The 63,432-nt window shown below is 48.3% G+C and overlaps 1 protein-coding gene across 1 annotated transcript; it reads left to right on the forward strand.

Moving 5' to 3' along the window:
* The first annotated feature begins 26,071 nt into the window (after nt 1-26,071).
* Nucleotides 26,072-50,472, forward strand: ALOX5AP (arachidonate 5-lipoxygenase-activating protein). The gene is made up of 5 exons (XM_012642130.1): nt 26,072-26,242; nt 33,802-33,901; nt 40,712-40,782; nt 44,031-44,112; nt 49,990-50,472. Exons 1-5 carry the CDS (start codon nt 26,173-26,175, stop codon nt 50,150-50,152), a joined length of 486 nt encoding a protein of 161 aa, XP_012497584.1. The 5' UTR covers nt 26,072-26,172; the 3' UTR covers nt 50,153-50,472.
* The last annotated feature ends 12,960 nt before the right edge of the window (nt 50,473-63,432 follow it).

Raw genomic sequence — 63,432 nt, forward strand, 5'->3', positions numbered from 1 at the left:
TCACCAAGGTGAACATGGAAGTCCTCCTGTTCTTGTGTCTTGGTAAACGAAAGCAAGGAGTGTGGCTGGCCAAGGGAAGACGGGCGTGCAGCACTGGGGAGACCGATGGATGAGGCGGCGAAAAGCTGGTGGGATAACTTTGGCAGGCCTTTCGAACTGCGGAACCTCGAGCTTACCTGTTTATAAGAGATGGGACATGGTCACTGAACAACTGCCCCAGGTTTTAGGTAAGTCCAGGATGAGGTGGCAATGGAACAACCACAAGAGGGGAGGAAGAATGTGTCACTGCCGTGGCCGCACTTCTCCAAATCTGTCGCCTCTGCTGGCTGCAGACAGAGCCAGAAATGAACGTTTCCCCAGGGCAGCGTCCTCAGCCCTCCCTCTGCCCCTCACTCCGTCCTCTCCACACCTCTCTCCGGTTCTGCTTGTGAAGTCCTCCTGCATGGAGCAGTAGGAGTCCCGGAGAAATTGTATTCGAACTACCAAATTTCATTGTGTGGCCAATTTGTCCCAAGGTCTGTGCAATGAAGGGCCTCGCACTCGTTGTGGAGGGTGTAGTGATCATGTTGCGGGCTCCAGAGCCGGTTGTCTAGGTCTCCGCCCAGCTCAACTGTTCACTGTCTGTGTGTCCTAGAGCAAGCGCCTAAATCAACTGAGCCTTCTCTGTTGGTAAAGTGACGATGATAACACCCAACCCATATGGCTGTGGTGAAGATCAATCAGATAATATGGGGGTGCTTACGACAGTGCCTGGCACATAAAAAGTGCTCAAGAATACTGAGTGTTATTATTAATAATAAAGTGGCATGTATCTTTTGAGCGGGTAGTGGGTACATGGGTATTCCTTTTATTAAGCTTTAAACTGTGCATAGATCTTATAAATCCCTTTTATGTGCATGATATATTTCACACGCATGAAAATACATGCATTAAAAATAAATGAGCATTTATGAGTTTGTTTCAGCAGTCATATGTCCCAGGGTTATAAGACAACAATTGAAGGAAAATGTTCTATCCCATTATTGGACGCATGTACCAAACAATGGGACTACCCGCAGGTTCTGACTCTTGGTTCAAAAAAAGAATAGTTACTGTGGGAATAGCACTGATTCCCTGGGAATTAATATCTGAGCATGTTTTCATTTTCCCCCTTCTTAGAAGATCAGCAGGTTCTAGATTCAACAGAGTCACTAGGATCGAGCCACCAGTACACCTGTCCTTTCCAGGATGGGCACCAGTCCAGACTGGGGAAGGACAGCCCCGGGGCAGTGTCAGAGGAGGACTGATTCACTTTTGAGGTGACCTATCCAGCTGAGGCTCCTCACCTAGCACACTTTAAAGCACCGCTGTTTTTTTTTTTTATGTCAGCATATTATGGGGGTACAGATGTTTAGGTTATGTATGTTGCCCTTGTCCCCGCTCCCCTCCTATGTCCAAGTTTCAAATATGTCCATTCTTCGGGTAGCACCGCTGTTTTTATTTTCTTTCTCCACTCTCAATTTCCTGCCTAGAAAGAGGAAGATGTTGGCAAGGATGATTGTTTACTTTGGAGCATCAGGGGATGGTGCCAGCTCTTGCTGGCCAAAAAAGACACGGCTCTTTTTCTCCGATGTAGTTTGCAGTGTTCGCTCTTGCTCTCGGCCGCTTCCACGGCGGAAGGAAGGGCCCCGCTGCTCACCCTGCCAGACTGAAAGGAGTGCGTCCTCCAAAGTCCTGTCGGAATCTGTTAGTGTCACACGAGTCCCCTTCCTTGTGCCAGCTGTGGCACTGCAGTCATTTGTGTACCTGTTTATCAACTCCACTAGGCTGCAAATATCTTAAAGGAAGAAACGTCATCTTGTTTATCTTTGAATCCCCACAGTGACTAGCTCAGTCAGTGTTTGTTGAGTGTGTGAATGAATGAATCAATGGGAACCATCACAAAAAAGCTAAAATGAAAATGGAAAGATCAGATCATAAAATCTTCCAGGTAAAATATTTTTTTTCCATCCTACGTCTCATTTCAAACTGGGTAAAATATTTTAGAAAATACTATCAAGATATTCTAATGCACTGAGTTGCAGAATAGAGATTTTTAAATGTGGTGTCATTTGGCCAACCATTTGTGAGAATTTATAAATGCTTCAGGAGGTTGAAAACTCCATAAAGGCAAGGACTACATTCATACCCAACAGCCGGCGCATAGTATGCGTGCTAAATGAGCCACTCTCTTCTCTTTCAAGGGTTAGTCCAGCCAGTGGCCTTGATGGAAAGGAAGGCACATTTAATTCAATTTAAGGAACTTTTATAGAGCATCTTCTTCTCCAAGTGCTTTGCCAAGGATTGGGTGAAAACAGGAAGAAGCCTTGGGTTCTGTCCTTGAGTTTTCCATCTTTGGAGGCAGGTACACCTGCGCCAACCACAGTACAAGGCAGTGTGGTGAGTATGGTAATAGCAGTAGAAGTGCCAAGAGAGCCAGGAGAGGAGGAACTCATTAAAGCTTATAGGGGCTGGGAGGGCCCAGCAGGGTGAGCCCCGGCAGGACAGGTGGGCTTTTGGTGGCTAGAATTGGGAGGAGGACCGCTTCGAGTTACTGCAATGTGGGGCACACAGGACAGGAGGGTAAAAACCAAGGTGGAAAACTGTGGCAGCCAGCCTCCAAGCTGGCATTCGCTGGCCCTTGCCTCCTGGTATTCATGCTCTCGACAATGTCCCTCAACATTGTATCAGGGCTGATCTGTGTGACCAGTTGAATATGGTGGAAGTCACGGTGTGTGACTTCTGAGACTAGGTCATAGCAGTTGTGGCCACTTCTCTTACTGTCTTTTGGGTCACCTGCTCTGGAGGAGGCCAGCGCCTCGCCCTGGGGACACACAAGCAGCTCAGGGAGAGAGCCACACCGGGGAGGAACTCAGGTCTCCTGCCACCAGCCAGCACCAGCTTGTTGTCCAAGTGAGTGAGCCGTCTTGGAAGCGGATCTTCCAGCACTAGGTCAGCCTTCAGATGACCACAGCCCCAGCTGACATCTTGACTGGGGCCTATGAGAGGCCCCGAGTGGAAAAAGCCCAGCTAAGATCTTCCTGAATTTCTTTCTTTTTTTTTTTTTTTTTTTTTGAGACAGGGTCTCACTGTGTTGCCTGGGCTAGAGTGCCGTGGCGTCATCCTAGCTCACAGCAACCTCAAACTCCTGGGCTCAAGCGATCCTCCTGCCTCAGCCTCCTGAGTAGCTGGGACTACAGGCATGCACCACCATGCCTGGCTAATTTTTTCTATATATATATTTTTAGTTGTCCGATTAATTTCTTTCTATTTTTAGTAGAGACGGGGTCTCACTCTTGCTCAGGCTGGTTTCGAACTCCTGAGCTCAAACAATCCGCCCGCCTCAGCCTCCCAGAGAGCTAGGATTACAGGCGTGAGCCACCGCGCCTGGCCTCTGAATTTCTGACCCACAGAATAAATAAGATAATAAATGTTGTTGCTTTAAGCCACTAACTTTTGGGGTAACTTATGCAGCAATAGATGCCCATTAAAGAAGGAAGGCTGGAGGGACAGTTTGGGAAAGGCCTTGATTTTCAAAGAGTTGCACTTTGTTTCGTGTGCAGTGGGGACAATGTTTTTTAGAAGACACAAAGTTAAGGATGCTAGTACCGATGATGTGCATAATAGGGGTTGTCAAGAAGACTGGAGGCAGGGGGGAGTTTAAGAGGCCACTGCAACACTGTGTAGGCAAGAGGTGCCGGGAGAGTGAACTTAGTGGGAATGGAGGCGGTACCACAGGGCGAGACCTACGAGACCGCCAACGTGGGCAGTGAGTGCAAAGGAGCCGCAAAGGATGACGCCTCGGTTTTGAGTCTAGGATCATGGGAGAGCCAAGATCTCATTTATCAAAAGAGAACACATGGAAGGGAGCACCTGTCTGGGAATAAGTGGAGACGTCTCTCTCCCCACGGAGAGAGCCCCCTGTGTCCAGAGCCCGGTGGAGGGAGGGGCGCCAGGCGCACGCGCAGCCTGGGCTGGTTGAGAAATCTCTCCCTGAAGGATAAGGGCTGCTCTGTTTCACAGCACATCTTCCTCGCTGCCAAGCGTTCCTCGAGTGACAGTCTCTGCCATCAATATTTTTAGCATGTGGCCTTTCGGAGCCTAAAGAGCAGCATCCGTCTCCTGAAACTTGTTCTCCAGCTGACAGCTGGTGATCCTCGAAGCAGGGAGCGCTAGCTGGGGCTGGCAGGTGAGTCTTTTGCAGGGCCAGCCCATTGGAGGAAATGAAGTCAGACTCCGAGTTTTAGGGAAAGCCTCTGTCTCGCTCGTATTCAGCCTTCTGACGGCTGAGGTCTTCTGACTTTGGTGCAAATCAGAAGCTAACAAAAACCCGGTTTGTATATCACGAGTGGAAGGAAGTATCTCATGTAATTGCCTTACATGATGGTAACGTAAAGCCTGAAAGTAATACCCGGCCAGGTAATGTTAGGCAAGCACCAGGATGTAAACATGGCTTTTATAGATCCTAGAATAGGTCTAAGCAAAAAGTCTTTGGGATTCGTAACAAGCTTTGTTGCACCAAATGGAGTCTAGTTTGGGGCAAAGCAAGGAAGCATGGAGGGGAACTTGAGAAAGGAGGAGCAGCTTCTCAGGTGGGGTCTGCAGTCCCTGGCCAAGGCTGGGGCTGGGAAAATAGCCACGACTGCAGTTGCAGAGTGGTGAAGAGTTGGCCGCAAGAGTTTTTAAATGGTGTGTTTTCATTTTTATGATAATGTAAACAGATTCAGATAAGTATATTCTCTGCCATCCAGCCGACCCCCTCATATAGGAGGACCATCTTGCGACCTCAGGACCCATATGCATAAATGTGTTTATAATCATTTTGATGCCGGGTGGTATTTTTTGCAAGTGGTTGTGGGCGCATGAAAAAAGCCGAGAGATGGATTTAGTACGTAACAAAGCATTTTGTGACAAGCGAAGACCAAATGGCATCTCAGTGACCTGTACGAATAAAGGTGTCGCAGCAGTTCAAAACAAGAATGCCAATGCCGCGACCCCGGTACCGTGAGGACCCCCTTGGTGGTTTGAGAATTATGGTACAGCAGAACAACATTATCTGCCACTCTGAGCTAATGTGGTTCCCTGGAATTTCTGGGTTTTGAAGGTTTGCATTTAATTTGCAGCCTGTGACCTGTTAGAAAAGGCAGGTGAAACGTACACCCTGGAACAAGTCAGTTTGAGGAGAGCACTGAGGGAGACTGAGCTGCACCTATCAGTTCTTCTCCCAGGCTTGCCACCTGGCTGAGCCAAGTCTTCCTCCAAAGGGTCGAGTGTGAGAGAGAGCAGGGAACGGGAAGCCAGCACCTCCGTTGGGACATTTCTGTTGGGAAATGGAAGTTTCTTCCTTCTAGGAAATCATGGGAACGATCCCTGAGCCAGCGCCAGTCACTTCCCTTCCAGAGACAGCATGGCTACCGCTGCTTCTGAGCTGAAGGATGATGGGCACAATTTCTAAAGCAAAGCTTCAAAAAAAAGGAGGAAAAGGAGGGAAAGAAAAAGAAGCTCCATTTCTCCATTTTGGGGGATATAATCTACACCATCACCACCACCACCAGCATCGTCATCAAAAGCATTTATCTGGTGGCTGCCCTCTGAGCTGCAGGAGGCATTAGTACTAGAAATGTCTGTGGGTTTTTCCCCCTTGGGAACTTCACGGAAGCTGGAGAATGTCTCGGGATCAGCACACGAGGTTGCATTGCCAATGAAGTGACAGCCCCATGTAAGTCTCCGCTGCATGGTGGGGCTCAGATGGACCACGGCAGGATTTTGTTGCTGGAGCCTCAACTGGGGCTGGGCTGGGGGTGTAGAAGCTTTGGGAGACTCTATATAAAGCCGTTTAAAAAATTCGTGTACAAGTCTTTCATTTCATATATTTCCATTTTTCTGGAGTAAATAACCAGAAATAGAATTATTGGATAATAAATAGGTGTATCTTTAATATTATAAGAAAGTGCACAACAGTTTTTCAAAGTGGTTGTTCTATTGTATTCCCCTACGGCAGAGCGTGAAAGTTCCAGTTGCTCCACGCCCTCACCAGCACACAGTGTTGCCAGTTGAAAAGTTGCAGCCATTCCAGCGGATGTGAAATCTCACTGTGGTTGTGATCATTACGTTTCTCTGATGACTAATGACATTGAGCATCTGTTTATGTGCTTATCGGCCATTTCTAGAGCTTCCTTTGTGACACGTCCAGTAGTCTTTTGTTCATTCCTTAAAAACATTGGGTTATTTGTCTTTTTCTTTGTTTGTCTTTTACTTTTCAATTACAAGAGGGTATATTCTCTGGATCTAAGCCCTCTGTCAGATAAATGGACTGTGAATATTTTTCTCCCAGCTTGTGGTTCACCTTTTCATGTTCTTAATGTCTTTTGATGAGTGGAACTTTAAATTTTGATGAAGTTCAGTAGATCAAATTTTAATTTTATGGCCAGTACAGATCTATTTCTAGGCTCTCTATTTGTTCTATTGATCTTTTTGGTTACCTGTATGTCAATTTTCTCCTTCCTGATTCAGATAGGGTTATAACTATTATTATTTTCCAGAGATAGATGGGCCAGGGCTGGGCAAGCTGTTCAGAGCAGTCATCAAGACCCAGGCTCCTTCCAGCTTTCTGTTGTGGCCAACACCTTTGGCAGGTGGTAGCAACATGGCTGCTTCACCTTGGGCATCTCATTTTAGCTCCTGGTAGGAAGAAGGGAACAGGCTAATGGCCCTGCTAAGTCTGCCCCCTTTTTCAGAAAAAAATTTAATAAACAAAAGCAAAACAAAATCAAACACTGAAACCCTTTCCCAGAAGCCCCAACCAGAATTCCGTTTACATTGCATTGACCAGAATCTGTCACTTGGTCACCCCCAGGTGGCAATGGAAACTGGGGAGAAGAATATTCTGCAGGTGGCACATTGTAGAGGAATGCTATGCACTGATTGTGGTAAAGAACCTCACTGTGACAAGGGGATGGATTTACCTATTAGCTTGCAGCAGGCAGGAGCTGCAGGCGGAACAGCAGGCAGGGCAATCGTGTCCGAACAGTGTGGCAGCTACAAAATGGGACAGAGGAGACTGGCTCTGTACCCCGCCCCAACTTTCCCCCCACCCCAGATTATTCTTAAAATAGAAGTGAAGAGAGAGACAGAGAGAGTCATCCAGAATGTATTTTTTATTGTCTCTTACTTCTCCAACTAATTCCAGATCGGTGCTTCCCAGCCTGGCAAGGGTCACTTTCATGAGGGAAAGTACACAACCCCCCATCCACGACGCAGCCCCCACCCCTGTGGGCCTTCTTTCAAAGCCAGACTTGCTGTTGCAAAGGAAGCAACAAAAACAGAAAAAAAGTCAAAACAAAGCAAAGAAGCCAAAAAATAACTGGAATCCGGCCTCAAGAAAAAACTGGGAACTCCGGGGGGTGGCCCAACGCCAAAAAAAAAAAAAAAAGGAACGAAGGGGCAAACGTTCCAAAAATTGGGGGGGGGGGAAGCCGGGGAACAAGGCCCCCCCCGCCCCAACCCTTGGCAACCAATAACAAAACAAAAACCCCAACCCCTTCCGGGAATAAGGGAAAGGGTGCCAAGCAACCCTTCCCTGGCCAACCGAAAAGCAAACCTTCCTTCAAAAGGGGCCGGAAAGCCCCCCGGAAAACCCCGAACCAGCCGCCGCAGGGCCCAAGGGCAACCCCGCAAGGCCGGGCAACCGGGCCAAGGAAAAAAAAACCAAACCGGAATTGGGAAAAAACTAAAATAAAAAAAGAATCAATTTTTTTTGTCTGAAATTAAAATTTAATTGGGTGCCCTGTATTTTACTGGTCAGTACTATTTGCAACATAAGCAGCACTCTCTCGTTCAGACCACTGATTACATTTGCAAATTTTGAATCTCTGAACAGTACCGATCTCCTTGATACCTTAAATTAATCAACGTTTTAGAAACTCAAAGCCAGAGAAAACATTGTGGCAGATGTTTGGGTCCCAGAGATCTCCCTGAGCACAGTGTAGAGTTCAGAGCCTGCTCTTGTCATTTGTTTAATGACAGAGTAAAGGACTCTAGCAGGCTGACTAGTGTAAAAGTCTTACCACGTCTCAGAGCAGGCGTTTGCTCATCTCCAGTGTGGCCATTGTATCATTTCTTGCCTGCAGTCCTTGTGAATCCATCTACACTGCCTGCTGCTGAGCCATTTGTTTCGTCTTGAGTAGTCTCTCATCCTTGTTCCTAGAAGATACGGAGTTGAGTGACAGTAACCAGCGACGGACACAGCAGGCCTCCACCAAAACAGTTTTGCATTTTGGCGTGATGAAGTGAAACACCAGCATCTTCCATTAGAGGGAGTTTTGAGGACCATGAAGAATCAATCTGAGCTGGTACCACCTGTACTAGCTGCCAGCAATCCTTGGCGTTCCTGGGCTTGCAGACATACTCCTCCCAGCTCTGTCCCCGTCATCCCGTGGCACTTCCCCAGTGTGCCTCCGTGTTTCTTCTCAAAAGAACAACAGTCATGCTGGATGAAGGGCCCATCCTACTCCAGCATGAGCCCACCTTGACGACCCTGCTTGCAAATAAGGTCACATTCTGAGGTTCTAGGAGTTAGAATGTGAATATATCTTTTGGGGACACAATTCAACCAATAATTGCTAAGACAGACAGATGTGTCCTGGAGTTTGTAAGGCGAGCCAGGCCCAAGGTGCCAGGATATCACTTTGTAAGGTCCAGGAACAAGGCTGTGTCAACAGAAGGAATATGTTTTCTTCATGTCCCACTAGACTAGGCTGCTTCTGCGGGTGACAGTGGAGATGTCCGTTGCAGCTCTCACTGCTGGAGAGTCTGCACTGGGATGAAACAGCCACTACCTCCATCAGCTTGCACAAGAGCCCAGCTCCAGCTGCAGAGAAAGAAGCAGACCCACTCAGAGAGGGCACAGGCAGAGAGCATACTGCGGGCAGTTGGTCCTGGTTCTGGATGTGCCTAAGGCCAACTTCCCTCCAGCCACGCTTGGGTACAGAGCTCACACATCTGCCTGTATTCTTTTTATTTTCTCCAATCCTGAGTTGGCAAAGGCTGAGCCGAGAAGAGGCTCTGTGTGCATTTGAGCGGAATCTACGATGCTGGATTTTCCAAGATGCAAGAAGGGACATTTGCTGGGGCTGGGCACCGGGAGTGCTGGTGGTGGAGGAGGGGGAGGATTAATTTCCTAAAGAGGGGAAGGGGCTGGGACGCCAGGCCGCAGGGACTTGGAGAAGAGGGTCATGGTAGAAGACAGATCAAGTGGGTGACGCAGAGGTCAGGAAAGGAGAAGTGTCCACACAGGACATGTCCTTCCACAGACCTGACTCTACAGGCTTCCTCCCTGCATAGTACAAGGAAATGAGCAAGTGACAGAATGTTGCAACTGCTGGGCCCCCGCACCTTGCACTGCCCCGACCCCGCAGTTAGAAACCGTGCCTGCCCCCTTCTTGTCCAGGTGTGTTTGGTCTGGGGAAGGCTGGTGAGGCAAGAGGTTCTAAGAAAAGGAGCAGAAACTGCTTTCTATCATCGGAGCATGTGGGGCGAAGGTGTCACAACTCGGGCAGGGATGGGCTGAAGGGGCCCCAGCGTGGGGTGGCTCTGCACTTCCTCATTCCTTCCCCCCACCTCTACGCTCTCCCAGCCTGCGCTCTGGGCAAAGGAGGAGCCTGGCGTGTCCTCACGGTCCTGCAAGAGCTACGCGGAGCTGGCTTCGTTGTGAACCGGAGCGTTGTCCAACCCCAGGGAGTTAACAGAGAAAAAAATGCTCACGTTTAACCACAACTCTCCTTGGCATACACAGGAGACTTGGAAAACTTCTGAATCTGGGAAATCTTTAGGCACCTTGGGGAGACTTGGGAACATATAAGCCATTGTTGGTGTGTGTGTGTATGTGTGTGTGTGCACGCGTGCACGTGGCTTCTACCACGCCTTCTACAAATCCGATCTGGGCCCCAGGGCCTCATACAGTGGCTTTAATAGCAGAAGCTCCCAAAAGCAGTGCTGGGAAGCTGGAGTGGTCCCAGGATCTACTTCCAACTCCACTTAGTTTTGGACCAAATTTCTTCTAAAGCTTTGTTCCATAAATCTGAATTATGGGGTCAGACTCCTAGCAAACCGCTAAGGGATTCTTCCCTGCATTGCATTAAATAACTGTGATCTCCCTGAAAGATATCCGCTGGAGGGAACGCCCAGGCCCCGCTCTTTAGAGAACAGATGCTGAATAAGCATTAGGAGAAGTAATGGATGGACTCAAGTCTTCAAAGAAAAGGCCCGAGCCGAGTATTCGGAGATTCATAAAAACCTTAGAACATCTCTGTTCCTTTGGAGGAAGCCAGGCAATCCTTTCTACTCCCTGGGAGAAAGGCACTTGGGCAGGGAAGAGCTGTATCTCCCCGCTCATAGAGAAGCTTTTCCAGGCCCAAAGGTGAACAGAGTGGGGGCCAGGAGGGGGAGACTTAAGGAGTAAGTGTGGGGTGTTATCCACTCGTGTTGGAACCGGGGGATGAGAGAGCCAGTTGTTGTCCAGAGCAAAGGCTCTGTTTCCGGGGTCACCGTGCGTTCTTTCTCGTTTTCCCTGCCTTCCCCTGGCACCTGCTCAGGAGAGGCAGCCAGCTGGCAAGAAAGCTTGCTGGGGGTTCCCACCAGGCTGCCAGCTGTCCTCAAGCCCAAGGAGCACTCCCAGGACCCAGTGCATGGCTTCCAGCCTATGGATGGCGCTTACAGATGCTTCAGAGAGGAGAAGACCCTAGACTAGAGAAGCATTGGTAGGGGGTTCTGTAGGGCCCTTTGTGGCCTTTGAGAAGACGGCTGTCCCCCTCAAGTTAGTTATTGCACCCTGGGTACTTGGGGAATGTCCCCACTTAGCTCACAGCCTCTGGTTCCTGTTAGGAAACTCAGGGCTTGCCAAAGTGTTCGTTTTCCTTTTCGGGGGACTCTGTTCCTGGCACCTGCCTTACCACTCACTGAAGTGGCACCGTCCTCCCCTTTGAGCTTGTGTCAAGCTTCTGAGGGACCTTGGCCGGGGAGGGGCACCTCTGCGGTTGGATGGTTTCTCGACTGGTCTTGACGCACCACACATGTAGGAGGCCTGTCCTCTTCCATGGATTTGCCACCTGGCTCCTTCTGATACGTGGCCTTGGACCGGTTGCCTAAGTCCCCTGGGCATTCATAGAACAGCCGGATTTCACTGGCTTTGGAGTCTGATGGCTCTGGCTTTGAGTTCCGTGTTTTAACTCGCTATGCGGCTGTGGACAAGTTACTGGGGCTCTCCAAGCTTCACTTTGTCTGTAAAAAGGGCAATAACATCGTCATCGTCATCATCATCATCATCATCATCATCATATCTGCCTTACTGGATTTTTGTCTGTATTAGAGGAGACACGGGATACAAAGCACCTGGCACAGTGCTTGGCACATTTACTGGATATATGTTAGTTTTCTTATTATTCTAGCTAACATCATGCGTGCAGTTCTGCCACACCACAGTGGCCAAAGTGAAGGTGGCGAGCGCCGTGTGGGGCACTGTGCATGGTGCTTGCTCCTGAGCCGGACGCCTCTGTCCACAGGGTGCAGGGCAGAGGTGGTGTAAGCTCCGAGGCCCGCAGGTGGCCCAGGGAGGCAGGGACATCGCGTACAGGGTGAGGAGTGGCCCAGGCCGCTGGCTGCTGCCCCGCCCCAGTGGCTCCTCCAGGGTTGAGGCCCAGTAGAGGCCACCCTCATGCTGGGTAGGGCCTGCTCGTGAGGACGTGCTCAGACGCCCGGGCATTTTGCAAAGCCCTCCGCCGAGTTTCCTTCTCTAACACATTAGCGTCCCTTGGGCCCTGGGGATTGTTTCTCAGAAACTTACGTTCAGGCAAGTGGCCCTTCGACGTCTAGAGTGATCCCTTTCTGGCCACCAAATTCAGCATTCAAAGTGATTTAAAAAAATAGCTTCATAGTCAAATAGGAACGTCAGCACTTAATGGCCTGATGAGAACATCACTTAGGGCTGAGTTTGGAGTCACATCTGCCTGCCCCACCACCGAGGCTGGGCTCCCTGCAGAGCTGAGCTGCTTCGAGGGGTCTGAGAAACTAGGGGTGTGGCAGAGTGGCGACAGTGGCTGCCACACTCTAAGGGAGAGATCGTCCAGGGACAGGAGAATCCCACACGGAGACACCTGCTCCTTTGTCAGGGCCAGGGGATTTGGGCTTGTTTTTACGTATTTCCCAACCTTCTTGAGCAGACAAAACTGAACCTGTCGACCTCTGTTGGTGGCTTGGGTTTTTAATCAACAGCACAGCTTCACCCGGACTCGTGCTTTGATTTACTACACACCTGTAGCCTGGGACAGGAACACCTGGCCCCGCACCACTATTGCTGAGTCTTCCTTCCAGGTCACAACTGGGTTCTGTTAGGCGCAGGTGTTTGTAAGACAGTGGTTCTCCAACTTGGCTGCCCATTGGAATAGCCTGAGCAATTTCAAAACTACCACTGCCTGAATCCCACCCCGAGAAATTCTGATTTAATATATATGCTGTGCAGTCTGGGAGTAAAGATTTTTAAAAGCCCCCTAAGTGGTTTTAATGCACAAGAAAGTTTGGAAACCACTGATGTAAGACCATGTTACTCCATGAAGCAGCCGCATCAGCATATCAGAAACACAGATCAGGCCCCACTTGGACCTACGGAATCAGAATCTGCATTTTATCAAAGTCCCTGTGTCATCCGCATGCACATTAAAGTCTGAGAAACATTGCATTAGCATCCCTGTGTTCCTCAGTCATTGCCTAAAATGTCAGCCCCTCCAATTAACCATCTTCCCTTGCGCAGTCAGTGACAACCTGTGGACCTTTAGCCACATGGAAGTTAAAGGGAACAAACACCGTCCCCACGAAAGACCACTCTGACTTCTGATGCCAACTGCAAGCTCAGGGGGTTCCCCAAACCACCCTCGGTTTCGATAATCCGTTGGAAGGACTCACAGAACTCACTGAGAGCTGCTACATTCATGGTTATGGTCTCTTATAGGGAGATAATACAGATTATTAAATAAAATCAGCCAAGGGAGGAAGCACACAGGACACAGAGTTCCCATGGTCCTCTCCCACGGAGCCGTGGGCCGTGTTGCTTTCCCAGCATCCAAGTGTGACGACACGCAGGGAGAACTGCCAGCCGGGAAGCTCACCCGAGCCTCTGTCTTCACTGAGGCTCTGTGGCTCACTACCCACTTGGCTGATCTGTTTCCAGACCCTCAGCTGATCCACATGACACACGGTCCCTACCCTAAATCACAGGCTATTAGACCCAGGGCCCCAGGCAAACAAAGACACCCCTACTAGGCAGGACATTCCAGGGGCTTAGAGATCACCTCCCGGAAGCTGAGGGCAGAAGCCAGACCCCTTTTGGGGCAGGGTTAAAGTCTCCACTGCACGCTGCCTGGGTTCTTCTCCCGGTGTCTCTGCCCCACCCCTGCCCCCTCCGCCATCCTTTTCGCCACCCCCACCCCTTCCCCAGCGCCCTTTGGAACGCTCACACCACGAACCACAAACTCCCGATGACCTCAACCTCTGCGCTGAGTGTTCCCCTCATCTCTTGCTGTCACGGGAAACTGCCATCCCTGCAACCCTCTCAAACAAGGCTTTTTATTCTCTGCATCCCAGAACCTCCGGATAAAAAGGTGGGATCTACCCTGGGGGATGAGGTCACATCAGGAGGTGGGATTGGGGTATCCCTGGCTTCCCAGTGCAGCCCCCAGACCCAGCTCCTCCAGCCTCCTGTAAAACCCTTGACCTTTGAGGTCGTGACAGCCCTCTCCCCCCAAGTTGATAGCTGCCCAGTGCCCACCTGGACGCTCCCTCCCCCAGGTTCATGGAGAAGGTGGGCACGTGCCTCACAGTCCTCCCTGGGTCCAAGCCCTGGCCTCATCTAGAGTGAAAGCAGCATCTTTTGGATGTCTTGGCCCACGCAGCTTTATTTTTGTGTTCTGGCTGCTTTTAAATTAAAAAAAATTTCTCTTTTGCCATCAAGCTGCCACTTCTTACTGTTGCCATTGTGCCTGCTTCCAGCTGCCTCCTTCCCTGAGAGTGCCACGCAGGCTGTGGCGGAACCCCGCGTGCTTGGGAGTCACGCTGACCCGGGCGTGTGGCCTGTCTCTGTTGTCAGCTAGTTGTGCGATGGTGGGGAGGGTACCACAACTCTCCAAGCCTCAATTCACTCATCCAGGGCGTGGGGACAATCATGGAAGCTGACTTGAAGTCCTGTGTAAGAATTAAGGATTATAATGGATATAAAGTGCTGTGTCTGGCATACAGAGAGAACATTCCATAAATGTCAGTGATTATTGTTATTGTGATGACTCTAGGCTGAGATTTCAGCTTCACCACATGCTCCCTGTGTGCCCTCCCTCAGTCTCAGTATCCTCATCTGTGAAATGGGGGCAAGAACATCTCTTCCTAAGATCATTACGAGGGTAAATAATGTGTGTGAGGTTGCTTGCATTAGTTACATTCAGCAGATGTTCCCATAGCCTTGCTTTCATTGCTGTTTACTTTCTGCTTATTATCTGCTGGAGGGATGGACTTCAACCCTTTATAAAATGTCCAGGCTCTTTAGGGCATTTCCAAGAAGCAAATACTGTTTGGTGACTCTTCTCTGTTAAATCTAATTTGATTGCTCAGGTTACATTTTGCTTTGTCCTAATTGGTTGGCTTATTCTAGAAAAGTGAGGCTATGGACAAGTTCCAGGGCTGCGAGGCAACTCTTCTGGATGTTCTGCTGAGAAACTTGTGTCCTTCTCATTCATGAGCATGATTCTAACTCAGCCTGAGAACAACAGGACCGTGGTTCAAATGCTTTGTTTTTCTCCCCGCCCCCCACCCCCCCAAGGATAACTTTTAAGAGTGTGTTTGCATTTGGAAGTGTGACTGGCATTTTTTTCTAATTTTCTAATATCATACACTATCAAATGCTATGGATTACTTGAACTCTCTGGCCCCCTAAAAAGATCTCTAAGTGGTTCTCAACAAGTTTCATACACAATGTAAATTATATTATCTCTCATGATATGTGAGAACATCTGTTTTTCTTCAAATGCATTAAATATGAGAGGATCTCTTGGGATATCTTTTAAATGACTTAATACAACATTCAGGAATGATAACAAAATATAATCACAATTGTAAGGGAATGTGAGCATTTCATATTAATAACATTGGAACCTTATGTATAATGCAGTGTTAAAAGTTGGCAATTAAACATGCAGGAGTCAGGAAATTCAATTAAAATTATCACAGTGCTATGAATTTAGCCACATCCTGTATTAGTTATGAAATCCATTTAACACCACAAACGATAATGTTTTCAGCCAGTTTATTCAAAAGGAAAACAGGAACTAAAACGCTTTAATGCTATATATACTCTGTTTATGTGGTCAGGCTAATTTTGCTGGGGGAAGAAACTTGACTTTTGAATATTTGACCACCCAGTCATTTAATCTGAGTATTCTATTTCCTGGCTTGTTGCACAATTTCTGTCAATACAAGAAAGACAGAACAAGAAACAAAGGAGCTTTTCTCTTCCCCCTTCTCATCTCTGAGGGCATACTCCAGGGAGTGCAGCCACTTGTCTGATTTTTCTCTCCACTTCTCTGTGGGCGCGGATGCTCTTTGGTTGGACAGGTTGTACTCAGTCCCGAGATGAGGCGTGGGTGCTGTGTCCCTGATCCAGGGCTGACAGCCCCCTGCGGCTGTGCCCCTGGGGGAACGATGCTTGCGATTCAGTTCCCCGGTCACTGCGCAGGGTTCACGCGGGCTCTTCAGCGATTCCGCCCCGCGCGCCTTCCCTCTGCTAGCTGAACTCACGGCCCTCTTCTTCTCCTGTAAGGAGGTCATAGGAGGCGAGCATTCATCATGAACATTTGCATCAAGTCTAATTTCTCCATGTCTCAGCAGCACTGCCGAGTGGGTTGTTTAGGGGCTATGGTGCTTATCGGACATTCACTCAGGAGCAGCCAGAGCCGACCAAGCACGGGGACCCCTGACCACGTCCTGTAAGAACAGTGACAGTAAAAGGGTCTGGAGAGGGACTTCTCAGGGAACAGCACCTGCATTCACCCAGTTGGCTGTTCTTCACCCCACTTCCTTAGCCCCGCGCCTCACTGAGCCTCGGAGCTGCCATGTAGTGAACGGCCCTCAGATCCACTTCGTCATGATGCCACGGCCACCACACCAGTCAGCCCACTATCCTGTCTCCACAGACCTCTGGAGCAGACCCCAGGTGCTCTCCCTGTCTCCACGCTGTTCCCTCCAGTTAGTGCTCCCAGCCCCAGCCAGAGTGAGCTTCTAAAAATGCAAATCCAACTGTGAGCCCCCTCCTCTTAGATCCTCAAGTGGCTTCTCTTTGCCCCCAGGATCATTTCGAAATTCTTTGACAGGCGTGGCAGGGCCTTTTGCGATGTGGTTCCCCGAACCCCTCCCATAGCATCTTTTCAATCTTGTTTCCAGATAAGTTTTTCACTTCCTCAACTCTGCGGTGACTTTCTCTTGCTCAGGATCTTTGAACATATCATTTCCTCTTTCCTCATGTCTTCGCCAAGACACCAGGTCCTCTGGTGTCCTTTCCTGATATCCTCTGTGAAGAAGACAGAGACAGTTGCCTGCGTGGCGTCCATTCCCCACGCGTGCCGGGCTCTGCGCAAGGCAGTCAAGTGCCCGGCTGCAAGATACGTTCCCCGGCCCTTCCCGAAGCTGGCAGAGGCCTGCACTGGCATTCTGGCCGGTGACGTAGCCGTGGACAGGGAAGGGTGGGATTTCCAGGAAAGCTCTTTGAAGGGGTAATTCCTCTTTTTCACTTCTTACTCTTTCCCCTTCCTGCTTCTTACAGTGCAGAACAGCTGGCAGACACGTCAGAAGCCACCTCAGACAATCTGGTGCTGTTAAGGGGGGAGCACACTTTATGATGGGGAACAGGTAGAGGGAAGGCCCCTCCGTCTCTGACGGTGAGCACACCCCCAGGGCCGTTCTGACGACAACTCCGGGCCAGCTAAAGGGAAGCCATTGTGCTTGCAGCATGCTTTCGGCTTGTTCTGTCTTAGTTCAGAATCAACCTGTAGCCTGCTTGCACGCACAGCTGCCAGGGATTAAGATCAGACAATGATTACGAGGAAGAACAGATCCAGAGTCGGGAATAGGCCAAACTTCTGCAGGCGGCTGATGACGAGATCTCCCGGATGACCTGTTGTTTGCTGATAACCATCGAGCATGTCATGAGGACTTGCACAAAGCTCACTTTCTGCCACCAACCCCTGTTGCCCTTTCCTTTATACGTTGCTAAGTAAGCAGAGGAAGATGAGATGGTCTTTGAGACAATAGTCAGCCATCTCCTCTGGCTGCTGGCACTTGAACAAACCACTTTCCCTTACCAACACTTGCCTCTTGTGTTTGGTTCTCAGATGGTGGCAGCTGAACTTGCATTCGGCAACATGATGACCTTGGACCACACCAGCCCTGGGTTGCCTACCGCTGGAATTCCTTTACATGAGAGAAAAACGAATGCTTATGTGTTTAAGCCATTGTTATTTTGTTTGTTTGTTTGACTTAAATGAAAATGAACTGAATCTAACCAATATTAGCACTAACTGAGTCTATTGCTTAGTACCAATCCAGTGCATGGCACATGGTATTTGTGCTGAGTAAGTATTTGTTGAATGAATGAATAAATAAATGAAAGAACACGGAGGATGTATAACATTTAGTCCTCCTGCCCAGATGTCGTCTGCGCCTCTTTAGGATCTGGGTCTGTGGAACTGTATCTAATTCCATGATTCCTTTAATAGGTCAGTGGAAGACCTTGGACCACTCTTTCAACAAATTACTTGGGACTCTTCTTACCACACATATCTAAAAATAGCTGTCACATTGAAGATCCTGTAAGATCATGATTTATTTCAGATCCAATAACTCATTGTTAAAGAGATACAAGAAATAGAAAACGCAGAGAAACTGATGTGTTGATAATTTTTGTGAAGGATGTAAGGTCTGTGTCTAGATTTGTTTTTTTGCATGTAGATGTCCACTTGTTCTAGAATCATTTGTTGAAAAGATTATACTTGCGTCAGTGTATTGCTTTTGCTCCTTTGTCATAGATCAGTTGACTGTATATATGTGGGTTCATTTCTGGGCTCTCTATTCTGTTCCATTAATTTATTTGTCTATTCTTTTGCCAATACCACACTGTCTTGATTACCATAGCTTTACAATAAGTTTTGAAGTCAGGTAGTGTCAGTATTCTTCACTCTTCTCCTTCAATATACTGTTGGCTATTCTGGGTCTTCTGCCTCTCTATATAAACTTTAGAATGAGTTTGTCCATATTTACAAAATAACTTGCTGGGATTTGATTAGTATTGTGTCGAATCTATAGATCCTGTTGGGAAGAATTGACATCCTGACAATATTGAATCTTCCTATCCATTGAACATGGATAGCTCTCCATTTATTTAGTTCTGCTTTGATTTATTTCATTAGAATTTTGTGGTTTTCCTCATCTGGATCTTGTACATATTTTGTCAGATTTATACCTAAGTACACACAAAATGTGACAATATGTATCTCATATGAATACTTACCAAAAAGCAGCCACAGCAAAGGGGGATTTTAATAATAAAGTGAACAAGCTGATCCATCTTGACAGCTTCAGCTAGCCTCTTTCCCCAGCCACCCTGGTCCTTGTCCTCTGGGCTCATGAATATGCCAGCCATGGGGCAGGGCTGGGGATGGACATGGCAATGTGGATTTCCACTCATCAAGGCTAATTCGACTCCAACCATTGCTGAGTGCTCAACCTGCCAAGAGTAGAAATCTGCACCAGTATGGCACCATTCCCTGGGTTAGGCGAGGTGACTAGAAAGCTACCTGGCAGCAGGTTGATTACACTGGACCACTTCCATTATGGAAGAGGCAGTGCTTTGTCACTGGAACAGACAGTTTCTCTGGTGTGGATCTGCCTTCCCTGACTACAATGCTTCTGGCAAACCCACCTTCCATGGACTTAATTCCATCCACCATTGCTTCTGACCAAGGAAGTAACTGTACAGAAAAGGAAGTACAGCAGTGGGCTCATGATCATGGACTTCATTGGTCTTACAGTGAAGCAGGTGGTCTGATCAGAAGAGTGGAATGGATTTTTAAAGGCTCACTTATAGCACAAGCTGTGTGACAACACCTTGCCAGCCAGGGGTTATGTCCTCCAGGATGCAGTATGTGCTATAAGTCCGTGACCAATATTTGATGCTGTTGCTCCCACAGTCAGGGTTCATGGGTCCAGGAATCATGGGCTGAAAATGGGAGAGGCTTTTCTCACTGTCACCCCTGGTGTTCCAGTAGTGATTTCTCCTTCCTATCTCTGCAACCTTGTGCTCTGCTAGTCCAGAAATCTTAGTTTTTATGGGATGAATGCTTCCATCAGGGAACACAATGATGGTTCCATAAAGCTGAAAGGTGAGATTGCCATCTCCTCATGCCAGTGAACCAACAGGCAAAGAAGGGGGCTCCTTTCCCTCCTGGGGTGGTTGATCCTAGTCACCCAGGGGAACTGGACTGCCACGACACAAAGGGGGTGAGGAGTATGTACTCCATGTCCTGTGATGGGTGTCAAAGGAAAATGGCAACATGGAGGACTGATAATTGTTCAAACCCTATGGAAATGAGGATTTGGATCACCTCATCAGGTGAGGAGCTTGGACCTGCTCAGGTGCTTGCTGAGGGGAAAGGGAATATAGAATGAGTAGTGGAAAGTAATTATAAATATTACATAACAACCACATGACCAGTTTTAGAAATGAAGACTATAATAGCACTGAAATTTTTAATCTTAATATAAATATATTTGTACATATATTAACCAGTTTTTTCCTATTCCTCTATTCAGTTTCCCTACTATATAGCATAATATGTGTTAATAGCAGTTAACTTTATGTCTCAATTTTTAAGTTATAATATATCAAAAAGGGACTGTGACTCAGTTACAAGCAACATGAACATCACACAAAGATGAATGAAGAGATTTGTACCTTCTTTTCGGGAGAGGGTTAGTGCGTTTTCTGCTGGGTGAGAGAAAGTTTGTTATGTTAGACAGAAGCACGATTCTGCCACTGTCTTTCTGGAAAGTAACGTCAGTGTGCTTCAAGAAGTGTGGATGGATGCTAAGCTGACACGAGCTGGGCCATGGTAGATTTGTGTTGTGTCAACCTTCCTACACTGGAGCCATGTTTCTCCAAATGCACTTCCCTGCATATTTCTGCATCAACATGGGCCACCGGAGACATTTCCCATGAGATTAGGAAGGTGAGAGTGGAGGAGCACTTTTTGTATGATCAGCAGGCCAGGCAGGGCACAAGGCTCTGTTGCACATTGTCGCTAATTTGTCAGCTTACCTGGGTGGCTCAGGGCCCTGGCCGAACCCACAGCTCTTCCAGCTTCTGCCAGAAACTCCTTCAGTTTCTCTGACTACCCTGGGCTGAGGACACGAGATTCTCCTGCAGAAAGTCCCCATCACTGAAGCTGGGGCTTTACACCAGTGAGTGACAGGCATAGGTTCCAGCCCCTTCTGTGGTTTCTCATGGATTTCGGTGTCAGTTCAGCCTTGCACATTGTGGTTTGTTCTGGCTTCCTGCACTCCATGTCCCCATGTCCCTCTTCCCTTCCTCGTCACCTGCTCTTTGGATTTTAGGCTTCAGTACCAAGCATGGAAATGGCAGCCTCACTGTTAGCGGTTGAATTGTGCTCCCCCCGGACCCCCAAAAGATATGCTGAAGTGCTAACCCCCAGTGCTTCAGAATGTGACATTATTTGGAAATAGGGTCATCGCAAACATAATCAATTAAGATGAGGGCGTACTGGAGTAGCGTGGGCCCTTAAGTCAATGTGACTGGTGTCCCTGTACAACAGCCGTGTGAAGACAGAGGCAACAGGGACACCACGTGGTGATGAGGGCAGAGAGTGAATGCCAAGGCTCATTATCAGAAGCTGGGAAAGGGCACGGAAGAATCCTCCCTACAGGTTTTAGAGGGAGCACAGCCCTGCCAACACCTCGATTTTGGACGTCTCCAAAACTGTGAGACAGTACATTTCGGTTGCTTAAGCCACTCAGATTGTGGTACTTTGTTACAGCAACCCCAGAAAACAAAAATACTCTCAGACTATTTAACCAGCTTCCACAATTCCATGAGGTCAAATCCCTATAACAAATCCCCTAAAAATGTGTGTATATGTACTTTAAAATATATAAGATATCTCCTAGTGGTTCTATCTTCTCTGGTCAAACCATGACTGACGTAGAACATGTATTTTCATTTTTTTGAAGAAATACCTGACTGGAATTGCTAGGTCATATGGTAAGTATAGGTTTTAGTTTAAGAAACTGACAAACTTTTTCCAACACGTTGCCATTTCTATATTTACCATTTCACATTCTCATCCACCAGCAGCGGATGAGAGTTCCAGTTGCTCCACACTCCACAGCCCTGCTACCCATTCTAGCAGATGTGTAGCATGATCTCATTGCGGTTTTTACTTGTATTTCCCTGATGTTGAACAGTTTTTCATACAATTATTGGCCACTGGTATATCTTCTTTTGTAAAATGTCTGTTCAAATCATTTACTAATCTTCAAAATGGGATTATCTTCTTATCATTGACTGGAAATAAGTTGTTTATATATTCTAGATAGAAGTCTGTTGTCAGATCCATGTATTACAAACATTTTCTCTCAGCCTGTTGCTTGCCTTCTTTGTTTCTTAATGCTGTCTTTTGAAGAGTAGAAGTTTTATATTTTGATGAAGTCTAACTTATTGATTTTTTTTCTTATATGGCTCATGCTTTTTGTGTTATCTGAAAAAATACTTGCCTTCTTCACGGTTACAAAGACTTTCTCCTATGTTTTCTTTTGGAAGCTTTATATTTTTAGCTTTTATGTTAAGTTTAAGACTCATTTCTAGTTACAGTTTGTGTGAGTTTTGGGAAGAGTCAAGGTTCAATTTCTTTCCCATACAAATATCCAGTTGTTCTAGCACCTTTTGTTAAAAAGACTTCCCTTTCCCCATTGAATTACTTTGTAAAAAATTACTGAGCATGTATGAGCATCACAATTTTTAATCCTATTAGAACTGAATGTTCCCAAGGCGGGTGATGCCCCGACTGGCCTCCTTCCCTTAGAGAGCCTACAAGACAGATGAAGCTAAGACTAGAGCAAGGGAATCCCTATCTAACCTTCGTTTTTGGACACGACACTTGCATGATGTTTTCCACTCTTAGGAGTCATTTGCCTTATTTTCCTATAAACTCAAAAACAATATACTTTGTTGTGTGTGTTTGTCATGGGAAAGGGAAGAGCTTTTGTGGCTACCACCTAGGTTTTCTGCTGCCTGTGTGAATGGCTGAGGACTTCCTCTTTTCTTTGTTTGCTCTACACTGATATGACCAACTTACAACTTAGGATTCTGGAGAATGGAAGTCAAATCCTTAAAGCACCTAGCGCAGTGCCCTGAGCATGTGTGGAATTTAATCAATGGCATTTGAGATTACAGCAAATTCACTATCTCTCAGTTTCCTTGTCTATAGAAAGGCATATGGATTCATCTCAATTTAGTTCGATTCGATTCAGAATCATGGGCTATTCACGGAAGGAAAGGCCATTGACTGTGGCCAGGGTAGGAGAAATAACACTTCAGCCAGGCTGACTTGCTTGTCTCAGAGACCATCAGCATGCAGAATCCGGAAGAGACCGTGCTGGTATCTTTGTTCACATCACTTATCTTTGAGGTCAATATTGGTCTGAATATTCTTCAGACTAGCTGAAATGAAAAGAAACCGTTTTGTAACCATCTGTGGTTTGTGCCTGTAGTGACTGTACATATTTGCGCTATATCTCTACGCCCCGCCGGCATGGACCACACCTCGTGTCCCCTCTCCCTCACCACCTGTACAGGTAAATCCTCATCCTAATGAACCCTGAGGGCAACCTGGAGTGAGAAGTAAAGGGAAGAGACGTCCTGAGATGGCATCATGCACCCCGAGGTGACGATGAAGGATACGTGAATGTTGTTGCCTGACAGCCGGGCGTCGTGGCCCCATGTTGCCATGGTGACGGAGGCATGTTGACACCAAGTGCGTGAGCAGCTCCCATGCTTTTTAACAGCAGCTGGTCAGTGCCACCGCCGTCCCTGAATTGCTGCCCCCCTGAGCTGCTATTTGGCCCCAGCCTCCTGATCTCTGTTGACAAATGGTTGTCCTTCACAGTCAAACTACTAACAGCACTCTAATTAATGAATGTGCTAATTATTCTTCCCTACTCCCAGCACATTTGTCTAACTAACCTGTCACACACAGATCAGCACAGCATATGCATAATTACCAGGGGCGCTGGGAGCAGGGGTTGGGCGCGAGGGGGTGGGCCCCGGCCTTGTAGCCGGGGGATGTCTCTTGTTAAACTACCTTTACTAACCGGCAGGTGTCTTGGGGCTATGTTATTTCCTGCGAAGTATTTATGTTTTCCTTTCTTTCCTTTTTACAGACCTCTCTTCAGGGCCGCGGGGCCACTGTTGAATTGGCTAGGCTGTGAGGGGACTGCCAAACGCGGGCGCAGAAGGACCAGGGAGTCCCATGTTCTGGAAACGATGCCAGTAGCAGCACTTAGGGTGGTTAAAACCCCAGACTTTGAAGCTAGCCAGGCCTGGGTTTGAACCCTTCTTCTGCTCCTTGCATGTCCTTGACCACATTTTTTAACCTCTCTGAACCTCAGTTTCACCTGCTGGGCAATGGGGGGAGTAATTTGTCCCCAGAGGGTTGCACCGAGGAACACACATGAAGCTCTGGGCACAGTGCCGGGCACAGCCTAGGTCCCCAGCCCCAGCTGCCAGTGCATCCAGACGCTGGGCTGCTCAGGGCTGTGTCTGGCTTGCCCAGGGCCACCTTGTGTGGGAATCCGCGCTGGCTGTGCTCCCCCATCCACCCCTCCCCCTTCCACCCCTCCCCCTGCGCCCCTTGTCTTTTTGTTCTGTCTCAGCAGCTCTCTATTGAGATGAATGGCATTTCCAGAGGCTTCACCTCTGATAAGTGTTCCTCTGCAGCCGCAGCCAGAATCCTAATGTGCGCTCTGTAATTTAATGGCCATCTCGGCCGACTATTTATTAACAGGCTTCTCCCGGGTGAAGTGGGCTCGGCTGCACCAGCCGGGCCTCTGCACGTGCTCTCCACAACGGAGCTCAGAGGGGGTGTCCCTGAACCTCTTGCAGTTTCCTTCTGGGGGTTCTAAAGTGCAAAAACTACACCTTTTCACCCTTGTTTGTGGGGCTCCAGAGGCTTGGGGCCCCGTGTTCCATGCAGCTGGGAAGATTTCCAGTGGTATTGATGGCCGACCCGTTGCGTCCTGGGGATGCTGTTTTCTGTTCTGGCAGATGCAGCACCAATTTGTGCACCATAAACACAAACACTAGCACTGGATGGAGACTGGGATGAGCTTTAAAGGCAGCAGGGTGTAGGATAGGGAAACTTCTTTAAAAACTGGAAATTTTAATATGGGATTTAAGTGGTGGGCAGTAGTAGGTACCCAGCACTCCCCCTCCCAATTCTGCTTTAGGGACCAGTCCCCTCAGCCATATAACTGTGGGAACTAGCAGGTTCTTCTTTCTCCTGCCTCCGGGTTGACCTCCCCGGGAAGGACACTCGAGCTGGCCTCTGCCGCTCTGCGTCTCCCACACTGACCGTGCCGAGACACATCTTCCTGCTGCCACCAGTTACAGTGGCCCTCGTTCTCTTTCAAAGTGAAGTTGTGATAAAAACGCCTCTTAATCAAGGCCCGGTAGTTGAGTCTGGGACAAAGATCGAAGGCGTCTCGCGTTGAGATTGTCACACACCCTGAGAAAACTGTCCTGCAGAATCCCAGCCACCACCCAGCCCACCTGGCAGGTCCATTCTCACATCTGCTCACGTTTTCAAAACTGCCAAAGGGGTTCAACCCAGGTCCAGTTGCTCGTTTCACAAAGATCCAATTATTGCGACACCAAGGATTGCCAAGGAAGAAAGGAAGTTTTCAATATGGCAGATGCCTTGTGGGGAGAAGGGGAGAAGACGCCTCAAATCCATCTCCCTGGCTTTTAAAAGAGGAGCCACATGCCTTGCGGCAGGTTGCGGGGATGGTGGACCCGGGTCGGGAGGTCTCCCGGGGGCCTTCGACATCTCGGCTCCTTTGCCTTGCGGAATATTCACCACTTCTGGGAAACGACTCAAAAGTTCAAGTAGTTATTAATAGTTAAGGGAGAGGATTATTAAAAAACATATAACAGTCATCGAAATTGGTTCACAGAGCAGCAGCTTACAGACAGACAGCAGAGCCTCTCTACTCTCGTGATTAAGTTGAAAAGAATTTCAGGGAAGGTGTTTCCACAGTTGCCACAGAAAAGCCAGTTGCATGTTTAACACTCCCTGTTTGAAAGTTTTCCTCGGGGGTCATCTGCCACTCCATCCTGCCCCATTAACCAGATTCTCTGGTTTGGTTTTTAATGCTTTGGTTTAATCCACTCATTACTTTCCTGACTACTTTTCTGCAGAAGTGGAGATTCCAGCCGTCCCCTTCTCGTCACCGTTCCTTCCCTCTCTCCTTCGAGCCTACGTGGCTGCCACGCTGGGCCCTGTCATGGCTTTAGTGCTCATTTCTTTCCTGGAATTCAAGGAAAGAAGGGTAGTACTCAGGACAGAGATCATTTTGGTGCTCTATAAGTAAAAAAAAAAGTTTCATTTTTCTGTCCCTTCTTTCTCTTCGCTCATGTCAGAGATGACAGCGACTCCCAGATTCTCTGGCCCCTGCCCTGAGTTGGTGCTGGTCGGGGTCTCGGGTCCAGATTCATTCCAGAGACTGTCAGGGCAGCCTTCCGTGACAAGGCAGTGCCTGGGAATATACCGGCCCTGCCCGCTCCTCCCCCCAGCCCTGCTTCTCCGGACAGGTCACGCAGATTCACAGACAGGCACCCAGTGGCTATTTAAGAAAAAGAAGAAGGAGGCGGCACCGGGTGGTTGTGCTGGGGAGCTGTGGACATTCTAATGAAGAAAGACAGATCACTTCCCCTTCCTGTTCAGGGCAGGTCGCGGTGCCGGAGCCAGGGCAGTCCCCTCTGCAGAGCCTGAAGCTAACATGGATCAGGAAGCTGTGGGCAATGTCGTCCTGCTGGCCATCGTCACCCTCATCAGCGTGGTCCAGAATGGTAAGGGAAGCCCCTAGCTCCGAAGCAACAGAGGGTAGATCTTGTTTGATGACTGTTTGGAGGTCATGCTTAGGGGTGTGTGCGCGTGTGTCTGTGTGCATACACACACGCACACTTTTGCCTCGTCTCTATTTGTTTCTTTTTATTTGAATGTATAGAGGTGTGTGTGTTTCTATGTGAATTTGGGCTTTTCTTTCTTCCTCCTGGTCTTTCTTTCCCGTTAGTGGGGATGGCTAGTCCCATCTGCAGAGCCAGGGCAGCAATTTGAAGGCTTTTGCAAAAGCTCTCAAATGAAGTGTCTGCGATCAGCATTTTTAAGTTATTATTTTATTATTTATTGTTTTTATTTTTATTTATTTATTTATTTTTTTGAGACAGAGTCTCACTCTCTTGCCTGGGCTAGAGTGCTGTAGCATCAGCCTAGCTCACAGCAACCTCAAACTCCTGGGCTCAAGTGATCCCCCTGCCTGAGCCTCCCAAGTAGCTGGGACCACAGACATGCGCCACCATGCCTGGTTAATTTTTTCTATTTTTAGTTGTTTGGCTAATTTCTTTCTATTTTCAGTAGAGACGGGGTCTCGCTCTTGCTCAGGCTGGTCTCGAACTCCTGAGCTCAAACAATCCACCCGCCTCGGCCTCCCAGAGAGCTAGGATTATAGGCGTGAGCCGCCGCGCCTAGCCTATTTTTATTTTTAGAGGCAGGCTCTTACTCTGTCACCCAGGGTGGAGTGCCGTGGGGCGGTCACATACCACTGCAGCCTTGAACTCCTGGCTAGCAATCTTCCTGCCTTAGCCCCCTGAGTAGCTGGTACTATAGGTGCATGCCACCACACTAGCTAATTTTTTTATTTTTTGTAGAGGTGGGTTCTTGCTATATTGCCAAGGCTGAATCTCAGACCCCTGGCCTCAAGCGATCTCTCCTGCCTCAGCCTCCCAAAGTGCTGGCATTGCTAGTGGGAGCCACTGCACCTGGCCACCATCAGCATTTTGACTATTAATTAATGTGGCCAGGGAAGGAGTGGGAGGTAATGAGCCTAGAAAGGGAACAGGAGATACACATTCACTCGGACACTGGGCTTTACAACTTATCTGTAGTGCGAGAGAGGTCACCAGTTGGTTGCTTATAGGCTAAAAAAAAAAAAGTGAATTTGGGAGGTTTGGAGGGGAAATCACCTTATTTTTCCTCTGTATTGCTTTTTTCTTTCTTTTGGAGAAACATGTGTTTTGTAGTACCTTCTTTTTCTCTAGCAATGTATAATTTTTGGAGCATTTTTCCTATGCATTATACACTTAGAGAGAGCAGAAAATTTTCTTTTTAGGGGTTTGTGTCTCCATTACCCCTGCTCTCAGTTTAAACACCAAGCGGGTTATCCAGATCTGCAAAAGGCAGAACTGTGCAGAACTGTCTCCTTCAAGTTCTGAGTTAGGACTGGCTCACACTGTTTTTGTAAGTATCTCCAGTGGCTTTGCATTTTATAGTTTATTGAGATAGGAAAAAAGGAGAATTATCGAGGGCAGCTGCTATAGCTTAGCAGTAATTACTGAACATTGACACTGTCACGCTTTGGCATTTTGAGTATTTAATCACTTTGGGATGTTCTGATATTTTCCCTCATCTTGAGTGTGGACAGATGCTGGTGATTTAGCCTTCTGGGCACAGAGCTAGGCTTCCCCTGGGCCTTCCGCACCAGAGAGGCCACCTTTGCGCACTCCAAGTGTGTCCCCTACTGGGAACAACATTTGCAGGCTTCTGACCCAAACATTTTTATACCAGATCACACACAGTAGAGTTGCAGCTCAGAGAGGGAACAAATGGCTTCTTTAGGCCGTCATTTCTTCAAACCATTGTTATTTTATACAGAGCTCCCTTGGCTCTGTAAATTGGCAAGGGATTCCTTCTTTCAACTGCATACACCGACAGAGAGCCTGCTCCGCGCCGGGCAGTGACCTGGGCACATGGCGATATAAAGGTGTACACGACAGCTACGGTCCCTGCCTTTAGGGAAAGGAAAGGTGACCTGAAGTGACCCCTCCAGTCTCTGCGGAGACAGGAGCATGGGTGGGTAGGTGGGGCGTCGCCCCCAGCTCTTCCCCCAATACCGCTCAGTAGAACTGAATGACATCAGTGGACAGGGGACCTTGTGCCCTCTCCCCTGTCCATGCAGTGGGGGATGAGCTCAGCTGGGGGCTCCAGTGCACTCTCTCCGGCTCCCTCTCAGTTCAGAGCCAGGCTGGGCGGCTCCAGGGCTCTCTGTTGTGAGGAGAGAGTCCCTTCACCTCTCCTGAGATGCACCAAGGGCCTGGCCTTGGTCTGTCCAGCAAACGTGGGCTTTTCCACAGTGGTCTAGCACACCTTGACCAGACTAGAAGCGGATGGCAAGATTTCTAATTATATTTGGCGGACAGGATTAAGTCGTCTTCTGTGGCACAAGTGGGGAGAGGAGGTGAGACTAAAGATGTCAGAGTCTTGACAACCACAATATGAAGATCTAGACCTTTCATAGACCACTAACGAAGGGACTCTGTGGCCTCACCAGCACAGCTCCAGGAGTGGCGAGTGTGATGGAGGCTTCCTGGTCCAGGAGAGACAAGTATGGACCCAGAGGGAGCTACTTTTTTAGGCAGGAGACTTTGTTACTTTGGGCAGACAGATGACTGGGGTGTGTGCCAGAGCCGACAGCATGGCCCGCACGTCACTGCCTCTGTCCCTCTCCAGCCCCTGTGAGCCCGCTGGGGCAATGCGTGGTCAGAGTGCCTTTGCACAGGGCTGTCCCACCCATGCTTGTGCTTGGGGAAGGGAGTTTCTGCTGCTCCCTTGAAGCCACAGAAAAGCACCTTGCATATCTCTTGGTGGCTTAGGATAGGCCGTGTTGCCCTCTTAGGGAGAGACCTGAACTCCCCAGGTGACGTCCAGATCACCTATGAAGCCTCTTTGTAACTGTTAAATGTGCCTGTCGGGGCAGGGGGAGCAAACATCGAAAAGAGTTGGGAGATAATACCCTACTTGTTTTTAACTGTGCGTTTTTATGCAATCACAAAGATCCAAATGTGTGTCCAAGCCTCTCTTTGCAATTCTAATTAACCTCAGTGTTGGAACCATAGACCTACCTTACAGAGTTCACAAAAGTATGCAAAAACGGTGCCTTTCTTCCCACTCACACCTCAAAATGCTATTCTGAACCCTTCCTGTTAGTTTCGAACAACATTTCCATGTTGTTACCAGGCACTGCACACAGTGTCCCAAGACAATGAGGTACAGTTTCACGCGTCCGCGATGAGGGGTCGCGCTCTCGGGACACTCTGCGGGCCTGATGTTCTGGGGCAGAGCGGCCTGCCTGGTACAACTTCCTTCTCTGCCTTTCAAACACTCATCAGTCATCAAGATCTTTGAACTTGTGGCCTTCCTCCCGCTTGAGCCAGCAGAATGCTAATTTGGAAAAACAGAGCACAAGTTTAAAACACATTGTTTTAAGAAACCTGGACCAGAGCTTTCAAAGCCTGGTTCACCAGGGGGTATAGACAAATGCATTTCCTGTGAGTAGCAGGCAGAGAGCCTCCAACCTCTCCTGCTGAGGTGGATGCAGCTTCGACGTGAAGCAAGCACATACTGTATTTGGAGAAAGTGATTTTCACAGGAAACCACACGAAGGAGAGTGGGAGGAGACAGGAGCTGAGGGGAGGGGCTCAGGTCCCTGAGCCAGCAGAGCCACGGCAGAGGAGGAAGGTGGCAGGTGTTAGCGTCAGCCTGTCTCCCTGAGGAGAGGCAAGCTTCTCCAAGTTTCTTCTTACTGGGATGCAAGAAGGGAGACGCAATGGCCCTGCAGTCGCCAGGGTTTGTGAGCCTTGTGCTAAGGAGGGAAATGGAGCTGCCATCCCTGCTGTTCTCACCCCAACACACACACTCGCAAGGAACCTCACGGGCGCCAGACTGGAAGACCTCGCAAGGCAACCTGGGCTTTGATGGGCTCTGGAAACAGAGTCATAGACTCCTGAAGCTCCCCCAAGGCAGGAGTCTTCTTTACAGCACCCCCCGCAGCTCTCACCCCACACTCCAGTGACGGGAGCTCATAGCCCGCCGGGCTCGCTTTGTCCATTGGGGAAGAGCTCCCTTCACATGAGCACAGTGCTTCCTGCTGTGCATAGTATTATCTCATTTAATTCTTGCACCCTAAGAAATATATGTTATTATTTATTCCCATTTCACAGATAAACAAAGTGAGGAATGGGGAGGTTAGAACATTGGGTGAAAGTCCCAGAATCACAAGTGATGTAATTGGGTTTCAAACCTAAACTTCTGACTCCAGAGAGCAGACACTTGCATCATGTATATTGCCTTGAATTCATTCATTCAAGCACGACTAAAGAGTTCTTATGTTGAGCTAAAACCTGCTGCCTTAGACCTTCTATCGGGTGGTCCTAGTCCTGTTCTCTGGAAAGGCTTAGACTGTGCCTGCTACTTCTGTGCTTACAGTGTCAGCTGTAATGTCCCTTCTTCAACGTACCATTTCTCTTATGACTTGGTTTCCAGAGTCCCTTGCCATTGGATTACCTCTTCTCTTCCCCTGTTCCTTGTAAAATGCAGATGGGTGTTTTCTGTGCAGGGAAAGTGTTCCTAAGATCCAGACACCAATTCTATTAAAATAATCTATATACTCTTTTGAGGACTTGTGTCATACTGCTGGTCATATTGGCTTTGCAGTTAACTAAAATCTCAAGATCTTTTTATGTGACTTTGAGAAACTTATTTAACTTCTCTGACCCTCAGTCTCCTCAACTGAGAAGTGGAGTTATTAAGGACATCCATATGTGGTTGCTCACGGTCTTGCGTGAGATGACACGGGTCGAGTAGCCAGCAGTGCCCAGCATGTGGCCGGTTCCCAGTGACTGCAGCTGTCTCTCTCTCTCTCTCTCTCTCTCTTTGTTTTAAGGGTAGGAAAGATCTGTGGGTGTTTCTAGGGTAAAGAAAAAAAGAAAGAGACTGACGTTTCCAGAAGTGGGAGAAGCGGCGATGAAACAAAGACCTGCAGAGAGTGGCAGGACAGGATCCGGATCTAGGGAAGGGCTCGGCCCCGGGAAGGGGAAGAACAGAGGCAGGTGCAGAGAAGCACGGCCACGTCGTGCTGCCGGTGGCAGAAATAACCTCTGACTTTCTTAGTACACTCATCCCTCCCTGTCCATGCGGAAGCCCTGAGGATACCAAGTCCTGCAGGTGCTCAAGTCCCGATATAAAATGGCATAGAGTTTGCATGTAACCTACACACGTCCTCCCATATGCTTTAAATCGTCTCTAGATTACTTATAAAACCTGGTGCAATATAAATGCTATGTAAATAGTTGTTATATCATTTAGGGAATAAGGGCAAGAGCAAAGTCTGTGCGTGTTCAGTACAGACGGAAATGTTTTTTGAATATTTTCGATCCTCAACTGGTCGACTCCACCCGTGCAGAACGGCAGACACGGGGGCCGCCTGTGCCAGCCCAGTTCAGTGTTCAGAGGTGGAGGATTCCGTCTTGGGCTCTAGAAAGAAAATGATCAAAATTTTCTGTCGCGCTCTGTGGTAAGAAGAGACATTCAGAACGGACAGATGTCCTAAACCCTGCGTGGCTAATGGAATTCTTCAGGCAGCTTCAAGGTGACAGCAAGAGGAAAACGTCCTCATATGCCCGGCTGAATTTTAATTCCCAGCTTCCCTGCTCCCCAGAGGCGAGGTGACTCTGAGAAAGCTACTTCCCCTCCCCGAGCTGCAGGGTCCTCTTCTGCAGAGTGGGGACAGCACCATGCCCTGTGCAGAGTGGGTGCAAAGCCAGAAGGGGGTGTGAGCCCAGTGCCCGCCCTAGCGCCCGGAATGTGGCCAGTCCCTCCTCTGCACAAGCTAGCCCTGGAGATACGCTCACAATGCGCACGTTCCCACAGAAGGAGCGTATTTTTGCCAACAAGAAACACATGGGAGGATTTTATTCGTATGCACAATTGATAAGGCTCCCTTTTCATGTCTTTTTGAGGAGGCTAATAGGAAGTTGATGAAAAGGAACCCTGTGGTTGGATCCCTGGCAATCACATGTATCCCCGCCCCCCTTTTTTTTTTTGAGATAGAGTCTCACTGTGTTGCCCGGGCTAGAGTGCCATGGCGTCAGCCTAGCTCACAGCAACCTCAAACTCCTTGGCTCAAGCGATCCTCCTGCCTCAGCCTCCTAAGTAGCTGGGACTACAGGCATGCGCCACCATGCTCAGCTAATTTTTTCTATGTATTTTTAGTTGTCTGATTAATTTCTTTCTATTTTTAGTAGAGACGGGGGTCTCGCTCTTGCTCAGGCTGGTCTCGAACTCCTGATCTCAAACAATCCGCCCGCCTTGGCCTCCCAGAGAGCTAGGATTACAGGCGGTATCCCCTTTTCATTCTTGAAAAAGGAATAAAGGAATAAAATAGGAGAAGTGGGGAGAAGCCTTCACTTCCCCACCATCCGAGCTCTAATTGCACCTGCCACACTCTGTCTCCTCCGAGGCTCATATAATACATCCCGGGGCAGCTACTATCTTGTTCCCCGATCCTGGTTCTGACCTGCTAAGCACCCGCCATGCTAGAGACGGAGTGGCTTTCTGATTATGCCATTCCTCTGCTTAAACCTGTCAATAACTGCTTTTGCTCTCAGATGGAACTAAGTTCTGAAGTTCTTCACACGGCTCTCGGGATCACAAGCTGCTACACCCAAGGGGCACTTCTCAACGATCACCTTCTTCAAGCCTTGGCTCAGTCATTGCTTTCTTATGGAGGCTGACTTTGCCACCCTCTCGAGCACTTCAAATGGCCCCTTACATAGTTCAACACACTGTGTAATTTCAATTTACGTACTTGGTTTACCGAGTGTGGTCTGTCTTCTCTGCTGTCCTCGCCAGAACATCTGCTCTGGGGGCCAAGGCTCCTCATCTGTTTTGTTCCTGGAGGTGAGCTAAGTGTCTGGCAGATAGCAAGTGACAACAGACACATGTCATTAGAATAACCAATCACCACCTACCTCTTTGGCCTCATGTGGGCTTCTGCGGGGTCCCACCCCAGCCCCGCGCTGGACCTGCACACAGCCCCTGCCACTGGAGCAGCGCGATCTCCTGTTGTCCCTGCCCCCTCCATCTGCTTGGCTAATTCCTACTGTTCTTCAGGTTTTATCTGGGGTGTCATTGCCTGTGGGAATCCTTCTGTGACCCAAACACTGAATTAAGCTGCTCCTTTGACCTTGACAGCACTGTGTACTCACTCAATCGCGCCCTGGCCCGAGTCTCTCTGTAGTGCAATTTCTGCTCTACCCGTTTGTCTGTTTCTTTAGCCTGTGGGATCCTTGGTGGGGGGCCGTACCTTGCTCACGGCTGCATTCCCAACACCAACACAGCGATCGGTAGACAGCAGCTGCTGGGAGCAGTTTTGCTAAAGGACGGTTGATGGGGGACGTGCAGGGCTGTTCCGAGGTGGAGTCAGGCAGACATTTAACATTCTGGTAAAACAGTGGAATAACAGGCTCCCGAACTTGCAGGTTATGACCCAGACCCAAACCTTTCCCTCCGGCAGGGTTCTTTGCCCACAAGGTGGAGCATGAGAGCAAGACGCAGAATCAGCGGAGCTTCCAGAGGACCGGAACATTTGCCTTTGAGCGGGTCTACACTGCCAAGTGAGTCCAAACTCTGGTGCTGCTGACTAACAGAGTGGGGGCGTGGGCATGGGGCCTCTTTACAGGAGCGAAGCCACCCTTGGGGCCACGGGTCTGTTTGGTCCTGGGGGGCTCCGTGGACATCTTTCACCATTGTAGGAGGAGCTAGTGTTAAAAGAAAAGAAGTGGATATATCGGGGGTGGGGAAGGGGTGATCTCCACAGCTCCAGAAACATCTGAGTGCGTCATTTGGTCAGAGGAGTTGACCCATTTCCTGTGGGGTTAGACCACAGGTGCTACCATGAACACCAGCTGTGACACATCCGCCGGCTTCAGAAGCAACAGGCAGGACACCCCGGTGACAGACTTCAACTCGCCGGTCCCTCGCCTTCCCCAGAGGGAAGTCTGGAGGTGACGCCAGCGCATTTCCTAACGCTGGGTCTCCTTGAGCAACCAGAACAAGAGCAGAAAGAGTGGGGACATTGCGCAATTATGTCCCCTGCTCTCATTCTTTACTTGGAATAAAAAGCTGTCTGAAAACACCTGAGCAGCTCAGTGAAGACGGTGCAATCTGTTTGGGATGCAAATCCCAATGGATGGTACTCAAATGCTCATTTCTCCTTTTGCAGAATGTATTTCAACGTAGGGGTCCATCCGAGAATCGAGAAGCGTGGGGGTGTTGGCTGGCTGCTCTGCACCTGGGCTGGAGGCCGCTCACCCAAGGAGGTTTCGTGCTGTGGAGCCCGCAGAGGAGCTGGCCTTCAGTTCCAGCCCAGAGGGGACTTTGATGTCCCCAACGACACAAGCAAACTCAGGGACCAGGATTCATACTGAAGGGCCGAGAGGCCCTGGCCCTGGGAGGGCCCTGTGGGAGCAGCTGGGAGGGGGGTCTTGTTCAGGGCCACCGTTGGCCTCCCGTGAATGAAACTGACATCGAGGGATCTGGACTGGACAGGCCTGCGTCGCCGACATGCTCTCTCGTCAGTCCTCTACCTCGCCTAGGTATTTTTTACTTTCTCAGTTAGGTGTAGGCGTGGGGAACGGGAGGCGTGTCTTCTCCATTGCTGTTTTTCTCCCTGCCCCTTTGCTCCCTCGGCTTCTGAGCTGCGTGTACACTGTCTGGACTACTCGTGACACATTGGCAGGGTCGGCACAGGCTGGCTGCTCGCCCCACAAGCTCTCCGGACCCTTTGCCTTTCCTGGCCGTTCCCGGGAGCTCACAGTGCCACTGCAGTGGGTACCCCAGACCTCCCGCTCCCGCCTGCTCTGGGCCTCACCCCCTCCTGCCAAGCACCCCTGTCCAGGGTTACGTCTGATCTCAAGGAAATCCTTTGCTGAACTACTTAGAGGAAGGAAGATTTCTATTTTAACATCTGGACTTTGGTGTATTAATTCTCAGAATCAATTTAAGAAGTTTAAAGATGTGATTTAAGACATTTTAGACCCACTTGAAAGAGGGTAGAGAAAATATGTCAATTGCCGTCAACATTTGCAGGGGGAGACGCAAGAGCCCCCCTTGGACACATCCAGGTGCATGAAATGCAAGAAAGTATCTTCCATCAGAGGCAAGGTCAAAACCTTTCCCTAAACAGAAGCCAAAGAAAATGTTACTCCCGGGCTACCAGTTCGGAAAGAGAAACTTCCTCCGCCCACAAGACCACATTCTCACCGGTTACATTGTGTTCCTGTGGACTCCTCTGCTCACCCTTTTTGGAGAAGCTACAGTGGAATTTCACCATACCTGGTTAGAAGTTTCCATTTTGCCAGCAATAAAGAAGAAATGGAACTGGCCAGGCCATCTAGTTTCTGCCACTTCCCCCCAGGAATGAAATAGCTCCATTTCTGAGAAGCCATTGCGTTCACCCGTGGCCTCCTTGGTGGCTAGCCTCCAAATTGCAGAAGCCCCCTTTGCCTGGTGGTTGCACTGTGTCATTTGGGTGGGAGTTGGAAGTTCTGCAATCGCATGGGGTCCCAGAGGGAAGAAGGCATCAGAGGAGAGCGGGGGGCGATTGTTGCTGCCTGGGTGTCCCCTCAGTGTAGATGCCACAGCCCAGCTCTCAAAACCACCGTTCTTTACACTTAACCTCCACGAGAGGGGAAGAAGTGGAAAGCGGGTGGGGGAGAGTGGTGGAGAGGTAGGAATGGGGAGGGCAGGGATAAGGGTTTTCTGTAACATAAAGTTACTCAGACACTGCTGTGGTTTTGTTACAAAGACCGCTTCCTCCCGGGCCCAACAACATGTGTGTGCCTGTCTGGGTTGTCAGAAGTGGCCAAAGATCAATGCAGCAGGCGATTGCGTGCTGGCAGAAGCCGGAGCATCCCGTCTGCCCGCCTCTGCCAGGAAACTGCTGGGAAGGGCTGTGTGTCATTCCAGCAGAAAGTCGTCCCCCGTGGTAGCTTCTCCAGGGGCCTCCAAAAGCACCTAAAAGGGTTGCAAGATGATCCACAGAGGTGCAGGAAGAATAGAGTGGGTATTTAACCTTGCTATCTAAAAAGCAAGGAATGAAGCTTTACTCATTTTTAATTTACGGATTGACAGTAGTACATGTTTAGAATTTATTTATAAATATACCTGTCATAGGGATGCATGATCAAAACTTTTGGTGGATGGGATGTGGGGGCACAGATGTTTAGTGGCCACTGCTATAAAGGAAAAATAGCATAAAGGACAAATGATACCGGTGGACTGAAAAGCCTGATGCATATTTTCAGTGTAATTGTCAGTGCTGACTGCTAGAGATAGCTCAAGATTCTGGGGCGGTTGATGAACAGACCTCCCCACCGGTGACCGTCGGCTCAGACTCGACCTCGACTAATGATCTGTCCCCCACCCATCTCGCATGAGGGCAGAGCTGAGTCAGGGTTTGAGAGCTGAAAGGAATTGCACCTTGACTCTCTGTTCACGTGTACAATACGTAGTTCAAGGCCCCGTTCCCAGCTGATGAGCACGGCTAGAGCAGCCTTGGTCTGAGTTTGGTTTTTGGAGAAAAATCCTCATCTCCTCCCTGGGAGTGCAGGTAAGCACAGGTTGCAGGAGAGGAGATGAGTCTCTGGAGATGTGTAGTTTCTTAAAATGTGTTCCATGGGTTACAAGTTCATGGGGTATTAACAGGCGTTACAAGAAAGAGTAAGTTCTTTTTAGCCAGACTTTTGAGAACGTTTGATGTATTGAGGTGCACTCTGCGTCTTGGTTCTCCAAGAGGGGGATATCTTACCTAACTACAAACCCACCCCCCTTTTTTTCTGCAGAGTATACCAAGTGTTTAGTATTTCACAAAACACATTTTGGGAAATGCCACCCTAATGTTGCTTCTCCCCTGCCTCTCTTGGCGTCCACTCTAGACTCAACTGCCAGCAGCGCAGACTTGTAAATTTATTTGAAGGCAATAGGTTTACAATGATCCTATTGATTAGTATTGATACTAGTGGTAACTGTTATTAATGATACTTATTTTAAATTAATCCAAACTAATTAACAGAGCACTAAAGTGTTCTCATGTTTTATTACCAGAGGTGGAGAAAAATGACAGGGAAACCAGCAAGGAGTCGTTTTCTCCACAGAAACGCGGACAGTGCGGTGCGTCCAACTGAAGGCAGCACAGTGAATTGCTGCAGGATCTGCCGAGCAGCTCCTATTTAGACCTCAAGAAATGAGTGTCAAAATGGGTTTGTCAGTTCTGTTTTTCAGAAAAAATGGCCCAAACCTCCTCAAAGGAAAATCCAGGATAATAATAATTTGTCAGTGGAAAAGACATTTTTTCACTGGGGGTTAAGAAGGAAGACATGGGAACAATGATAGCCGTTGTTTATTGAATGCTTAATATGAGCCGGGCAGAGCTTTATTTCGTTTTATTCTCACAACAGTCTAGGGAGGTAATTACTAATGTCTCCGCTCACCTCTTACAGATGAGCAGATTGAGGCTCCGTGAGGCTAGGAAATGCACCCACGCTCACACAGCCACTGAGTGGCAGTCCGAGCACTGGACCCAGGCCGTGCGAACTTTAAAGACCACACAAGTGGCCTTTAGGCTCCACGGCAGGAGGCAGCTGCCACTGGCCAAAGCCACTTGGATTCAGCCCAGTGGGAGCACTCCCTTAAGGAGGGACACACGTGCCGGCAGCGTTGGGTGGAAGCTGTGCTGGAAGAGGGAGGGACATCCTGGAAATCCAGAGGGAGAGCCCATTCTCTTACAGGTGGGAGAGTATCATTCAACTCCAGACAGACCGTGTTTTATTAAGAACCAAGGCTTGAAATAATAGGTGAGAATGATTGAATGACCAATTCAATGTCAAATCACTGGACAGTTGTCTCTAACGAGCAAGTCCCTTGAACAATTAAGGACTTTCTTTCCTTTTGCAATACTCAAATAAAATCACTCCTTAAAAACAAATAATCAAACACCCCAGAAATATGAGAATCTGGGTGGAGCAGGGGAAGTCTTCGGTATTAATAATGACGGCATCAGATATTCTATCCTATCCGGCAGAGAATGTTATTTGATTACCTAAAAAAGGAATTTTTTCTCTAGTTTTCTTGAACTGGAGGATGAATCCCTTTCTCCGTCCCGAGGCTGCAGTTTCGGGCCTCAGGACTGTGCAAGACTAGATGTGACGCAGGTGCTCAGCGGCTGCTGCCGTTGTGACTTTGGGCCTGGCTGATTCACTGAGTGTTTCACCCCAAATGGGAATTTGTAAGGGCCTCCTGCCATTTGGAGGTCCAGTAGAGCATTGAAAATCTGGGGGACCCGGAGCAGTTAGCAAGGTCAGCAGGGGGTCTTCTCTTTCTGTCCCGTGCCTGGTTCTTGTTGTGCCTGTACCCCAGGGTAGGACACACAGGTTTCTCACCTATTGCATTCATAGACTTCTCTCCTAAAGGTGTTTTGCCCATCAGAAGGGCACGAAGGCCCTCTCTGGGTCTTCTTCAGGGAAAAGAGCAAGGGCTGTCCGTCCCAGAGCTCACAGTGGTACCACTGAGGCATGAGACCCTAGCAGTTTGAACCAGCAGTTTGAAAATGGCTTTTACCTATATAGTTTCAATCACATTAAACTGCGGTTCTCAAACGTCAGTGTGCATCCGAGTCACCTGGAAGACTTGGTAAGACACAGATTTCTGGGCCCCGTCCCCAGAGTTTTTAATTTCATAAGTGTGAGGTGGGCATGAGCATTTGCCGGTCCAGGGGACACACCCTGAGCACTGCTGCGTTAACCATGCTCTTAGAGCCCAAATGGGGCTCAGAGTTATTATCGGTCTCTTAGCTTTACAGATAAGGAAACTGAGTCCGGAGAGATGGCTTTGCGAGTGGTAAACAAACAGCCAGTTAAAGTCAGGACAGGACAAAATCCTAGCCAGGTGCGCTTTCCACTGGGCTGCATTGCCCTTTGCCTTTCATGCCTCCCAAGTCCTGTTATGTTGTTGTTCCCTGGATGGGAACATTTATTGTGCTGCCCTGGACTTACACTCCTCAAGAGGACACCCCGATTCAAGTTAGTATAGTCGAAGAGTTAACAGATCTGGCTTTGGAGACAGGCTGACCAGGGGCTGAATCCTGGCTTCGCCACTCCCTGGCTGGGTGACCCTGGGCAAGTGATTCAGCTTCTCTGAGCCTCTGTTTCTCATGAAGCGTGAGAGTATTTGTAGTGGGCAGCATAATGTGCCCCCAAGCCCGAACACGCCCACATCCTAATCCTGGACCTGAAAGTAAACAGGTTCTCCTGGGTTACCTGGGCGGGACCCAGTGGAATCACAAGGGTCCTTTAAATGTGGATGAGGGAGGCAGGAGGGTACCTGTCAGAGCGATTCGAAATAAGAAAGACATGGCTGGCCCGAAGGCAGTGAGTTATCCCAATTGATTGTTCACGGCAGTCACAGGTTGGAGTCCCTGTTCTACCCTCCTCTCTTCTCACTACTGCACTCGACTAGTCTAAAAAAAGAAAAAAGGACTTGATCGGCTTTCGCTGATTTTGAGGTCGGAAGGAGGTCCCGCGCCAGGGAATGCAGTGACCTCTAGAAGCTGGAGAAGACAAGGAAACGGATTCTCCCCTTGAGCCCGCAGGAGCGCGGTGCTGATCCTACATTGACTCGAGCACATTCAGACCCGTCTTGGACTTCTGACCTCCCAGAACTGTGAGATGATAAATTTGTGTTGTTTTCAGCCACAAAGTTTGTGGCCACTTGTTATAGTAGCAAGAGGAAACTCCTACAATCATCAAGTGTATTCACAGAAATACGGCGAGTTTACAGGCAACGATGGGTGTAAAACGTCAGTGCGGTGCCTGGCGAGGGGCGAGGACTCCCCTGGGAGCGAGGACCGTGCTCTGCATGCAGCTGTCGCGCAGTCGGCAAGCTGACTTTCTAAGAGTCAGCTTTTCTGAATTCACCTTGCTTTCTTTAATGCTCGAAGATGACCTTTCTCCCCTCAGCCTGGCCTGCAGACCTGGGCCGATTTGTGTGTCTGATATAAAGGTTTCCTTAGCTGGGCTCTTGTGGCCACACCCTCTGTCTGCGTTGCACTCTTCAATTTCAAGAAGCGCCTCAGCACAGCCAGGAGCAGGAACCCTGCCAAAGCGAATGCATCAAGAAACCAAGTCTCCGGCATGTTTCACCGTAGGAACAGAGCTAATGGACTATGCACACGTGTTTGCTTTGTGCTGTTGTCTGTTTCTGAGGTGGTGCTGACTGCCGCGTCTTAGAGGGCGGACGTAAGTGGAACTATGAATGGGATTCCAGCCTCGTGCGCGATGATGACCGTTAGCTAGGGTTCAGGTGATTTTCAGACCACGTTGCAATGACATGTTCTCTGATTGCTTTCCTCTTGTGTATTTATTCCACAGCCAGAACTGTGTAGACGCGTACCCCACTTTCCTCGCCGTGCTCTGGACTGCGGGGCTGCTTTGCAGCCAAGGTAACTCGGACTTCCCTTTATACATTCTCCTACAATGCGCATCTCAGGGAGGTTCAAAGGGCAGGCTTTTTGTTGAAAAGACTTTGCCTGACCTCCAGCTGGCATCTGTGAAGCCCTGGAGAGGTGAGAGCCCCCGGGAGGGTGCTTCAGGCATGCTCTGTGCCCGCGCAGAGCGGGTGTGATAATGCATTGCTAATGCTTGCTCCCTGGTGGCTGGTTGAGAGCCGCGGTGCTGACAAGGGTGGTTTAAGGCTAAATGTGACTCAGAATCCTTAAGCAGTGTTAGCTCAGATACAAGGGCATTATAAATGAGAGCGCCTGAGGGATATTCTGGGACCTGCTGTCACTCGGCTCTTTTGCTAATAAGCTTCCAGCGTGGTGGCCCTCCTTCGGCATGCGTCCACAGGGCCACAGGCTGGATTGCAGGTCCCCAGCCTCCCCTGGGTTATCAGCAGCCCACCGTCTTGACTCCAGCAAGTAGGAAGAACAGATAAACTCCCAGAGGTGATTTAAAATTAAATGGAAACCAGAGTCGTACTTTTTGGTCCCATTTTGGGATTTAGCACCCGACAGGCTTGGCCAGGCCTGGCATGAACTGGCCAGTTTCTGTGGCTCAGCAGGGCAAGTGTGGAAAGGTCACAAGCAATCTATGATGAACTATTTCATCCTTATCCTTTTCTCCCCGCTCTACAAAGTAGATAGAGTGGATCTTATTTCCCCCTGCACGGGGCTCGTTCAAGGTTACTCAGCTGGTGAGTAACAGAGGCAAGACGGGAGCCCTGGTCTTTCCACTCTAAATTCTGAATGTTTTGCAAGTATCTTTTTACTTGATTCATTCATATAATAAATGTACACTGAGCAACTACTATATGCCAAGCCCAGTGCCTGGATATACAGGGATAAATAAAACAGAGAGGGTGGTGAAGCACATACCAAGAGGACCACAGGAAGGTCAGTGAATGGAGACATCATGGTCAGGAGGAGAAGCACCATGAAGGAGAAGAATGAGGCGCAGGTGACGGAGAGCTGAGGGGAGGCGGGGCAGCGGACACCACTAGCAGGAATCCATGTGGCCTCCTTCTGTGCTTAGAGGGCTGTCAGGAAGCTCACCACTTATGTTCCATTTTCTATCTCGAGTTAAATAAGAAACATGTCTGGCATTACTTGAAAATTCAAGTCAAAGTATGCTTACACAAGGAGTTATGATTCCTTTTATGTTTTAGACGATATTTGATCTAGATGAATACAGAGTTGCTCTAGCCAGATAAATACAAAAGGAGTTTGAAGGTGTTTCTGAGCCCTGAAAATGCACATTCTTGTCAAAATAAGCTTTGGCATTGCCAGGGAACAAAAACATCAGTAAACCCTGGTTGATTATTGCAATTTCTTATGAATATAGTCGATTCCGGAATTTTTTTTATCTGAAAGGAACCCCGGAGATCATTCCAGCCCAAACCCTTCACTTTACAGAGCAGGATCCCAAGCCCCGGAGGGATGAGTGGCCTGCTCGAAAGTCAGAATTCCAGAGCCTGGATTTGTACCCTTCTGTGTTCCCAGCAGCCAGGTCCCCACAGGAGCCACTCCCTGCAGAGGGGCAGTGAGTGTGGCCACTTTCCACCCATGATCGCTATTAGCTCATGTTGGATTTAATTCCCATATAAAGAGAAATGGGCCAGTACCTTGGAGCAGAATCATTCATGTGAGACAATGTAGGAAAAACTTTGTCCAAAGCAAATTGAGAATTGTGACAATTTTGTGATTTCAGAGAATAGGATGAACGTCACAAGCAGTTTCTATTGTGCTTCAATTTTCTTGTCTGCCATATGACGAGGGTATTTTGGAAGGCAGGTGGAGTTGTGCAAAGAAGTGGGCTTTGGGGAGTGACAGCTCAGAGGCAAATCCAAGGATGCTCATTGCTGGTGTGTGACCCCCAGCTGTGCTCAGCTTTCCTAAGCCTCGGTTTCCTCATTGTCAAACAGGACCACGTCTACCTAGCGGGGTCCCTATGATGCTTAAGGGAGGTAATGTGTATTTAGCCCCTGACACAGGGCTTGGCATATGTCAGATTGAGCCAGATGAAATGGCCAATATCCAACAGTTTATGACCCACAAAAATGGCACTTCCGTGTGGTTCAACCTAACAATGGAAGCTCAGTAAATGTCATTATTGATGGTGGTGGTAATAAAGTTTTGAAGTCAGAAAGACCTGGTTTCAAATCCACCTCTCCACTGGCCTGATTTTTTCATTCACTTGACAACTGTTTTTTTGGAAGTACCTATGTGCTAGACACTATGTCAGGCATGGAGATGATCTAGGAAAAGACAGCTGTCCTCATAGATCTTTTGGCCTGAGCCTACAGTTCCTGATCTGTCCAGTGGTGACAGTCACATGCTCCTTACCAGGTAGCTGGGAGGATTGCAGACCTAAGGTCCCAAAATGCCAGGGCGGTGCCCAGCAGGTGTAAAATATTCTGTCAATGGCAGTTAACTTGGTATGTGAAAAATGCTTGGAGGTTTTCAAACTGCTTTTTATATCTATAGTCCTATTTCACCCCACACTAATTTCTAATGGTAGAAAAACTGTAATCAGCCCTTTGTCCAGATGCAGAATAAATTAAGTACCTATCCAGATGCACTAGTCCCAGGGGAGCTGGGTTTTCTAACTCTCAGCTCAAGCATCCTGGACTCCACGGGGTTATTGGTGCCTTGCCCCTGGCGGTTTCCCGAAGACCTAGAATGCAAAGGGACTTTCCTTCCTTAGAGACCTTTGCTAAACAGCAGCACTTGGGCCCGGGAAAGGTTGAGCACTGTGCTGCAGGCAGGCTCAGGGGTGAAGGGTGTGCCTCGAGAGAACCATCCACAGAGTTGGGGTTACCAGCTCTCACCAGCTGCCACCCTGGCAGAAGCCTCTCTTTGATCACCGAGCCCACGTTTCCACATCGAGAAGTAGAAATACTGGTGCTGGCTATGTTGAAAGCATTCCCGTTAGATGATGGATAAGCAAATACTTTGTAAACTCTGCCACGATGCTGCTATAAGGTAATATTACTATTATTAAAGTTCTCAGGTTTCTTCCAGCCCTAGGGCTTTTCTCTGAAGTGCAGGTCAGCCTCAACCATCAGAACTTGTGTCCTCTGCTAGATTGTGTGGCCAATGTTGCTTGCATAACAACCGCATTAATATTGTGCTAACATAGCGTATTTTGGTGTCTGTGAAACTAACACAGGTGTTTTCACTTCTCCACTTAGTTCCTGCTGCCTTTGCTGGACTGATGTACTTGTTTGTGAGGCAAAAGTATTTTGTCGGCTACCTGGGAGAGAGAACTCAGAGGTAGGTAACTGGGATTATTGAAAAACCACAGAGTGATTCACGCTTTTTGAGCAGGAAATGTGATAATTCAAAACAATGTTCTGACTGGCATTTATAGCTCTGTAGGAGCACTTTGGGTGGGAGGGGGAGGCTGATTAGGAGTCCTCCTCCTTGTCTCCCTGAACTTTTAGGGCTCTGAAAATACAGCTGGTGGACTTGCCCAGTTTTCTCATTGGAAGATTCCTTGGCCAGGCACGGCAGCTCACGCTTGTAATCCCTAGCACTCTGAAAGGCTGCAGCAAGAGGATTGCTTGAGGTCAGGAATTCAAGACCAGCCTGAGCAAGAGTGAGACACTGTCCCTACCAAAAATAGAAAAAATTAGCTGGGCGTGGTGGCAGGCACCTGTAGTCACAGCTACTCGGAAGACTGAGGCAGGAGGATCGCTTGAGCCTATGAGTCTGAGATTGCAGTGAGCTATGATGACACCACTGCACTAGCCCAGGAGATAGAGCGAGATCCTGTCTCAAAAAAAAAAAAATTCCTCCGTATGCTGTTGATTTCAAAGTGTGCCGCGCATTCCTGGCAACTCCACACCGTCTACTCCCACCCTTCAGAGTCTGGGGCTGGGGTGACTTTGTGTCTGGCTTCCCAGGCCTCCTGTGAGTACAACATTTCATTGTTCGTCTAGAGAAATGAGACCTAAAGCTTGCACCTTGCGGTAAGTTCGTTGGAATAACAGATCTTCCAGGGCCCCTCCGCAAGAACGCTGAGAAAAAGAGATGCCTCTGTGAGCCTGTGAGGCCGAGCAGAGCCGCCACTGATTGCGTCGTTTATAGATGTTGCCAGACAGAAAGCCCCGGAGCAGCACTGTACTGTCCTGACACCTGGATTGGGAAATCTGGATTTTAGCAAAATAAAGGAAGGTACTTGCAGAAGAGACGTCTGAGTTAAAGCACGCCACCAGTTCCTGAGAGACGGGAATTCCTGGCGGACCAGTGGGGCCCCGCGCCAGGGCTGCGTGCTGGGAGGCTGCTGCCCCCTGTGCCTGTCTTTAACAATAGCACCCCTCTCTGGTGGCTAATGGGCTCTCTAATTGGATAGCATCCTTCAGCGGTGACAAAGGCAGTGACATCCTCGGGAGGTCGACGGGTGAGAGCGATACATCTGGGGAAGCTGGGAGCTTGCGAAGCTCAAGGACTTGCAGGGCTCAGATTGTGAGCTGGGCTGCCGCCGGGAAAAGAATGACTGTTCTTACGGCAATTCTGTCCCTTGCTGTCTCTTTCTTCCTTCCTCTCTAGTGGCGTTCTTATTTATTCTCTAACACCACAATTCCGTCATCGCTCTTATTCTCATCAACACTGTCCAAAATGACATTCTTTATTCTCTTTTACCCTGGAAAACCTCTATTGTGTCTTTTCCCAGGTGAGCGGGAGGAGTGTCTAACAATGAAATAAGAGGGTCTTTGGTCTTGGGCTGGCTCCTGGTGTGGCCCCATCTTCCTCCCCCAGAGTCCCAGGGATCGGCTCAGTCACTCCTCTTCTCTTCAGCTGTCACCACCTGCTGCGGGTCCTTCAGTGGCTTTAATTCTGAGACAGGCTGCGGAGCACGACACAATTTGTCCACCTACCTGCAGGCCGTTTTAATTGTAAAGGTTTCACTAACTAATCCCTACTAGGGAATGAACAGAGGTGGCAAAAATAAACAAAAGAATATAGACTTCGAAGAACTCTTAGAAATATTAGATTTCTTTGGACCTCATTGGAATGTAAATGGCCTGACCATTTAAGTCCCTCGCTGGTCTCCTTCATTAGATGATAATAGGAAGATCCCACCAGCCCTTTAGCCCACTGTCTGTGCGGGTTCTAGACCCTCGTCCCCTCCCCTGTAGCCGTGGTAGGCATCGCCGATGAATCGTGGTGCTCTTTCTCGCTGAGACCAAACTTGGCCTCAGAATCCTTTCTAACACAGAGTTCTGAGCAGTCGTCCTCAGTAGAAATGGTAGATACTGGAAGAAATGTCTGAGCCTGAGACCAAAATACAGCCTAACAGACACAAGCCTGAGGGGCTCTCGGTTAAGTGCAAGGGGATTTTCAACTCTGCCTTCTAGAAACCACTTGATAATAACCTCTTCAGTTGCGGGCCCACCTCCTCTCTAGGTCGCCTCTCTGTCCCTGGGCTGTGTCACACCTGGACTCTGTAGACATCTAATGCCCTTGGGACCTGCTTTTGTCCTTGACCTCGCTAACTGAAAAGGATCCTGCTCAGTGAGATCTTTTCCCCCCTAAATTTCTCTGGTGAGCTCCAGATCATCTCTTGCTACTTCCTGGAAGTTGCTTTGGCCTTGACCACTTCAGCAGTTCCGGTGTCATTCTTGGTCCAGTGGGTAGTTAAGACATTCCTGAGCGTGTCTCCCCTGCCAAAACAACTATATTAGAATCGTCTAGGTGCTTATTGAAAATACAGATTCCTGGCCCCCACCTGGACTTAAATCAGAATCTCTGCCTGGGAGGCCCAGGAATCTGCATTCTAACACATTCTCCAGGTGAATCTTGCGCACGCTGGCGTTTGGGAATCACTGGAGGCTGTTCGTGCCTCTTTTCTGAGAATGATTCATTCATTTGAGAAATATTTGTGGAGGCTCTAATTTACTGGAGACGCGTGGGTGAACAGAGAAGACAACATCCTGCCCTCACAGAACTAACAATTTTTATTTCCTTTACAAGTCACCAGGTTCAAAGTGACATTTTCCTGTTGAAAAGAACAGAATTTTAAAACCAGAAGGGACTAATGTTTTCTGTTCCTACCTCGTATTTTGTGCACATGAAGAACTGGAGGGGCGGGGGGCACACAGAGGGTTGAGCGGGGGCTGGGACTCAGGTCTCCAGGTGCTCAGGTGCACCAGCTCCCACGCTACAGCGCCGCATCCTAGACGTTTTGGCGCATTCGAGATGGGCATTGACTAGCCTAATGCCACTTTTATGCTTTCGTGTAAGTTCCATGCTGCCTGTGGAGGGTGCAGTTGTTTCAAAACTAATAACTCACTCCTAGTCTCAGAGTGTGAAGGAGACGAGGAAGTCAGTGTGGTGCAGAGAGCAGGACTCCCACCTCTCACAGGCCGGTCTGAATTCTCACTCTGTCTCTTCCCGACTGTGTGACCTTAGGCAAATCACGTGACCTCTCTGCACTCAGTTTCCCCTGCTAGAAAATAGGTTAATAACATGCCCTCACAGAGTGGCTGTGAGAATTAAATGAAGTCATGGATATAAAACACCTGGCCCCAACAGATGCTTCATAATTTAATTCTGACCTTCCCCACCCAGTTAGAGAGAATTATGTATCAACTTTTAGAAACAATAAAAGAGGTGTCTTGATGGTTCGAGGGCTAATGATCCTGTGTGCACTGTCTAGGCCCCCAGCTTTTCCTTCTGCCTCATTTCAGGATCTCCGTGGCTCTGCCTGAGCCCGGGGCAGGTCTCCATCAGCACACGCCCTGCCCGCCTCCCGGGGCTGCGGCCCCTTCTCCAAGCTTGAGAGACTCAAAGATGCCATCTACGGAAGTGCCCAGCCTGGGGCCCCATTCACAGCCCTGTGCGGGAGGGAGCCTGAGACTGCATTCTTGCCTTCCACAGGCTGTGCATTGCCCGGGCAGAGTTAGAGAACCACAGTCCTGTCTCCCGTGGACACAATAAGCTTGGAGACCTTTGAAAAATCCTACCTAGCTCCAAAAACGCCACTCTTTCATCAGAAGGCACCGCCATTTCATTTTTCACTACGGTTTTATCTTGAGTGTAAAAAGCCTTCGCAAATCACTTTTTCTTGTTTCCATAATGAGCATATGGTGGCCTCATTCCCGTGACAAATCTGAGCTGCCACAATATTTGACTTTTCACTATTTAATTTATCTGAATCTTCTGTTTTCTGGCTAAAAAAAAATCCCTTCCTTGGACGCCTTCATTTTCTTTTCACTTCCTTCACCAGCATGAGCAGGTGACTCTCGGTGTTAGTCTGCTCGGGCTGCTGTGACACAGTACCACAGACTAGGTGGCTTAAATCAGCGGTCCCAACCTTTTTGGCACCAGGGACTGGATTCATGGAAGACAATTTTTCCACGGACTGGGGGTGGGGGGTGGGATGAGGTGTCGTGGGTGGGGGAGGGTGGTGTGGGACTCAGGCAGTGATATGTGGCCTCTTTCCTAACAGGCCATCGACCAGTACCAGGCAGGGGGTTGGGGACTGCAGGCTTAGAAAACAGAAATGTATTTTCTCACAGACCTAGAGGCTAGAAGTCCAGGTCAAGGTGTTGGCAGGGGTGGTTTCTCCTGAGGCCTCTTTGCTTGGTTTGCAGGTGGCTGCCTTCTCCCATGGTCTTCTCTCTGAGTGTGTCTGTGTCCTGATCACCTCTTCTTATAAAACACCAGTCAGATTGGATTAGAGTCCACTCGTGTGACCTCATTTTTACCTTAATTACCTTTTTAAAGACCCTGTCTCTGAATACAGTCCCATTCGTAGGTACTGGGGGTTAGGACTTCCACATATGAATTTTGGGGAGATTCAGCCCATAGCATTCTCTTTGCGGACCAATTATTCCCCTAATAAGGAGATAGACTGCCTTACTTCATGAATGTGACCATGAACATGAAACCAAGGAGAGAAGGACAAGGCTGGCCATGGAGCAGGGGAGTGTCAGGTAGCAGTGCTTTTCAGACTTGACTGCGGCCCATGGGAAGCTCGTCAAAATACAGATTTTGATTCACTAGGTCCGAGAGGGACCTGAGATTTTCCGTGTCTGACAAGCTCCCGACAGATGCTGCTGCTGCTGGTTCACGGACCACACTTTGAGGAGTAAGGAGCTCGACACTTAACTGCTGGAGTGACTTTCAAACTCTTGCTGTAGGAAAATCATGCATTACATTAGGAACATTTGGGGTGCCTGTCAAATAGATAACATTTCTACATTAAACCTGTGGTTGCCAAATTCTGCTCTCTCTGGTTGTAATAAGAAACAGGATTCAGCAGCGTTAACTCACCTGTTTAGCTTAGTTGGCTGTTCTCATGGTGCAGTCCCGATTGCCAAAGGACGCCCTTGCTGGGGTCTTCACTAACAGCCTGAACGAGTCATTTGACTGGACTTTCGGCGCCATTCAGACTGGCCTGGCCAGAATCGTCAGAGGAGGGTTCTGCAGAGGAAAGGTAGAAGCAGGGCAGCCTCTGTGTGCCATTAGGGGGTCACATCTCACCAGGGAAATGCCTCCTGCCCCCAGCTGGTGATCTGCCTAAGCAGCTATGGATTTAGAGGCTTTGAGAGAAGGATATAAATGTATTTAAAAAGTAACTCTCCCTCCACTCAAAAATATAGGGGCCTGTCTTCCACTGCTGGGCTCTCAGGGATGTGGATGGGAGCTGTTCCCAGGCAGCCCCAGGACGACAGATTGAACCCGCAGGTGCTGAAGCACCTTTTAGATTCCACCAGCTTTATGGCTCATCTAAACCGTCACTTCTAACAGTCCCGCGTTATACGCCCGGCCACCAGCACGGGCCTTGTAAGGGCGCAAGAGGGAGGGGCCTAATCCCCCGTCAGAATGCCTGGTGACCTGCAGACCCCGCCACCCTCAGGCCACCCCGGAGCTGGAGTGCGGAGATTGGAGGGACGGGTACGGCAGAGCCCTGGCGGCGGTGGGTTTTGAGGTGTAGGCTCTTTTAGCTTGGTTTTGAAATGTGTTCAGTGGCTAATAATAGCTAGGACACTTGCATCCTTCACATGCAGTAGATGGGTAAATGGAGCACTGTTGAGTAAAAGGAGCTATAATTTAAACCCCATGTGTCTAAAATTTCACATTTTTTGTGAAGTTGGTGCCATTTGTGCTGCATCTACAGTTTTCTTTTTCCTTCTTTTCCAGCACCCCTGGCTACATATTTGGGAAACGCATCATTCTGTTCCTGTTCCTCATGTCCCTCGCTGGTATATTCAACTATTACCTCATCCTTTTCTTCGGAAGTGACTTTGAAAACTACATAAAGGCGATCACCACCACCATCTCCCCGCTCCTTCTCATTCCCTGACTCTCTGCTGGATGCCGGGCTGGTGCTCTCATGTAATCAATTCCTAGAAGTCATCGTAACTCAGCCCTTGACAGGGTTCTGCTCCTCTTTAGGTAGCTGTAAATCTCACGGCCATCTGGGCTGCACAGCTCGAGTTAACCTTGCTTTTCCGGGAAGAAGAAAATTTCGTGTTGGCTCCGCCCCCTTGAACGTGGCCACGGCCCCAGTCTTGTTACTCAGATCTGTTCTGTGTGTTTCTTGACTATCTTGCTCTCCGAAGACGTTTTGTGACCAGATTTATGTTTTCCTAAAATAAAATGCAGAGACATGTTTTAGGCTGACCGTTGAGTGTTTTGTGGGTTGTGAGGTTGTTGTGGGTGTATCTCTATAGTCACATGCAACCAGTGTGTTTTCTGCACACAACCTAAATGATAATAATAAAAATATGCTATCTTTCCTACGGACAAACTCCTTAGGGACCTTTTACTGACCATGCACTGCCCCCCAGCTACACCCGTGTAGAATAAGTTGGTATCTTTATATGCTAGCATTGTGCCTGGCACTTACTGTGTCATGCAGTTTAAAATGTGCTGCCATTCCCTGTGAGAGCCTGAGATAATGGGGCCCGCGGGAGGTGCCCCCAAATACTGGCTGAACAAATGAATAAATGAATGAATGAGGTCATGAGTCACCAGCTGGTTGTATTTAATAAAATATGTGATGTGAGCCCTTTCTGCTATTGTGGACAGATTTATAGTGATCCAACTACTGTCACACTGGGTGCCACTTGGCACAAAGCGCACAACTTGGAAGATGGCAGGGCATCGTTAAGAGTCCAGGACACCCAACAGAGAAGCCAGCTCTTTTAGGGAAGTCAACATCATCAGGACTGAGCCTTCAATGGAGGCAACCAGCAGTAGGTGCGTCCCCTCATCTCTCAGGTGAGCGTCGGGATGATCACAAGCTTAGGAAGGATGTAGAACCTTCTCCAGCTCTCCCCGAGTCACCCGCTTGGGGAGCAGAGCTGATAGAGCATGGAGCCTTGCGTGGTCTGAGGTCCGAGTCAGTGTGCCTCGTGTGATGTGCAGGCAGGAGCATCTCTCAATTCAAGGGAAAGGCCCCAGATGGCCCTGGCTTCCCAGGCCGATCTGATGGTCCAGGCTGAAGCCCCTCCTGAGCTTGTGCTGCCAAACCCCATCCAATAGGAGCTTCTTGGCTTCAGGACAGTCGCCTCTGCTCTGAACTCTCTCTACAGAGCTGCGCTCTTCTATTCAAGCTGGGCGTTTCTTTTTCTTCTTGGTGATGGCGAAGGCATGGCAAGTTGCAGGATGAAAGGACCCCCCAGGGATCACACACCTCGGCTTGGTTTAGAGGTGGTGGGGTGATCAATCATCCCAATTTGCTGGGACGGAGGGGTTTCCTGGGATATGGGGCTTTCAGTTTTAAAACTGGGATGGTCCTGGGCAAACCATGCTGAATCAGTCACCCCAGGAGTGGGCTAGGCTAGAATACGCCCAGTGGAGCCGGGGACATCTTAGCTCCCAGAGGCCGTGCTGTCCAAACTGACCATGGCACCTTGAGGGGGCAGGGAGGGGAAACGTTGATGGCCCATCAGAGGGTCTGCCTGGCGGGGCCCGGGGTGGGGGCAGAGTGCGTGGCTGAGGGCGTGGCTGAGGGCACTAAGTGGGGAAGGGTATAGCAGACTTCATAATGATGAAGAGGAGGGTCTCAGGTGCAGAATTCCTGAAGAGGGGCCCCCGCCCCCATTGGAGGCAGCACTGAGTAATGGTCAAACTTCAGAGTTGCAGACATGGGGCCGAACCCTTGCTGCAGCTCCCCCTCAGTTCCGAGACTTCTCCCTGAGCCCCAGTTTCTCATGTGTTAAACTGGGACAGTAATAGTGCCAAGCTCATGGGGTCCTTGTGAGAAATAATGAGGTAAAGCAACTGAAAATATTTATAAGTGCTGAATAGAAGTTAGTCATTATTACTAGCTTAATGAACTAGTACTCTGTTGCAGCATAACAAATTTCTGCAAACTTGGGGGCCCAAAACAAGAGATATTTGTTATCCGACAGTTTTCACGAGTCAGAGGTCCTCACGGCCTGGCAGGGCTCTCTGCCCCTGGTCTTACAGGCTGTAAACAGGTGTCCGCCAGAGGCGCGATCTGGCAGAAGCTCAGGATTCTCTTCCAGCTTCCTGGGTGCGGGTGGAATTCAGTCCTTCCCAGCTGTAGGACCAAAGCCCACAGCCTCAGCTCCTAGAAGTCCTGTGGCTGACACAGCTTTCTCCATCACATGGCCATTTATGTCTTTAAGGCCAACAGGAGAGCATCACTGGTGCTTTTTCTGTGACCTTCAGACCCCCTTGTTGGGGCTCACCTGATGAGGCCAGGCCCACCCAGAGTGAGCTTAAAGTCAACTGATTAGGGACCTTAATTCCATCTGTAAAGTCCCTTAACCTTTACCTTACGACGTAACTTAGTGAAAGGAGTGAAATCATGTTCCAGGTCCTGCCCACACTCCAGAGGCGGGGATCCTACAGGGGGATGGGAAATGGGGGGTCATTTTAAGATTCTGCCCACGTCACTGGTCTTCCAGTCTCCAAAGAGCCAAAAGGAGCTGAGTGGATGTGATACTGCGGGTTCCTGGGGCAGAAGCAGGGTAGGATGCAGGTGTGTATGGGCATGCGAACTCCTGCTAGGGAAGTCCATGAAGAAGGCAACTGGGGTTTCCTCCACCTCCTGCAGGCAGGAAACTGTCTTAAGCTTTTCTCTGTCCCCTGTGGGAAAGGGTGCAGTGAGAGAACAGATGAAGTGAGACATGTGACAAATGAGCTCCTCCCTCACCTCCACTTTGACTAGAATAGGATTAATTCGTGAGAATCCCCCTGGCTGCAAAGAGATACCTTGTGCAACCAGGTTTTTATATTCACCCCCCACCTCACACCTTCCTCGTCTGTCTTGGTCAGCTTGGGCTACCATAACAAAACACCATAAACCGAGTGGCTTTTGGAACAACAGAAATTTACTTCTCAGAGCTCTGGAGGCTGGAAATCGGAGGTCAAGGTGTGGTAGAGTCAGTGTCTGGGGAGGGCCTGCCTTCTGGCTCCCAGATGGCACCTTCTCTCCATGTCCCCATGTGGTTCATGGGGACAATGAGCTCCCTTGTGCGTCTTTTATAAGGGGCACTGTCTTGGTCCGTTTTGCAATGCTATGAAGGAATACCTGAGGCTGGGTAATTTATTAAAAAAAGTTTAATTGGCTCCCTGTTCCGCTGGCTGGGAAGTTTAAGATTGGGCATCTGCGTCTGGGGAGGGCCTCAGGCTGCTTCCACTCCCGGCGGGAGGTAAAGGGGAGCCGGGGTGTGCAGAGATCACGTGGGGAGAGAGGAAGGAAGAGACAGCCGGAGGGGTGAGCCGGGCTGTGTATAGCGACTAGCTCCGGAGGAAACTAGAGTAGAGGGAGAACTCACTCGCCCCGAGGGAGGGTATTAATCGATCTATGGCTCAAAACACCTCCAACTAGGTCCCACCTCCCACACTGGGGATTGCATTTCAACATGGGGTTTGGAGGGAACAGACATCCAAACTGTAGCAGGCACTGATTCCACTCAGGGGGTCTCCACCCTCATGACCTAATCACCCCAAAGGCCTCACCTCTTAATCCCATTCACTGGGGGTTGGGTTTCAATATGCACTCTGGGGGGACACCAACATTCGGACTGTAGTGCCACCTCAGTAAATGTCCCATGGGTCACTCGGTTGCTCAGGCCCAACACTGAGGGGCTCTGCTCCACCCCCTCCTTCCTCCCCTCAGCATGCGATCATCCGCAAGCCCCATCGGCCCTGCCATCGACAGCCACTCCTCCCCCGCCGCCATCCCCTCCACTGTCGCCCTTGCCTGGGCCAACATCCTCGCTCTCCTGGACGACTTCCAGAGCTGCCTCCATCAGACCTTGTGCCGCATGCCCTTGCTTAACCCACCAGGGAATCTCACTGCTCTCAGGATAAGCCCCACACACCTTGTCATGGCCGCACTGGCCCTGGGGCATCAGATCCAGTCCCACCCCTCTCTCCCCTTCTCCAGCAGGCTCCAGCCACACTGCCCTCGGTGCTGCTCCCAGCTGGGAGCCTCCAAACGCCTGGCCTCCAACGCAGAGCTCTCCTCAGACCCCTGCGGCCCCTCTCTCCTTCTCCTCTGTGTCTGCAGCGGCGTGCGCCTCCTCTCCCAGCCCTCCCCGACCACACCTTGCCTGCGCTCCTCTGCCCCACTGTCTGCTATCCTTGTTTGACTTCTCTTCTCTGCACTTGTCCCACCTGAAATTAGGTCATTTGTGTACCCTTTTGCTTGTTTGTCGTCTGCCTCCTCCACTAGAACGTAAGCTTCCAAGGGTCAGGGGCTGTGCCTATTTCGTTAGGCTAGACATGCAATCGATGCCCAATAAATACATGATGAATGTATGAAAGAAGGAACTGGGTGATACGATTGTGTCCGCATGTCTGCGTGACCACGTGGTGGCACTTACGGTGGTTGTGGTGGTGCTGGCTATAGGCTATAAGCAAATTTGGGACAGCGAGCCTAAAAAGTGTTCTCAAACTTTAGCAAGCAAAGCATCAGCTATGGAACTTGTTTTAAAAAATGCAAATTCTTTAGCACTATCCCCAGAGATACATCAGGAATAAGGCCTAGGAATTAATATTTTTGTTAAGATGCTCAGGTTTTTCTTGATGCAGAAGGTTGCAGACCACCCTTTCGGGAGACACTTTTTTTTTTTTTTTTAGGGATAGGGGTCTGGCTATGTTGCCTAGGCTGGTCTCGAACTCCTGGCCTCAAGTGATCCTCCCACCCCAGGCTCCCAGGCTCCCAGGCTCCCAAAGTGCTGGGATTACAGGGGTGGGCCACTACACCCAGTCCTCAGGAGATTTTTGCTCTAGAGCTGCACTACCCAATACAGTGGCTCCTAAGCCTGTGAAATGTGACTCCGCTGAACTGAGATGTGCTGTAAATGTAAAATGCACGCCGGATTTTGAAGACTTAATACAAAAAAAAAAAAGAATGAAAAACATCTCATTAATAACGTTTTTATATTAATTACACATTAAAATAGTAATCACTGTGGATACAATGTTAAATAAAATTCATTATTAGAATTTCTCTCATGTGTTTCCTTGTACTTTTAATGTGGCTACTAGAAAAATTCAAATGACATGTGCAGGTCGAATTATATTCCTGTAGGACAGCACTGATCTGTAAGTCCCATGGGAGCGGGCAAGGCCTCACAGCTGAAATAAAGGCTGACCCCTTTCCAAGCACTCATCTTTAGGTATGATTTCTTGAAGGCAATATTGCAAAATGTGCCAATGAAAGTTACCACAAGCAATAAACTGATCCTGCCTAAATCCGGAAAATAGTTCTCTGAAGCTTGTTACCATATGATCATGAGAGTGTTTCATCAAGTATTTCTGATCACAGATGTGGCGCATTATTGAAATATCATTTTTACAGTCACCCTAGAGGCTAGGGTTATCTGAATATGGAGAGAGAAACAGCTTGTGGAGCTATTGTATAAATGAAATTACTAGAAAGCAATGCACTCAATTGCATATTGGCTCGGGGGGTTATTTTTATTAAAATGTTTAGAGAGGAGTTTCTGTTCATTTCTGCAGAATTGCTCTCCAAATTAAAAATTTGGCTTGACACACTAATAGACCACAGTCCCAAGAGAAGTTTATCTTCCTTTCTTCTTGTTATCCCTGCTAAGCACTTAGATGCCGTGCTGATAGGTAGCACATATTGTCCGTATGAAGCATATTTATTAAAATTGACTGCAGCTCTGCAAATTGGCACACTCTTACTTGGCCTAAAAGAAATTAGGACATGCTTCAAGAAAATCAGGTGGCCTATCTAAAGAAAGGCAACAATTCTGCCTTTCTTTTGATAATTTTTAGAAACAAATTTTAATGGAAATTGACCTTAATAAGTTGAAAAAGTTGCTGCAAAATGGACTTGCTATGAAGTCCCACTGCATAAACATAATGAAATATAAGCCTTATCAGAATTTAAACTAATAAACAGCCACTCAGCCAATCAACAAGAAGACAAAAGAATGAGCATTTATTTGATGCACGATTACTTAGTTTAGTGCATATACGTTTGGGTCTTCAACATCAGTGCTATAGCAACGAGAATGTGGCCACAGCAACTGTCTGGAAATTTCTATTCTTACCTAGAGCCAGGAGGTCACGGCCCACCAATCACATAATCTCTCCCTGCTATGGTGTGAATGTTTGTGTCCCTCCAAAATCCGTATGTGGAAATCCCAACCCCCAACGGGGTGGTATTAGGAGGTGGGGCCTTTTGAGAGACAATCAGGTCATAAAGACAGAGTCCTCGTGAATGGGATTAGTGTCCTTATAAAATAGGCCCAAGGGGAGCCCATTTACTCCTCCCACCAAGCGAGGACACAGTGAGATGCACCATCTATGCACCAGGATGCAGGCCTCGCCGGACGCTCAATCTGCCAGTGCACCTGTCTTGGACTCGCAGCCTCTAGAATTGTGAGGAATGAAGTGCTGCTGTCTATAAGCCATGTAATCTGTGGTATTTTGTTACGGCAGCCTGAATGGACTAAAACACTCCCCAGTTATAGTTAAACTTACCAGTGCATCGGCCAGTGATGCATTAATAGGGTGCTGGCTGCTGTGATCGACGCCATATGGCTGCATGATTCTTGTAATTTCAGCTTCAGAAGAAGGCCAGGAAAGGGGTCAGGAGAAAGGGTGTGCGCATGTGCAGTGGGTGCCTGCTGAAAGAAAAACAGCTACAGTGACCTTCCGTGATTCATCCTTTCCACCTCCCTTTCAAGCACCTGGGTTAATGGGGACCACGCTAATGCCTGAACCTCACCTCATTGTTTCAAAGCCCCTCCTTTCGCGAGTTCCCTGCCTTCGTTCTTCCTGTGTGGTGGGGCTATTGGTGAGAAATTAAATGGGGGTGATCAGGCAGAGAAAGGAAGTGAGTTGTCTGTATGTTGAGAGTTGCTTGTGTACTTTTCTAGAATGTTCCACGTTACCTCAGTGAGGGATTCCCAACTGGTGTGTTATCATGAAACCAGGCAAATAAAATGCTGAGTACAGGGCCTGGCCTTGAGGAAATGCTAAAAAAACAGAAAAGAAAAAAAAAAAGACAAAGAAAAAGGAAAAAAAATGGAGCCATTATTTATTAGGATTCCCCACCCCCATACTTATTACTCTTTTTAAGCTTTTCTTTGTTCTGTTGAAACATTTTAAAGCATGGCATCAGAAATCTCCATCACTGAGAGAAGATTCGGTGTTCAGGGTCACGCAGACCAGAGGAAGGAGAAGGAAATGCCATTGAGGAGAGGCAGGAAATAAAGAGGAGAAAACAGGAGAAAAAAATCAATGTAAAATGAAAACATTACAGAGGCACTTTAAAGCATATGAGAAGCACAGAATTCACGGTCGACGGCTGTTCGTGTTCAAAGCGCTGTGCTGCACCCGGAGGGATAAACACCGGTGTGACAGAGGGTCCTTGTCGCTACGAGGCTCCCTTTTATTTGGGGGAACAGAGTCGTTTATGAAAAGATGGTCAGTTGTTCAAGCTACAGTGGGTAGGACCAGCAGAGTGGGCTCCAGGACTACAGTGGGCAGTGACTGCTGCCCCCAAATCGTCAGCGGTAGGGAGGAGGGACTTCACTGAGGCCAGGAGGAGAGACAGTGGGTGAGTCTTCCGGTGGTGCTGGGAGTACCAGGGGACTGTGGAAGGAATCGTACTCCGTGGTGAGCTAGAGGGTCCACAAAGCCATGGGCTTAACCCTGCATGCCTTCCTGACCCTGGAGATTGGACCTGCCCAATTTTACAGGGTGGCCATAATTTGACATATTTGTATATTAAGACAAACACAAATCTATTATGTGATGGAACTGCAAAGCGCATGTGGGTTCTTGCTGTAAAACACGAGACTCGAAAGCATCTTCCCTGCTGTGGGCCACAGCCACCCTCCTCTGTCATCGAGGGAGACGTTGGTTGGAAGATTTGAGAGATGCTGGACTGTGCACCCGGGTAGGTGCTTAGGAACAGTCAGGGATAATGAGTGAACCATTTTGACTGGGGTGAAGGATTTCCCGAAAGGAAGGTTAGATTGTTGGATGCTCTCAGTAGAGTTGTTGGAAGTATTGTGTGTGTGTGTGTGTGTGTGTGTGTGTGTGTGTGGTAACTTGTGCAAAGCAGGGTTTTAACAGAAATAATTCAGCAGCTTCATAGAGGATAGTTTGAGGACCAAAACCAGCCAGACTGGAGACAGGAAACTAGCTGGAGACAATTGGTAGGTGACAATTTGGATGGTCCAAATGCAAGAAGGTGCCCAGATGAAGCTGGTGGCTGAGGGGATGGAAAATTAGGGTGGAAGATGGAACGTTGTGAGAGAACAGCAAACAGGAGGCAGGACTGGTTGGAGGGGTGGGGAAGGTCAAGGGAGAGTAAAGGCGCATGCCAGGTTTTGAGCCTGGGTGCTGAGGAGAATCGTGGTACAAATAAATCCCAACTGTGGCATGGAGCTAGGTGCTGGGCATCAACAGTGACTATGAGAGGCAAGGTCCCCACCTTCGAGCCTTGGGATGGAGGACACGAAACAGTCAGAGAGGTAGAAGAAATGCCAGAGCAAAGCAGGTCATAGAAGCCCAACAATGAACAGTCGTGATTTATAGTTCTGTATAAATCATCATGGAAAATGAAAATCAAAAGACATTGGAAAGCCACTTATAATAAGAAGAAATAAGAATTCCTAAGCACTTGATAGTATGTGGCCAAGCATTATCACTCTCTTACTGTGTGCCAGGGAGTGGGCTATGTGCTTTGTCCACTGTATTAGGCAGGGTTCTCCAGAGAAACAGAACCAAAGGGATTGATTGATTGATTGATTGATTAATGATGGGAATTGGTTCACATAATTACGGAGGCTTACCAGTCTTCAGATCTGCTGTCTGCAAGCTGGAGAATCAAGAAAGCTGGTGGTGTGATTCAGTCTGAGCCTGAAAGCCTGAGAACCAGGGGTGTGAGAGGTGGTGGCATGGTGGCATGGTGTAAGTGCTAGATGGGTCCAGAGGCTCAAAAACCAGGAGCTCAATGTCCAAAGGTAGGAGAAGATGGACATCCCAGCTCAGAGGGAGAGAGAGTAAATTCTCCTCAATGGATTAGGTGATGCCAGCCCATGATGGAGAACAGAGCTTCTTAGTCTACTGATTCGATTTCTAATGTATTCTGGAAACACCCTCAAAAACTAAGAAATAATGTTTTGCCAACTATCTGGGCATCCCTTAGCCCAATCAGGTTGACATAAAATTAATCATCATATACGTCTTATCTCATTTAATTCTCTAATAACACAATTAAGTGGATAATATTAACTTCTTTGTTTTATAGGTGAGGACATTTGCCCAAGGTCGAAGAGCTAAGAAGTAGCATATCTGGGACCCTAATTCAAGTCTATCTTATCTTAAAGCTGTTGTGAACTGACTTTAGCAAATAGGTCCATGCACAGCTCTTGAGTTCCTTTGGGTATATGATGGCACTGAGATGTTTAAGGTGGGTCCTTAAACAAGAGTTAGCTTTGTCTAAACCTTGTTATTAAGAATGCAATTCTCAGCCAAAATTCTACCACAAATATAGACCTGTTTAAAAACAAACATTCCTTTAGAAAGCAGGCCCAGGACAGTTCATGCAAGTGTGTGAGCTTGATGGATTCCACCTTTTGAAGGAGAAACAACAATATTCCAGGTAGGACTCTTATACTCTGGACTTAGCATAGGTAACCAGAAATCCTTCTAGCCAGTGGCTGGTCACAGGACTGCCTATAGATAGATCCATCGTGCCATTCCTAGGGGCATGGCCATGGGCCTTAGTAGATTCCTACAGCCTGTTCAGGCATACAGGTTGCAGCGGGTGGGGAGCTGGGGGGAGACTTTGACAATATTTTACTCGGTCTTCCAAACTTGAATACCTTAATTTTACCATTGAGAGCCTAATTTTTGCTATTCATCGTACTGAGTCTCATATCACCAATCAAAACCTGTTTCTGACATTATGCTAATTTTCAAAGCCTCAGGTGATGGCTGAGATCTGAAGAGCTCAAGTTTTTCTGGCGCAATACCAGCTGACCAGCCCTGGAGGGTGAAGTTTCTACTAGAACAACCACGTGCCCCTAGAGTGGAGGCTTCAACAAATACAAACTGGTGATTCGATTTTCAACGTTGAACTATTTTGAAGTAAATTATGGATATTGTTAGAAAATCCAAAAGTAAGTAAATCTATACTCTGAACTGTTACTCCATAAAACCTGTAACACAAATTGTTCCTTTTATTATAATTGATACAGACAAACTATAAAATACACACATTATTCTTTTTGACCAGGGAATCTTAAACTCATAGCCCAAGCAGGAAAAAAAAAAAACCAGCTCAGAATGACCAAGCTTCATTACAAGCGAAGTATTGTGCTTAGATACAACCGTTCATTTAATCTTTAACACAAACCTATGAGCTAAGTACCATTATCACACACCCATTTTACAGAGGTGGAAATTGAGCCTCAGAGAGAGCAAGTAATTTCAGCCCAAATCACACTGATAGGAACTGATAGTTACGGAATTGGGTCTGGACCTCAGGGGTGAGGAGGCTCCACAACCTTAAAATTACTCTCAGAATTGTGTTTGGGTGGACACTCACGTTGTTCATGTTGTTTGCGCTGGGGTGGGGCAGGAGGGTTGTGGTAAGGTCCCTGTGACTGTCATCAGACTCTCGAGGGCTTTCAGCCCCATTGTCTAACTGGCTCCCTCAGAATCCAGACGCTCTGCCTGACAGCTGCCTGTCCTTAGTCACCCTCCTAATGGGGGCTCAGAGCAGGATGTTTCATTTCCTCTTCCACAGACAGGCTTATTGAACTGGGTCTTCTAATCTAAAAACACAGCAACATTGTCCTAATTTATGGAAAACATGTCAGGTAAGAGAAATCACATTATAAGAAGTCAATTGATCCTGTGTATTTGTCATTTATTTTTCTGAATTTTCCAATTGAGAACTGGACCCAAAGAGAACAGAATGTGCACTGTGAAAAATAAAAATACAGGTCTTTTTCTTGTTTGTTTACTAAAGAAACATGACTCTTTTTTTCGAGACCGAGTCTCACTCTGTCGCCCAGGCTAGAGTGCAGTGGCATCATCAAAGCTCTCTGCAACCTCAGACTCCTGGCTCAAGCAATTCTCCTGCCTCAGCTTCCCAAGTAGCTGGGACTACAGGGGGGGTCCATTGCCACTTGGTTTTTTTTTTCTATTTTTAGTAGAGACCAGGTCTGGCTGTTGCTCAGGCTGATCTCGAACTCCTGAGCTCAAGCAATCCTCCTGCCTCAGCCTCCCAGAGTGCTTGGATTACAGGTGTGAGCCACCACACCTGGCCAAAGAAACATGACTTTAAGGAATTTTCCTGATAATGCTCTTACAAGCTTTCAAGACTTGTAGGTAATTTCTAACTCTATGGTCCTTTGCTATTTCAAAAATAAACAACTCCCATATGGTTTGCACCAAAGCAAAAATGATCATGTTTCCTTTGGCTTTGGCGTGGTGTTGACAGAAAAGGTAATAGAAATATCTTACTGGTGCTAAAGCAAACTGACTTGACAAAGAAGGTTATGTGAGATGAAGAAGTGGACATTTTTTTGAAACACTTTTTCCTTCTATCTTCCTTCTGAGGTACCTTGAATTTTAATGGAATGGTATTTCAAGAATTAGTACAAAAAGAAAATATATGATTTTTCTTATCTCTTCTCCACTCAGGTTATACCCATTTATCTTAAAAATTGTTTGAAATTTCTATGGAAAAATGTATCTAAATTTTGCAATAAACTGAAACATATTTCACCTACACATGTCCAGAAATCCACCACTTTAAGTACTGCTCAGCCCATACTTTAACATTAGGCTAAAACAAGCAAACGCCTGATTTGTCCTTTGAGGGTCACGTGCCCCTTCTATAAAGAGTTCCCGTGAGTACCACAGCTTCGCTCAACATTGTTTGAAGATTTGGTTATATCACATAAAAATTCATGAGCTTCCCACTATAATGCTTGGGTGTGCAGAACTGAGAAGTATTTTGGGTTACTATATCAGAACTGGGGAGGAAATTGGTGTGGATATTGATTTTTCCAAAGCCTCAACATTTGAAATGCAAAATTTCTTTTTATCTGGTTACTTCTGGGGAAATAGCAGCTGGAAGCTAATGAATGGGAAGCAATGCCAAGACAGACCAGCTCCGTGGTGGCCTCACCCACTGTATCACCGGTCCTGGAGGGTGCTTAATCTCGAAGCTGAGCATCTAGGAAAAGCCTCCTTTTAGCGGGGTGCCAGTGCTCTCTGGGGGACATTCCTCAGAGGTCATCATGCTCATATATTGATTCTTTGCATCCTCTTGCCTGATCCCCAACTTCCTTGGATCTCCCATCCCCCACATGTGTGAACCATAGCAACCGAGACATTCCGGGCCAGAGAACTGATACTGTTCAACAAGAGGCACTTTTAACATGAATAGCTCCCTCTCCCCGCCTGGTGCATTTACACTCCACTATGCCCATTTGCTTTTATTTCTGCTCTAAATATTTCTTTTGAGTTTTCTCTAGTCTCCCCAACTAAATTGTAAATTCCATGAGGATAGAGTTAGTCTTACATTTCCATTGTATATTTTCTGCAACAAGCATAGTGCTGCGAATATAGTAGATGATGAGTACTGATGGATTAATTCCTTCTTCTGATGTTGCAGAAGCTTTTGTGGTCGCTGTATTTTTTTCTAGTAGATAGAAAGCTTCATGAGGACAGGAACTATGACAGAAACTAGGACAGGAACTAGGGCAGGAACTATTCATCATTTTTGCATCTCACTCAACAACCGTTTAATTTATTGTTCAGAGTAAATGCTCAATAATTTTCCTGGAGAGACTGAATTACCCCTAGAGAATTTGAATTATCCCTGGTGATACTTTAGTGGATTATCAGTAAATGGACCAACTTGTGGTCCCTAGAACAATTTATAATATTTGAAAATGGGCATGGGGTGGTATTTAGATTTTCTTCCTGGCCTGGGAGAATTTATCTGGCATGGTTTGATCACTTCTTTGGTTTTTGAAATGTTTTCTTCTTTTGGCTTCTTGCTTTCTTTCTATGCCATCCTCTGTCGCTGGCTCCTTCCTGCGATGGGATGGACAGGGTATGTCCTCACCAGAACTCATGTTGAAGTTT

The sequence above is a fragment of the Propithecus coquereli genome, unplaced genomic scaffold (genome assembly GCF_000956105.1).
Source record: "Propithecus coquereli isolate 6110/MARCELLA unplaced genomic scaffold, Pcoq_1.0 Scaffold175, whole genome shotgun sequence".
Classification (NCBI taxonomy): Eukaryota; Metazoa; Chordata; class Mammalia; order Primates; family Indriidae; genus Propithecus; species Propithecus coquereli.

Coding starts and splice junctions, on each gene's coding strand:
- ALOX5AP (XM_012642130.1), top strand. CDS start 26,173: ATGGATCAGGAAGCTGTGGGCAATGTCGTCCTGCTGGCCATCGTCACC. Junction 26,243..33,801: donor CATCAGCGTGGTCCAGAATG/GTAAGGGAAGCC, acceptor TCCCTCCGGCAG/GGTTCTTTGCCCACAAGGTG. Junction 40,783..44,030: donor GGGGCTGCTTTGCAGCCAAG/GTAACTCGGACT, acceptor TTCTCCACTTAG/TTCCTGCTGCCTTTGCTGGA.